This window comes from Lutra lutra, chromosome 8 (assembly GCF_902655055.1).
Source record: "Lutra lutra chromosome 8, mLutLut1.2, whole genome shotgun sequence".
NCBI classification, from domain to species: Eukaryota; Metazoa; Chordata; class Mammalia; order Carnivora; family Mustelidae; genus Lutra; species Lutra lutra.
In genome coordinates this window covers 90,406,504-90,478,592 of record NC_062285.1, presented here as the reverse complement: position 1 = coordinate 90,478,592, position 72,089 = coordinate 90,406,504, and the positions used below count along the sequence as shown (strand labels likewise).

The window sequence follows — 72,089 nt, the reverse complement described above, 5'->3', positions numbered from 1 at the left end:
ATGGAGTTTATTCTTAGAATTATAAAGGGGATTGTTTTCTTAAGTTCTATTTCTCCTAGCTTTTTACTAGTGTATAGAAATGCAACATATTTCTGCATATTAATTTGTATCCTGCCTCTTAACTGATTTCAGTATTAGTTGTAATAGTTTTCTGGTGGAGTCTTTAGGTTAATTATCTAGAGAATCATGTCATATGAAAATAGTGACAGTTTTGCAATTTCCTTATCAATTTGGATGTCTTTAATTTTTTTCTTTTCAAATTACTGTCTTTCCAGGACCTCCAGTACTGTTTTGAATAAAAGTGGTACAAGTGATCTTAAAAGCTTTTGTCTTTTCACATTGAGAATGATGTTAGTTGTGGACTTGTAATATATGGCCTTTATTATATGGAGATATATTCCCTCTCTACACACTTTTTTGGGAGTTTTTATCATAAATGGTTGTTGAATTTTGTCAGTGTTTTTCTGCATCTATTGAGATTGTCATAGGATTTTGATCTTTCAGTTAGTTAATGTGGTGTATCAAGTTGATTGAGTCGTAGATATTGAAACATCCTTGCATACATGGAATAAATCACTCTTGAACATGGTGTATGATCCTTTCATTGTGTTGTGGACTTCAGTTTGCTAAAACTTTAGTGAAGATTTTTGCGTGTTCATCAGGAATTTTGGCTTATAATATTGTTTGTGTCTGTGTGCTTTGCATACTTGTTTTGTTTTGATATCATGGTGATACTCTCCACACAGAATGAAGTTGGAAGCTTTCCTTTGTCTTCATTTTGGGACATATCTGAGAAGAAGAGGTATTACCTCTTATTTAAAAGTTTGTTAGTTTCATTCTTTGTGTAGATCATCCAATGCTCCATGTAATCCATGTATTAAGTCCTCCTTAATACCCATCACCAGGCTTGCCCATATCAAAAACCAATGATGTACTGTATGGTGACTAACGTAATGCAATAAAAAAAAATGATGAAAAAATAAAGTAAGATTAAAGTTTGTTAGAATTCACCTGTGAAGACAACTGGTCTTGGATATGTGTTTGTTAAGAGTGTTTTGACTACTGATTCAGTTCCTTTACTATTAATTAGTCTGTTTAGATTGTCTGTTTATGCCGGATTTAGTCTTGGAAATTTGTAGATTTGTAAGAATTGGTCCATTTCTTCTAGATTGTCAGTTTTTTGGCACATGATTGGTCAGAGTAAGTCTATTATGCTCTTCTGTATTTCTGAGGTGTTTGTTATAACTTCTCTTCATTTCTGAATGTATTTTTTGGGTTGCCACTCTTTTTTTCCTGATAATTTTACTTAAAGTCTTACCAATTTTTTTATTTAAAGATTTTATTATTTTACAGACAGAGATCACAAGTAGGAAGAGAGGCAGGCAGAAAGAGAGAGAGGAGGGAGTAGGCTTCCTGCTAAGCAGAGAGCCCAATGTAGGGCTTGATCCCAGGACTCTGGGATCATGACCTGAGCTGAAGGCAGAGGTTTTAACCCACTGAGCCACCCAAGTGCCCCAAGTCTTATCAATTTTATATATTTTTTAAAGGAAGCCATTCTTCATTTCATTGATTGTTTTCCTTTCTTTCTTTCTTTTTTTTTTTTACTCTCAACTTCATTAGTAGCAGGATTTTGTACATCTAGTTGTGAATGTCCTATATTAGCAATTTCCTTTTGCAACTCTGCAAGATCTAGACTTACATTACTATGAAACCATATTCCTTGCAAATGATGTTTAACAGCATCCCAAGAATAGTTCAAGGCTTTCAAGGGAGTAACACAAATATGTTGAAATCCTCCATGACATATTAAAGACATTTGAGTTCTTAACACCAATAATTGCCAACCCCCCCAAATTCTACCGCTTCTTCCAATCCTTTCAACCAGCTTAAAATTTTTTGGTCTATATGCTCCTGAGTAGCCAAGGCGTTGGAGATATTTAGGGCTAGAGAATTCACATGTGTGGCAGTTTGTACAGATTGCGAAAGAGCTATGGTAGAAACAGAAGCCGTAGCAATTAGAGAAATTAATACAGGTATCCCAGCAATAAGTAACCCTATGAAGCACTTAACTCTTTTTACCTGTGCCTGTAATTCTAACGCTAACTGATACCCATAATTGGCATACCAGGGATCCTCCACTTCCACTGGGAGGAGCACATACGGATGTTGTATCACTAAAAATATCATAATGGGTCGTTTTTTTAGAACAGAAGAAGAAATAGGTATACAATTAGTTAATACACATTCATTACACTCTATGTGATACGTGAGGTATTCTCCTTTTGGCGCCTTAAACACCTAAGGTGAAATTGTACCGGGGTCCACTATCAGTAAAAAAGTCCAGGAACACAGGCCTGCAAAGTCAGATTATAGTCTTTTGTGGCAGTATAACCACTCCTGGCTATTTGCACTCCGATTGGTCTCAGGGCCAACCAGTTTCCAGAGTTCTGCATGAAACATCCCTCCAGCTGTAAGGGGGAAGACATCTTTTTCTCCATCTGTTCTGGCTGTTCAACATGAGGCGAGCCATGTTGGAGACGCAAGGATTTGGCACCATCTCTCTGGCATCCAGCGTGGGGTGTCCTCATCCTGTAGAAAAACACAAAACAAAATCTCGTCCTCTGTGGGGACAGGATCAGGACCCTTCCAAGTGCCCGTCAGGGGGTCTTTCCACCTAGCATAAGGAAGAGGAGAAAAGTCTGGATGCCAAAAGCGTCGACATTCAAAAAATTTAAAACATAAAGAGTTAAAATTAAATGCATATGAGGAGAGTATATCACTGTTCCTTGTAGTATCTCCCCCTTTTTTAATTTTTTGAGATATTATTTAAAAGGGTACCATTAGCTCTTTTGACAATGGCTTGTCCTTGTGAATTATAGGGGATGTCCATTGAATGTTCTGATTTGTTTGCAAATAACTATTTTTACATCTTTGTAAGTCACAGATATCTTAAGAAAAAAAAAAAATATCCCTAGTGTGGAAGAGCAAACATTAGAGAACCACCAATGTTTAAAACAAGACAAAACATCAAGAGACACAACATTACAACTTCCTTCAGTTCATCTAGTCCCATGTTACTAATTCTGGTTTACTCCGAATGCAGCTTTTACTTCTGGAAATTTTTACCCATTTCAGTTCCCAGGATTTTAACATATCAAAGACCTGTATTTGTCCCCGAACATCTCCCATTTGACTTTCCTTTAGGGCGGTTACCCAAATGTAAAGCAAGGTTTATCCTTGGTTTACCGGTACTGAGTAACTTAGCATATCAAGGAAAAGACTTGAGTCAAAGAGACCTCATTTACACTCCCGGCAGGCAAAGAGAAAACCATTTACAGATCAACTAACCTAAGAAAACTTTGCCCTTTTAAACAGAGAGAAAACCAGCCTTTCTATACCAGTGTCTTTCCTCTTTTTTCTTCCTAAAACAGTGAGTTTTCTGGGTTTCCCTCCCATCGTAAATGATGTTGCAGACAAAGGGAGGGGGGTCTTTCAGATGCTGTCCTGCTCACGTCCCTCGCAGGAACTTAGGAGTGTCTTAGCTAAGGTCTGTCCGTATAAACCCCGGACCAGGCTACTCCATGGAGTAGATGACCGTTATGCCATATGACGCTCCGCGAGACTCAGGGTGCAGCCCACTCAGACTCCGTAGCCGAAGCTGTGGAGCCATACAGACACATTCACACGGTCAGGCATTCTTCAGATTCAAACAGGTCAGACACCCTCCCCTTTGGGTATCCCTGGCTAATTGGAGGTGAGCAGTCTCCCCTTCCATTCTTTACGAACGGGTCTAGCTCAGACAGTGGCCTCAGGGCTGTTACAAAAGAATTCAGTTAAGCACAAAAGATGTTTACCAACAGATTTCAAAAGCACAAACCTAGTTCCAGCAACCAGCGCTCAAGCATTTTATCCCATTTGATTTAAAGTTTCAGGTTAGCAAAGACTTTGAAAGCTACTTTAACAATTACCCATTAAAACTTTGAGACAGACAATTAACCAAAACCATCAGTTTAGTCATCTCTTTGCTAACAGATTTTAACCCAACAGATTTTAACACAGATTTTAACAGATTTTAACAAATAACACGAGCTTATTTGATTTTAAGTAAAACCTCTGAAGTTTCACATTTACTACTGTTAACTCCAAAGACATGTTTACCCTAATTAACCCAACAAACTTAACTTAGTTCAAATACTGATTTACTTAGATCCCTTCTGCCTTAAAAGGGCCTTTAAATGCTGTAACAAAAAGATCCTGTTCCACAGACTGTGATTGCCCCATGTTATTTTACTCCCGCTGTCGCCCGTCAACCTGGGTTCCTCTTACCTGACTGTCGGCAGCTACTTGCCTGTATATGCGCGCTCCCTTGAAATGTGCTCAGGTCCTTGTTCGGGCACTGCTTGTCGCGGCCGACGCGACAAATTGACCAGGAACGTGAGGGTAAGAGGATGGTGAAAAGAAATTAAGAGACATAGAGATAAGGGCAGGAGGAACACTGAGGAGGATGTCCAACAGTGTCAATTTTATTCCACATCTTACAAGCATTTATAAGTCAGACCCCAATAGAAGGAGTAATACATCAGTACCTAGTCAGATGACTGCAAGTTCCTACTACAAGTTTACATTAACTACAAGCAAATCTCGTGATGTCAGGTAGTCACGGCTAATGCCATTAGCTACTATTGATGCAAGACAATCAACCAGGGAGTGGGTTATGGGAAGTACAGGAACAACAAGGACCAACTAAGAATTCAGGACCCTGACCACATTGTTCCCTTCTGTAGGGAGAGCGTGTGGGAAGTCACGTAGGCGAGCACACGACCTGTAACACAGACCCTTTCTCAGTGCTACTCAATTTTCCTGTCCTTAACTTCTCATCAAAGCGTCTGGACTTTAAAGGAGACACAAGTCAGGGCCTGGTTTGATCAATAACTCCAACCATGCCGTGGCCTCCAACATCATTTATTTCCACTCACATAGATTTTGAAACATTGTGATTTCCTTTTCATTTTTCTCCAGGGAGTTTTGATTTTCTTCTTTTTTATTTTAAATATAATTACCAACATATACTGCATCATTATTTTAAAATAAGATTTCAGTTATTCATCAGTCACTTATAACACCCAGTTCTCATCCCATCACATGCTCTCCTTAATCCCCATCACCCAGCTACACCATCTCCCTATTACCTCATCTCCAGCAGCCCTCAGTTTGTTTCCTATAGTTAAGAGTATCTCATGGTTTGTCTCCCTCTGATTTCTTCCCATTCAGTTTTCCCTCCCTTCTCCCATGATCCTCTGTAATGTTTCTTATATTCAACATATAAGTGAAATCATATAATGATTGGCTTTCTCTTATTGACTTATTTCATTCAGCAAGATACTGTTTAGTCCAATCCACATCAATATAAATGTTAAGTATTCATCCTTTTTGATGGATGAGTAATATTCCATTGTATTTATATGTTGCATCTTCTTTATCCATCATCTGTCAATGGATATCTAGGCCCTTTCCAAAGTTTTGCTACTGTGGACATTGCTGCTGTTTATGAACATTGGGGTGCCAGTGCCCCTTGGGATCTCTACATTTATATCTTTGGGATAAACACCAGTACTGGAATTGCTGGATTGTAGGGTAGTTCTATTTTTAACTTCTTGAAGAACCTCTGTACCATTTTCCCACTTGGTTGTGGTGAATGTACTGTTGGATCCTATTGGCTAGTATCTTTTTTTTTTTTTTTCCAATTTATTTGACAGGCAGAGATCACAAGTAGGCAGAGAGGCAGGCAGAGAGAGAGGAAGGAAACCAGGCTCCCTGCTGAGCAGAGAGCCTGATGCAGGGCTCGATTCCAGGACCCCGGGATCATGACTTGAGCTGAAAGCAGAGGCTTTAACCCACTGAGCCACCCAGGCGCCCCCTATTGGCGAGTATCTTGATGAAAATTTTTGTATACATGTTCATTAGGGATACTGGTCTGTAATTTCCCATTTTGGTTGGGGCTCTGTCTGGTTTTGGGATCAAGGTAATGCTGACTTCATAGAATGAGTATGAAAATTTTTCCTTCCATTTCTGTTTTTTTGAAACAGCCTCAGAAGAACAATTATTAATTCTTCTTTAAATGTTTTATACAATAGAAAGATGTCACAATTCTACATACTGCCATAATTTATAGAAAATAAATTGTTAGACAATTAAAAATAAATACAAATTAAAAACATGAAAGGAGAAAATTAGGTGACATTAAACCCAATGAGGAGGATGACAGAAAACAATAAATAGTGAAAATCATGACAAAGAACAAAAAAGTGCAGTAGAGAGGATCAAGAAAGAGATTCTCTTTGAAAAGGCAAAATGGACAAGACTGCCAAAGTACTAAAGACAGAAATCATTTATGTCCAGATTAAATTTGGGAATACAGTATTGTTTTAAATAAAAACAATGTTAAAAGATAATAAAGACATATTATGAATAGATTTAAAAATCCATGTGTAGTAGAAAATTCCCAGAAAATGAAAATTACCAAAGTAAAATAGAATAAAAAGCAACCTGGGCAAACCTACCATGTGTTAAAGATTTCAACTTGATTATATAAAGTTTCTTACAAAAACATTCTACTCGGAAGTCAGATGGCATCAGTAGTGAATACAACATTTAAAAATATTGATCACATCCCCCAACCATTATGATACAGTTGTGTGTGTATTAGAATCTACAAACTTTGTAAACACTGGAAGACCCTGTTGCAAACTTTGCTGTGAATAGACATGCATACTTAAAGCAAACTAACAAAAGATTGTCTTACATCTTTATCTGGATATTATATAATATTTCATGCCCTTCTACCTTCCCAAATACTCAGTTTTCCACGTGGTATTATTACTCTTAAGGCCTGAAGAATTCCCTTCCTGTAGCACCCTTCCAATGCAGGTTTGTTTTTGATGGATGTTCTGAGTAGTTATTTGAGCATGACTTAATTTACCTTTATCTGGAAGGCTATTAATGACATAGAATTCTGGGTTGCAGGTCCTTTTCCTGAGATGAATATTCTATTATCTTCTGAATTCCATGTTTGTAGTGAATTTGGGGGCATATAAGTGTTGTTATTCTCTCACTGCTTCAAGATTTTCTTTTTATCTCTTTCAGAAGCATGACTACAGTATGCCCCTTCTGACTTAGTTTTTCATTTATCTTATTGGGTTTTGCTGGGCTCCTGAATTTAACTCGTTTTGCAAAAAATTTGAATGCATAGCTTTTTTAAAATTTTTTTATTATTTTTTTAAATTATTTTCAGTGTTTCCAGAAATCATTGTTTATGCACCACACCAGTGCTCCATGCAAAAGTGCCCTCCATTAATACCCAAAACCAGGCTTCCCCAACCTCCCACCTCCTGCCCCTCCAAAATGCTCAGATTGTTTTCAGAGTCCACAGTCTCTCATGGTTCATCCTCCAATTTCCTCCAATTTCCCCACACTCCCTTCTCCTCTCCATCTCCCCATGCCTTCCATTGTTATTTCTTACGCTCCACAAATAAGTGAAACCAATAATTGACTCTCTCTGCTTGACTTATTTCACTCAGCATAATCTCTTCCAGTCCCATCCATGTTGGTACAAAAGTTGGGTATTCATCCTTTCTGATGGAGGCATAATACTCCATAGTATATATCAACCACATCTTCCTTATCCATTCGTCCATTGAAGGGCATCTTTGTTCTTTCCACAGTTGGCGACTATGGCCATTGATGCTATGAACATGGGGTTATAGATGGCCCTTCTTTTACTATGTCTGTATCTTTGGGGTAAATACCCAGTAGTGCAATTGCAGGGTCATCGGGAAGCTCTATTTTTAATTTCTTAAGGAATCTCCACACTGTTTTCAAAAGTGGCTGCACCAACTTGCATTCCCACCAACACTGTAAGAGGGTTTCCCTTTCTCCACATCCTCTCCAACACATGTAGTTTACTGTCTTGTCAATTTTGGCCATTCTAATTGGTGTAAGGTGGTATCTCAATGTGGTTTATGATTTGAATCTCCCTGATGGCTAGTGATGATGAACATTTTTTCATGTGTCTCTTAGCCATTTGTATATCTTCATTGGAGAATTGTCTGTCATGTCTTCTGCCCATTTTTTGACATGATTATCTGTTTGTGTGTGTTGAGTTTAAGGAGTTCTTTATAGATCCTGGATATCAGCCTTTCATCTGTATTGTTATTTGTGTATATCTTCTCCCATTTCGTGGGTTGCCTCTTTACTTTTTGACTGTTTCCTTTGCTGTGCAGAAGCATTTCAAAAAATTGAAGAAGAAGGAAAACTTCCAGACTTTTATGAAGCCAGCATTACTCTGATCCCCAAACCAGGCAAAGACCCCACCAAAAAGGAGAATTTCAGACCAATATCCCTGATGAATATGGGTGCTAAGATTCTCAACAAGATCCTAGCCAATAGGATCCAACAGTACATTAAAAAGATTATCCACCATAACCAGGTGGGACTTATCCCTGGGTTGCCAGGGTGGTTCAATATTCACAAATCGCTCAATGTGATAGAGCAAATCAACAAGAGAAGAGAGAAGAACCACATGGTCCTCTCAATTAAGGCAGAACAAGCATTTGACAAAATCCAGCATCTGTTCCTGATTAAAATGTTTCAAAGTATAGGGATTCGAGGAACATTCCTCAGCTTCATAAAATCTATTCTATGAAAAACCTACAGTGAATATTATCCCCAATGGGGAAAAGCTGACAGCTTCCCTTTGAGATCAGGAACATGGCAAGGATGCCCACTCTCAGCACTCTGGTTCAACACAACATTAGAAGTCCTAGCAACAGCAATCAGACAACAAGAGAAATAAAAGGTATTCAAATGTCAATGAAGAAGTTAAACTCTCTCTCCTACAGATGACATGATACTTTATATGGAAAACCCAAAAGACTCCACCCCCAAACTCACTAGAACTCATACAGCAATTCAGAAATGTGGCAGGATACAAAATCAATGTACAGAATCAGTTTCTTTCTTATACACTAACAATGAAAATACAGAAGGGAAATTAGAGAATCGACTCCATTTACCATAGCACCAAGAACCATAAGATACCTGGGATAAACCTAACCAAAGAGGTAAAGGATCTGTACTCAAGGAACTACAGAGCACTCAAGAAAGAAGTTGAAGAAGGCACAAAAAGATGAAGAGCATTCCATGCTCATGGATCAGAAGATATGAACATTGTTAAAATGCCTATATTGCCTAGAGCAATCTATACTTTCAATGCCATTCTGATCAAAATTCCACCAGCATTTTTCAAAGAGCTGGAGCAAACAATCCTAAAATGTGTATGGAATCAGAAGAGACCCCGAATTGATAAGGAAATGTTGAAAAAGAAAAACAGAACTGGAGGCATCACGTTGCCCAATTTCAAGCTTTACTACAAATCTGTGATCACCAAGACAGCATGGTACTGACACAAAAACAGACACATAGACCAGTGGAACAGAGTAGAGAGTCCAGATATGGGCCCTCAACTCTCTGGTCAAGTAACCTTTGACAAAGCAGGAAAAAACATACAGTGGAAAAAAGACAGTCTCTTCAATAAATCATCCTGGGAAAATTGGACAGCTATGTGTAGAAGAATGAAACTCGACCATTCTCTTACACCATACGCAAAGATAAACTCAAAATGGATAAAAGACCTCAATGTGAGGCAGGAATCCATCAGAATCCTAGAGGACAACATAGACAGTAACCTCTTTGACTTCAGCCACAGCAACTTCTTTCAAGACATGTCTCCAAAGACAAAGGAAACAAAAGCAAAAATGAATTTTTGAAATACATAGTTTTCACCATTATTTCTTCAAATATTTTTCTGCCAAATATTTCCCTCTCCTTGTAAGATCCTAATTACATGTGTCAAACTTTTGATGTTATCACATTGATCTACTTTAAAAATATTTTTGCTCCTCATCTCAGATTGGATTATTACTCTATCCAGTCCAGAGCATTTATGGGTACACAAGATATATTTTTACATGTTGCCTTAGGAGGAGCCACAAAGTAGTAATAGTTGTAGTTAAGGATAAAGGCTCCTAAATTTAGGGCAAAGCAACACTTTTTAAATGTAATGACTTATTTTATACATAAATTTACACTGATTAATTACCCAGAAGTAAAATTTTCTGATTTGTAAATTGGTACACAAGATCAGATCAACACAGCTCAGTCCTTTCTGTATTATCTCTGAAACCGAGTGCCTGGAAAGAATACCCTTCAGCTCTGCTGGAACAGTAAATTTCAAAGGGAACCATGTTCCTCTGAATTTAGTACTGAAGTGAGTGCTGTTAGTTCAGGATCTAGAACCATTAGGTGTTCAACACCTAATGTATATTCTCAAAAAGTTAGACACAGAAAATGACTATTTTGATCATTGTATTCCTGACTTCTGCATGATTCTTTCTATTCTGTATTCACTCTTGAATACATGTTCCTAGTATTGATCCATATTTATATATCTCCAGTGCTTTTGATGGAACCACTAGATCAAGCTCACTTCACAAAATAATTCCCATGGCTTCTTATGGGTACACGTAAGACGTTAGGCACCTTTTTATGCACATGTTTAATAGATAAAAAAAATTTGAAAGAATAGTGGGAGGTGTTCCACATCAGAATGTGTTAAGCAACCTCTCTCTTATTTTTCTCCATTTACAAAAGCAAGAATGCATATGTGTGGATGGGATGCTCCAGAATTCAAAGGAAAAGGGCATGTCAGTGTTTTCATCCTCTAGGACCATGCAGGTTCCCCCAGTGTGAGTATCAAAAGGGCTACCTCATCAAACCTTGGCAATTCCTTTCAGATTTCTTCAATTTCAAAGAGATAGCCCTTACATATGTCCAACTAGAACACTGAATGTGAAGACTGGGGTTCTTGACCAATGAGAGAAAGAACAGAATTGATTTCCAAAATGGATATGCATGCCCAGAAGAAAATTACTCCCATTTATCCTCCATACATGACATATTGAATTTCTCAAAAATCTGTTTGAAAATTCATATTATCTTGATGTATATTAGCACACTGGTTAAGTCAGATTATATTTCTGATGCCTGGCTTATTTCATTGAATGCAAAGAAGAACACAGTTGTAGGACCATTGGTTTTCTTGGAAAACAGCCTTTACTGAATAGTTGGTAATCAAAGTCTAAATACATCATATATAACCAGAACATTATGTATTTATGCTGTATTTTAAGGATCTTCAGGCATTATATTATTGATTCTCAGATCAGCCCTATGAGGTGGCTACAATTATCATGATCATGTCAGAGGAGATGGCACAGAAAGATCAAGTTCTTAAGTCAAAATGACTGAGATCTGGTGAATATACAAGGTAGTCTGTTCTTCTAAGAATAAAATATGGAAAAAAATATCTGGGCTGAATCTGTAGGCTGGAGCCAAATCTATATATGCCCAGCCCCAATCAACTAAAACATAACTGAACCACGAACTGGTGAATGAGAAATAAATGCTTATTTTTAAAATGTCAACGCAATTTTGGGTTGTTTGTAATACAATTTTAGCAATTAATGACAGCTGCCATTTACATAGTATATGAAATTGATTTAGAAAATTCACATAATTTATCTAATCATGAGGAATAAGTACAGAGAATATGAATATATCTTCAAGGAACTAAATGTATGTAAAATATGAATTTATTTTGCAAGTAACTATCAAATTTAACCTCTCTCCCTGATGTATTTGAATTACGGTAGAAATAGCTCTGAATCATGATCAGAATAATAATGTTTGTCCTGAATTCTGGCAATCACTACTTGTTCGATGCACACAAATATCTCTATACATTTAATTCTCCTTTTCTTTACTATTTAACATTTATTTAATTTTTCAATTCATAGTGCATTTTAGCATAATAGTAAAAAGTGACAGAGGTGGTGATGTGGACAATTTAGTAAGACAAGATCTCTTCCAATATTTCTGAAATCCAGGTGAGTAAAACAACACACAAAAAAGAGTATCAAAGGACACTGGTTATTATTCAATGAAAAACCCATGTCTACCAAATAATGAACCCAATTTTGGTAGTGCTGTACTAAAAGTAATTCAGAATATGCTTGTACATTCTATCCTCTAAGAACCTGGGATGGATGGGAATTGCTCTTATATAGCTACCCTGTGATTGTTGCCTGATAACCCTGAGTGCCTCTTAACAATTTAGTACTCTTGGCTCCAAATCGATCCCTCAGTGCCCTGTTCTCAGACAATGGAGCTATATTCTATGAACTTCTCTCACTTATCTGCTCACACGAGGTTGAGTTTTGTTGGTAAAAGGCATTGTCAAGACACGGCAGCAAAAAAGGCTCTTCTGGTTTCATGGTGTTTTCCAGGGTGTTTGGCTGCTATGGCTTGGTTGCCAGCTACATGAAGGCAGGAAGTCCTGTGTATTCAGCCTCCAGCAAGTATTGTGGCCAGTCCCAGTTAGTTTCCTGTCCTCTAGGCAGTGCCTCCTAACACCCTGGCAGGGAAATTCTTCCTGCTTGCCAGTCATGGCCTGAGATCCATCCACACCATGGTCAAGTGTAGACTATGGAATTGTTCTGTCCAAGGCCAATCCCATGAGCATGTCTGCCATGAAGTTGTGTGTGGACAGATTGTCTTCAATGGTATCTAAATTCCATCTTCGAGAGTAGACCTGGCTTCCCAGTGATCTCTCCTTTGGCTACTCTCCTTCAACCCTAAGTTATTCTTATTTTATCTTAGTAGCCTTTTCTCTTAGTAGGCTTTCTTTTACAAATAGATAATAATTGCCCCAAAGTTCCCCTGGTTTCTGTGTCCTGACTTAATTCTGACAGATAACCTTGCCACCCAGGGCTGTTCAACCCTCATTTATAGTCCTTTTAAGGACTAGGACAAATCAATTCATTGGGAATTATTAGTAGAATTATTCACCTTATTGAGGAATTTACAAAAACAGTGCTTGATATTATGATTTATAATTTAAATATAATTCATTTTAATAAATAAAAAAGCTTAAGAAATACATGATCTGTATGTGAGTATTTATTTTTTATATTAGTATGACACCAACACCAAGGTTGAAACCCCAGGTACACTTTGGACTTTGGAAGAATATGATGCATCATTACAAGTTCATCGTTATAAAAAATGACCATTCTGCTGAGTGTTGCTGATGATGGGAGAGTCTGTCACGTGTACAGACAGGGGCAATAGAGGAAATCTCTGTACTTTTCTCTTAATTTTGCTGTGAACCTAAAATTTCTCTAAAAAAATAACATCTTAAAAATATTCTGAGAAGGCAATTGTATGTCTTTTGGAGAAATGAGAGATAGTTCTTTAGATGGTGACAGAGCATTATCCCCAAATTAGGTAACTAATGTCTGGTGCTTACAAATATATGGTCTTAATTCTAAGCAAGATTCATTAGACACTATCTTTGAACTGAAGATGAAAAATGAACAATTCTTGTCACTTTCTGAAGATACTGATGGTCTGAAATACAGAGAATTACATCTCATTAACTTAGTGATAAATACCATAATATTTTGATGAATAAATAATTTATTTCGACTAATAGTTAAGTAACAAATCTAAATATTTCCCTTGTCATTGTTCTATGAAACACTGTGACATTTGTGTTTTCTAGTTGCTCACATATTAATGTGTTTTCTTGTAAGATTAATTCTTTTAAATTATAAAATATAAACATTCTCAGGAAACTTATGTTTTCGAGAAGAAAGTTGTGTCTTTTGGCCACACAGATGAATTATTATTGATTCTCTGGAAGCCTCTAATCCAGGAAGTTGGAGTGAAGAAGTTCAACAAATACTGTGAGAAAGCAGATTTTATTAGAAATCAACTAGGAGCTCTCATACTCATTTGAATTTTGTAGTAACAATAAAGTTAATTCTTTCCTTATAGTATCTGTCTATATCTATATTTTTTGTATCACACTGGACACACTAAAAAAAGTATCCTACTAGGACTAAGTAGGAGGAGAAACTGACAAAGGTAACAATTTTGGGTTTCTGATAAGTGACAAAAAGTTTAAAAATACTTTGTGAACTATGTACATTAGGAAAAACCTAGAGATTCAAGTAAGAAGAAGCACCTTGTGATTTTCTTGTGTAGGACAGCTCCCCTGCCTCCCTCTCCCCCCATACCCCCCATCACCCTAGCTCAGTGATCAAGAATTGTAGTTTTTACAGTTGGAGAAGCTGCAAGTAGCAATGGTGCTGGTGCCACAGGGAGACTTGATTAGCAGTTGGGAAGGGGGCAAAGTACTTCACTGATTTTCAAGCTCAAAGTGCTAATTTTGCTCAGTTATGATGAGGAAAACCCATACTTTTTTTAGTCAGAGCTTGCGGTCTTTGGGTCAATTGCTCTGACTCCCATAAATATAATGGGAAGATACTGGTAAGGGAAGGTACGACAGAATAGTTGACCTGAGCTCTTTACACATTCTTGGCAGATGGAAAAAAAAAAAAAAAAAATCTGTGCACAGGGAGAGACCAAGATGAATCCAGTAGAAAGTAAAAGCTGAAGGAGACTTGAGAACTGCTAGTGAAGTTATGAGCACTCCCCCCACAACAAACGCACACACATACTCACATGCACGCATATCATATGGCAGAGGGTGAAGCCCTGCTGACTTGCAGTGTTCAAACACAGACTTTTAAAAGAAGTAGTGGTTGATATCTAAGGTACAAAATCATAAGGATCATACCCAGGAAGATAGGTTAAAAAGAAAAAAATTAAGCAATATGAATTTGGAAAAACTGAACAAAAATATCAGGAAGCCAACTTAAGAGGAGAAGATTCTACAGGAAAGTTTATGCAACTTACAAAAAATAATAAATCTATGAAAAATTAAAAGAATTCAGGTTTATTGAACTCTATTGTCAAGAACACCTATCTAAAAAATTGAACTGTATTGTCAAGAACATCTACCTGAAAAGAAACTGGAAAATGTTTTCCACATTAAGGGGAAAAAACCACATCAATAGAAACTTTTACTGGGATAAGATATTACATTATTAGAAAGAAGCAATTAAAGTAATATATATATATATATAAATTAAATAAAACAGTTCAAATAATTAAATGAACATATGGTGGCAGCAATATAGCAAGTGTGATTTATCAATAGAGAAATCAAACTATATGACTAGACCACAGAGGAATTCTTGCTTTATACGTACCTGAAATTAAAAATTTAATAAATTGGCTCTACAGAAAATTTGAGACGCAGAGCAAAAGGTTGATGAAATTGAAAAAGGAGTAAGAGTATTTTTCACCCCATAGTATGAGAGAGAAAAATTCACAGAGTTCAGAAATCTTCAAAGCAGTATCAGGAAAACTAGCATAGTTCTAAATACAATATGAGAAAGAGAAGAGAGGCAGGAAAAAAAAATCAATCTTATTTCACAATGTATGAATAACTTCCAAATATTATTTAAAAATATTTATAGACCTCAGAGGTTTAGCAAACTACGAGATGTGCACATAGAAATTCACATCTCTGGTGCCTCAGTGACTCAGTCGGTTAAGCAGCTGCCTTTGGGCCAGGGTCCTGGGATAGAGTCCCGTATCGGCCTTCCTGTCAGCAGGGAGTCTGCTTCTTCCTCTCCTTCTATGCATCCCCCTGTTCACGCTTGCACGTGCTTTCTGTCTCTCTCTATTGCAAAAATATGTAGATTTAAAAATCTTTAAAAAATAAGTTAAAAAAATAAATAAACATCTCAGGAAGATGGCTGGAGAACACAAAGAAATAATCTTGAGGGAACAGGGTGGATTAAGACGTGGTTAAGTAGTATGAAAATCAGGGAATGGGTGATATATCTTCATCAGTGTTAGACCATGTTATCTACCACAGAATCCATATCCGCCTTGGACACTATTTCAGACTACGGAAAAGAGGTAACCTCAGCAAGATATAGCAATAGGAAGCCCCTAGCTTCTTTAAAAATAAGTAAATAAATAAAAGTTAAAAAATAAAGAAAAGGCAAATTCAAGAAGTAATATAAGAAATTATAATCATGAACTTTGACTAACTTCTGAAATAGGTCGAAAATAATCACTAACACCCCAAATTGATAAGTTGGACCATGATAACATTGAAATTCTGATCATTAAAGGACTCCAGTAGGGGAGTAAAAATGCAGGACACAACTATTTCCATCTCATCAACTCACAAAAGCACTTCTATTTAAAATATGATCATACTGGGGTGTGTGCATGGTTCAGTGGGTTAAGCATCTGCCTTCGGATCAGATGATCCCAAGGTCCTGGGGTGGAGCCCTGCATCAGTCCCCCTGCTCCATGGGAAGCCTGTTTCTCCTTCCTGCTTGTGCTCTCTCTCTCAAATAAATAAAATCTTTAAAAAAAAATTACAAGGACTAAGAAAAGAAAGAAGCCACCATCTAGGTGAAATGGGCAAGAGACATACCTGAGTACTTCTCATTCTTATTGAAGAGAATATCTTAATGCTTCACAGACCAGAAAAATGATACCATTATATAATCAACAGAAATTATTGTATTAGTTTCTCTGAGACTATTGAGTTTTGGATATAGGGACTACCTTGTACAATGTATATTTACACAAAACACTAGAAAAGTGTAGGGATAATTTAACATATCTATTATGTTCATGCAATTTCATACTAATGCTTAGAAAAAAATGTATTATAATTATAAATACAATTATATATTTATACAATAGTATTTTATTATGACAAATATAATATTTATATTCCATAAATATAATAGACTATTTTCTATGCACTTATATATAATAAAATTATTATAAATGCAATTTGTGGAAAAGACATATAAGGTTGGGGTGCCTGGTTGGCTCATTTGTTAAGCATCTGACTCTTGTTTTCACCACAGGTCATGAGTTCAGGGTGGTGAGATCCAGCCCCGCCTTGGGCTCTGAACTCAGCACAGAGTCTTCTTGAGATTCTCTGTCTCTCTCTTTCCATTTTACCCTTCCCACACTCTCTCTCTCTCATAAATAATAAATAAATAAATAAATATTATAAAAAGACATAGAAAAGGCTTTTCATAAAATAATTATTCATAATACCCACAGACTAAAAAAAGAATTACATTTCTGAGAATAGATTTTAAAGGGTCATATTCATATAAAACAGCAGTGAAAATTCACAAACTATAGACAAATGCAGTGGTATAGATGGACTACAATAGCACATGAGACTGAAAGGAGATACACATAAAAATGCACACTGCATGATCCCATTGATGTAAGGTCTGAAAATAAGCAAAGATATTTTATAATATTAAAATGGGCAGGGCTGATAGAGGCTCTGCCTTTGACTCAGGTCATGATCCCAGGGTCCTGGGATTGAGGTCTAAATCAGGCTCCTTGATCAGCAGGAAGCCTGCTTCTCCCTCTCCTGCTTCCTCTGCTTGTGTTACCTCTCCTGCTGTGTCTCTGTCTGTCAAATAAATAAATAAAATCTTTAAAAAAGCTATATTCTCTTATAGGGACACCTGGGTGCTCTGTCAGTTAAGCGGCTGCCTTCATTTCAGGTCATGATCCCAGGGTCCTGGGATTGAGTCCTGTATTGGGCTCCTTGCTCAGCAGGGAACCTGCTTCTCCCTTTGCCTCTGCCTGCTACTTTGCTTGCTTGAGCTCTCTCTCTCTCTTCTGGCAAATAAAGAAAAAAATCTTTAGGAAAATAATATTCTCATATAATTGTATTTCTGTTTGTTGGTAGCGAAAAAAATTTGCCCTTTTTATGTAAACAGCACAGTTACCCATATAGTACATAAAGAGAGACATATTCTTGGTTTTGAATTTTCATGGTGATACTATATCTGTAAAGACTCCTTGGCAGGTTGAATTTGTGGGAGATAATTAAGTAAAGATTGAGAAATGCTGTATTATAAAGTAATATGCATGAATTGAAAAGATCAGATCTCCCAGGTTTTTGCTAGGTAAGTCTGTAACTTCTTTTTCAAGAAGCAGGAACAGATGAGTAGCATGCTCTAACTACATTATACTAGTCTCAATTTGACAGTTAAAAAGAAGTAAAAAATTAAGAACAAAAACAGGGAGACTCAAAACACTACAGGGATGTGGTGGCTTGGGCTAAGGTAAAGTATGGCAATGGTGATGAGAGATTGGACTCTGGAATACTTTGAAGTCAGTGTTAAGAAGCCTCTAACGTGAGAACGTGGCCTGAGAAAGAAGGAAGGGGGTCACGGATGAAGCATGTGCTTTACCTTGAGTATCTGAAAACAGATTGAATCTGTTTCCATTCAATGAGCTGGAAAAGATTATACATGAAATAGGTGTGATTAAGACTCTGTGTTTGGATTGGACATCTGAAAAGTGAATTTTTCATGAAACACACAAATGGACCAGTTGACTAAGGGCTCAGATATCAATGCCCTAAGGTGAATGGTGAGATATGGGCAAGAATGTATAAAACTGGGCTTTTCAGCTTGCACGTGCTGCTTAAAACGAAGTAACAGAGATTGTCACCCAGGAACTTAAAGTGGATGTAAGTAAGAGGAAGTTCTAGGATAAGCTCTGAGACTCTCTCATGTAAAGAGAAAGAGGAGAAGAGGTAAAATCAGCAAACAAGATCAAAAGCGTAATGACGAGATGGGACTCAAACCCGTGAAACTATGTTGCCATGGGTACCACGTGAAAAAATGTTTCCAGGAGGAATAATGATCCACTCTGTTGAATGCTGCTTCTAATCAAGTAAGATGAGATTTTGTTATTTTGTGTAGAGAATAGGGAATGGTTCCAGTGAGCTGTTGGGGCAAAAATCCAATTTGTCATAGATTCAACAGAAAACGGAAGGATGGGAATTAGAAATAGTTTTACTATGATGCAGCACAGTGTTCATCAAAGGTATCTTTTCCAATAGTGATGAACTGTGTTTCTTGAATGGGACGATCCAGAGGACAACCAGTCCTGATACCATCACATATGCTCTCTTCCAATATGGCTTATCTGCATTCTCCCAATGATTCTGATCCTCTCTGCAAATGTTATCCCTCATACCTGTAGCTTTTATAGTTTCTCCCTCCTTTTCTCTTGTCTTCAAGTGTTCTTTCATTTCACTTACATACTCCCTAATCTTTTCTAACTTGTTCTTTAATCACTCCATGGATTATTCACTTAAATGTTTTTGTTTTCATTTCTAGACTTCTTCTTTTTGATTTTTAAAAATTACTCTGGGTTCTTCCATTGCCGAACCCTCAGACACTAACCTCTTTTTTGGTAGTCCATCTGTATCCCTTATACTTTTATTCACTCTAAATATTTGTACTTTATAATCAATATTAAAGAATTCCATTATTTGGGGTGCATGTGTGTGTGTGTTTCTCTTTTGCTTTTCTTATTTTCCTTTTATATTTTTTTGCATGATTTTCAATTTTGAGCATACCTCCATATCCTATATGACCTAGGTTGAGAATAACTGCAGAAGTATTTCTTTAGCAACGATGATCATTAAAATCTGGGAAATAATTTTGCCTATGATAAAATGTACACTTAGAGGATTTTTTTTAATATGAAAAGATAATAGGGAAGATTATGTGGTTGAAAGACTAGAGCTTTATTTTTTATCTGTTAATATATATTTGGAGATTTAAAAATAAGAAATGTAAATTATTTTATTTTATTTTTTTAAAGGCGAATTTGAAGTCTTTTTAAAACATTTTATTTATTTATTTGACAGAACAAGAGATCACAAGTAGGCAGAGTGGCAGACAGAGAGAGGGGGAAGCAGGCTACCTGCTGATCAGAGAGCCCGACGTGGGGCTCGATCCCAGGACCCTGAGACCATGACCCGAGCTGAAGACAGAGGCCTAACCCTCTGAGCCACCCAGGTGCCCCAGAAACATAAATTTTTTAAAAAACCTAACTCTTGTAGCCTGGGAAACACTATATTGATTTTAAGGGTAAATAGGCTAAATTGAATCTGCCAAGGAATACTAATTGCAGCTACACAACACACAATTACGGGGAAGAATAATCAGAGTAAGAATTTGGGATAGAAGAATTCTTTTCTTAATTACATCATCATATATATACTATTCATATTATGTAAGTGTTAATTCCGAAATTATATACTTCTGGATTTATAATTTATTTTGTGTGCACTTTGTGCCTGCCTTCTCTGGGATTATTTGAATATTTTTTAGAACTCCATTTCAATTAGTATATTGGCTTCTAGGCTCTCCCTGTTTATAGTTTCTTCTTAGTGGTTGTACTAAGATTGTAGCACAGAGTCTTAACTTTACATGGTCTAGGTAGAATTAGTTGTACAACATAAGAAATCCTGTATGAAACAGGTCTATTGATCCCCTCCCATACCCATTATTTTCAATAGTTGTCATAGGTCTTACATATTACATATATTATAAACATTGGAAGAAACTTGCAAAGTTTGTTTTGAATGCTCATGCATACTGCAAGGAAATTAACAGAAGATTGTCTTTCATATCTACCCTGATATTTATAACTTTATAGATGCTTATGCCTTCCCAAATAATCAGATTTCTCATGAAACTATGACACATAAACCTGACACATTTCCTTCCTTTAACACTTCCTGCACTGCAGGCCAAGTATAGCTGGAAAATGTCTTCATTTACTTTTATTCTGGAAGACTGAATTCTGAGTTGGCAGGATTTTTTAATGAGATGATTATTATCTCCAAAATTTATTGTTTCTAATGAATTACTAGGCATATAAAGTGTTGTTATTCTCTCATTGTTTTCAACATTTTTTAATCTGTTTCAGAAGTATGACGACAATGTGCCTACATGTGATCTAGTTTTTATTTTATTTTTTTTTTTCATTTGGGTTTTGCTGGGCTTCCTGAGTTTAACTTGGTGTATTTCAACAAATTTGAATTAGCTTTAGCCATTATTTCTTCAAATAATCTTCTGCTAATTGTTTTCCTCTCCTTGTAAGATGCTAATTACTTGTGTCATAACTTCTGATATTATCACGTTGATCCCTCTTGTAAAAATATTTTTGATCCCCTCTCTGAATGCATTATTATTCTTACCCAATCCAGGGCATCTGAGGGGAACAAATCTAGATATTTACATATTCCTTAGGAGGAGCCACAAAGAACCAACGGTTGTAATTAAGAGCAGAGCAACAATTTTTAAATGTTATAGTGTTATTTTATTCATAACTTTACAATCATTAATTATCAGAAAAAAAAATTTCAGATTAAATAAGGTGGGCACAGGAGATTGGACAGACACAACTTTGTCTTTTTTGCATTTTCTTTGGAACTAAGTGCCTGCAAAGAATACACTTGCTGCTCTGCTGCAAACACAGCAAATTATAAAAGGGCTTCATCTTCCTCTGAAGTTAGTACTGAAATGAGGATTGTTTAACTCTGGGATGTAGACTAAGAGGCCCATTATGTTCAAAACCTAATGTATAGTCCTAGAAAGTTAGACACAGAGAAAACTGCCACACTGATCTTTATATCTCAGATTTCTCTGAGACTTTTTTTAAGTTTCAGTGGTAGAATTCAGTGATTCATCAGTTGCATATAACATCCCAGGGGCATTACATCAATGTCCTCTTTAATGCCCATCACCCAATTGTCTCCTCCTCCCACGCATCTCCCCTCTTGCAACCCTGTTTGTTCCCTATAGTTAAGAGTCTCTTATGATTTGCCTCCACCTCAGTTCTCATCTTATGTTATTTTCCCTCCTTCCCCTATGTTCATCTATTTTGTTTCTTAAATTCCCCATATGAGTGAAATCATACAGTATTTCTCTTTCTCTGACTGACTTATTTTGCTTAGCATAACACACTCTAGTTCCATGGACATCATTGCAAATGGCAAGATTTCATTCTTTTTGATTCCTGGGTAATGCATACATACACCACATCTTATTTATCCATTCATCTGCTGAAGGACATTCATCTGCTGATAATCTGCTGTGGGCCCTTTCCCTAGTTTGGCTCTTGTGGACATGCTGCTACAAACATTGGAGTGCATGTGCCCCCTTGAATCACAATGTATGTACCTTTGGATAAATACCAAGTAGTGCGCCTGCTGTGTCATGGGGTAGCTCTATTTTTAACTGTTTGAGGAACCTCCATACTGTTTACCAGAGTTGCTGCACCAGTTTGCATTCTCACAAGCAGTTTGAGAAGGTGAGAAACACAACAGGCAAGTCTACTCTCACCACAGTTGTTCAATAGTACTAGAGGTCCTAGCCTCATCAATCATACAATAAAAAGAATTAAAAGACATCTAAATCAGCAAAGAGGTCAAACATGCATACTTCATAAGTAATATGATAATCTATGGATAAAATGCAAAGATTCTATCTAGAAATTGCTAGAACTCATGCAGGAATTCAGCAAAGGTACAGGATAAAAATCAATGCACAGAAGTCAGTTGCATTCTATATATTAGCAATGAGCAAAAAAATAGAAATCAAGGAATCAATCTTATTTACTGTTGCACCAAAACCATGTGGTACAGACTTATCAAAAAGAAAAGAGAAATAAATAAATAACAAATAAAATCATGAATGAAAGAGGAGAGATCACAACCAACACCAAGAAATACAAACAATTATAAGAACATATAATGAGCAACTATATGCCAGCGAATTTGACAATCTGGAAGAAATGGATGCATTCCTAGAGATATATAAAATACCAAAACTGAACCAAGAAGAAATACAAAACCTGAACAGACCCATAACTATTAAGGAGATTGAAGAGGTCATCAAAAATCTCCCAACAAACAAAAGCCCAGGGCCAGACGGCTTCCCACGGGAATTCTACCAAACATTTAAAGAAGAATTAATTCCTATTCTCATGAAACTGTTTCAAAAAATTGAAATGGAAGGAAAACTTCCAAACTCATTTTATGAGGCCAGCCTCACCTTGATCCCAAAACCAGACAAGGATCCCACCAAAAAAGAGAATTACAGACCAATATCCTTGAGGAACACAGATGCGAAAATTCTCACCAAAATTTTAGCCAATAGGATCCAGCAGTACATTAAAAGGATTATTCACCATGACCAAGTGGGATTTATTCCAGGGCTGCAAGGTTGGTTCAACATCCACAAATCAATCAGTGTGATACAATACATTAATAAAAGAAAGGACAAAAAACATAGGATACTCTCAATAGATGCTGAAAAGCATTTGACAAAATACAGCATCCTTTCTTGTTCAAAACTCTTCAAAGTGTAGGGATAGAGGGCACATACCTCAATATCATCAAAGCCATCTAGAAAAACCCACCGCAAATATCATTCTCAATGGAGAAAAACTGAGAGATTTTCCACTAAGGTCAAGAACATGGCAGGGATATCCATTATCACCACTGCTATTCAACATAGTACTAGAAGTCCTAGCCTCAGCAATAAGACAACAAAAAGAAATTAAAGGCATCCGAATCGGCAAAGAAGAAGTCAAACTATCACTCTTTGCAGATGATATGATACTATATGTGGAAAACCCAAAAGACTCCACTCCAAAACTGCTAGAACTTGTACAGGAATTCAGTAAAGTGTCAGGATATAAAATCAATGCACAGAAATCAGTTGCATTTCTCTACACCAACAACAAGACAGAAGAAAGAGAAATTAAGGAATCAATCCCTTTTACAATTGCACCCAAAACTATAAGATACCTAGGAATAAACCTAACCAAAGAGACTAAGAATCTATACTCAGAAAACTATGAAGTACTCATGAAAGAAATTGAGGAAGACACAAAGAAATGGAAAAATGTTCCATGCTCATGGATTGGAAGAACAAATATTGTGAAAATGTCTATGCTACCTAAAGCAATCTATATGTTTAATGCAATACCTATCAAAATATCATCAATTTTTTCAAAGAAATGAAAAAAATAATCCTAAAATTTATATGGAACCAGGAAAGACCTTGAATAGCCAGAGGAATGTTGAGAAAGAAAGCCAAAGTTGGTGGCATCACAATTCCAGGTTTCAAGCTCTATTACAAAGCTGTCATCATCAAAACAGTATGGTACTGGCACAAAGACAGACACATAGATCAATGGAACAGAATAGAGAGCACAGAAATAGGCCCCCAACTCTATGGTCAACTAATCTTTAACAAAGCAGGAAAGAATGTCCAATGGAGTAAAGACAGTCTCTTCAACAAATGGTGTTGGGAAAATTGGACAGCCACATGCAGAAAAATGAAACTGGACCATTTTCTTACACCACACACAAAATAGACTCAAAATGGATGAAGGACCTCAATGTGAGACAGGAATCCATCCAAATCCTTGAGGAGAACACAGGCAACAACCTCTTTGACCTCAGCTGCAGCAACTTCTTCCTAGAAACATAGTCAAAGGCAAGGGAAGCAAGGGCAAAAATGAACTCTTGGGACTTCACCAAGATCAAAAGCTTTTGCACAGCAAAGGAAACAGTTAACAAAACCAAAAGACAACTGACAGAATGGGAGGAGATATTTGCAAATGACATATTAGATAAAGGGCTAGTATCCAAAAAAAAAAAAAAGAAAGAACTTATCAAACTTAACACCCAAAGAGCAAATAATCCAATCAAGAAATGGGCAGAGGACATGAACAGACATTTCTGCAAAGAAGACATCCAGGTGGCCAACATTACTCGGGATCAGGGAGATACAAAAAAACCACAGTGAGATGCCCCCTCACACCAGTCCTAATGGCTAAAATTAATAAGTCAGGAAATGACAGATGCTGGTGAAGATGCGGAGAAAGGAGAAACCTCCTACATTATTAGTGGGAATGCAAGGTGGTGCAGCCACTCTGGAAAACAGCATGGAGGTTCCTCAAAAAGTTGAAAGTAGAGCTACCCTACAACCCAGCAATCACACTACTCGGTATTTACCCTAAAGATACAAACGTAGTGATCTGAAGAGGCACATGAACCCGAATGTTTATAGCAACAATGTCCATAATAGCCAAACTACAAAAAGAACCTAGATGTCCATCAACAGATGAATGGATAAAGAAGAAGTGGTATATATATATATATATACAATGGAATACTATGCAGCCATCAAAAGAAATGAAATCTTGCCATTTGCAATGACATGGATGGAACTAGAGGGTATTATGCTGAGTGAAATAAGTCAATCAGAGAAAGACAATTATCATATGATCTCCCTGGTGTGAGGAATTTGAAAGGCAAAGTGGGGTGTTTGAGGGGTTGGGAAGAAAAAAAAATGAAACAAGATGGGATCAGGAGGGAGACAAACTATGAGACTCTTAATCTCAGAAAACAAACTGAGGGTTGCTGGGGGGAGGGGATGTGGGAGGGTTATTGGGTTAGGGACATTGGGGAGGGTATGTGCTATGGTGAGTGCTGTGAAGTGTGTAAGTCTGATGATACACAGACCTGTACCCCAGGGCAAATAATACATTATATGTTTATATATATATATATATATATATATATATATATATATATATAGTACAGAGGAATAAATCTAACCAAAGAGGTAAAAGAAAACTATAGAATAGTTATAAGAGAAATTGAGGAAGACACAAAAAAATGGGAAAATATTCCATGTTCATATTTGGAAAAACAAATATTGTTAAAATGTCTATACTTCCCCAGGCAATCTATACATATTCAATGTAACCCTTATCAAATACCATCAGCATTTTTCACAGTGGTAGAAAAAAAAATTGTATGGAATAAGAAAAGCCCCCAAATAGCCAAAATAATGTTTAAAAAGAAAACCAAAGCCTGAGGTGTCACAATTCTGGACCTGTTGCTATATTACAAAGCTATTATCATCAAGACTATATGAGCCTCTTCTTCTTCTTCTTCTTTTTTTTTTTAAGATTTGTTTTTTCATTTGAAAGTAGGGTAGAGGCAGAAAGCAAGGGAGAGAAAATCTTAAGCAGACTCTGTGCTGAGCATGGAGAGGGACACAGGCTAAATTTCATGACCCTGAGGTCATGACCTGACGTGAAATCATGAGTCAGTCACTTAACTGACTGAGCCACCCAGGCGCCCCTCCATGACTCTTTCTACTCTGACTTCACACTGACTAACTCCCTTAAAATAGAATTCCATGCTTATATATCTCCAGTGCATTTGGTGGATCCTCCACTTAAGCTCACTCTACCAAAGTCTTTTCATAGCTTCTTATGGGTACATCTAAGATATTAAGCATCTTTTTTAGAAGTATGTAGATATGTAAAAATTATTTAAGAGAAAATTGGGAGGTGTTCCACATCAGAATGTTAATATTAAAGAACTTTTCCTTTTTTCTCCATGGTAAGAAATACATCTGTGTAGATGGGATACTCAACACTGGAAAGAAAGGGCATTTCAGTGTCCTCTTCCCTTAGGCCCCAGTAGGTTCCCCAAACCTAGAAAACAAACAGACTATCTTGCCAAACTTTGAAAATTCCTTTAAAAATGTCTTCAAATCCAAAAGAGACCATTATGTATGTCCAAAGTAACACACCAGGTGAGGAGACTGGGGTTCTTGACCAATAAGAGAAAGAATAGTAACTGCAACTTGATTTCAAAAATGGAAATTCATGTCTAGAAACATTTACTCTTGTTTAGTGTTCATACATGATATGTATTGAATTTTCAAAATCCTGTTTTGAAATCCAAATATTTTTTTTGCACAACAATGGAAACACTCCACAAAACCAAAGACAACCTATAGAATGGGAGAAGATATTTGCAGATGTCTTATCAGATAAAGGGCTAGTATCTAAAATCTATAAAAAATTTATCAAACTCAACACCCAAAGAACAAGTAATCCAGTAATAAATGGGCAGAGGACATGAACAGACATTTCTCTAAGGTTGACATACAAATGGCTAACAGATAGATGAAAAAATATTCAACATAACTTGGAATCAGGGAAAATACAAATCAAAGTCACAATGAGACACAACCCTCAACCTAGTCAGAATGGCTAAAATTAACAAGTCAGGAAACAACATATGTTTGCAAGGATGCTGGGAAAGGGGAACCCTCCTACATGGTTGGTGGGAATGCAAGCTGGTACAGACACTCTGGGAAACAATATGGATGTTCCTCACAAAGTTGAAAATAGAGTTACCGTATGACCTAGCAGTTGCACTCCTGGGTATTTACCCCAAAGATACAAATGTAGTAATCTGAAGGGGCCCCTGCACCCCAATGTTTATAGCAGCAATGTCCACAATTGCCAAACTATGGAAAGAGTCCAGATGTACATCAACAGATGAGTGGATAAAGAAGATGTGGTATTTATACACAACAGAATATTACTCAGCCTTGAAGGAAAAAAAAAAAAAAAGAAATCCTGCCATTTGCAATGGCATGGATGGAACCAGAGTGTGTTACTTCAAGCAGAATAAGTCAATCAGAGAAAAGACAATTAAATGATCTCACTCATATGTGAAATTTAAAAAAAATACAGGATCATAGGAGAAGGAAGGGAAAAATAAAGATGAAATCAGAGAGGGAGACAAATTATAAGAGACTCATAACCATAGGAAATAAACTATGGGTTGCTGAAGGGGAACGGGGTTTGGAGATGCAATAACTGGGTGATGGACATCAGGGAGGAAACTAATAATACACTATATGTTGATTGAATTTAAATAATTTAAAGAGGTAAATATATTGACATAAAAAAAGAATGGCAGAGGAAACTGAAAGAAATTAATAAAAGCTGATCAAGATTGGAAAAATGCAAATATATTTGATGTGTATGATGAAGTAGGTTAAGTCAGATTATATTTATTATTTTTTTCTTTTTCATAAGGTTTTTATTTATTTATTTGACAGAGAGAAAGAGAGAGAGACAGACAGAGAGACAGAGAGAGAGGAGAGAGAGATCACAAGCAATTGAAGTGGCAGAGGGAGAGGGAGAGGTAGGTTTCCCACTGAGCAGGGAGCCTGATGCAGGACTCAATCCCCAGACCCTGGGATCATGTCCTGAGCCCAAGGCAGAGACTTCACTGACTAAGACACCCAGTTGCCCCAGTCAGATGATATTTCTGATTCCCAGTTAAACTTCTATATTGTAACAAAAGAGACTGGATGGGTGGAAGGAAGAAGACAGTTTCAGAGCTTCAGTTTTTTTGTAAATCAATTTTTATTGGATATTTGGAAAAATAAAATATGGAGATATCACATATAGCAAGAACTTCATGTGGCTAGAATGCATTTTAAGGATCTTCAGATCTTACATTATAATTTCTTAGATCAGCCCTATCAAGTGGCTACTATTATGGTCACCATGTCACAGGTGATAGAAACGAAGTATCAAGTTCTTAAGTCAAAATGACTAATGTAGTGAATACTTGTGTGTCAAGAGGTACTGTTCAAATAATCTAGTAACTCTGTGAATAAGATGCTATATCTATCATATTTTCCAGGACTCAGGATACTGACCTAGAGCAGTCATGAAACTGAGTCACAGACCCAGAGTGTGCATTTAGAAATTACATGAAGAGGCCTGGTTTCATTGCCAATGTCCTTAAACTTTACCCTGTAGTACTTATTCCCATTTATATACTGATTAATGTTCCTGGTGCAAGCATCTATATGATGATGTTTACCACCATAAAGAAGTACGAGCATTTTGGCACAGTGGAAACAAAAACTAGATTGGAAGTTAAGAAAGTACTCAATTTTCCATCTATTTTCCAATATTTTTCTTTTACAAACATTCTTTGCTATCTCATTAAATACAATGAGAAAATATTCCTTGTTAGGTCCGTTATTAAATGAAACGAGACTGAGACAAAGTGAAAGTTATTTAAAGCTTTATTTTATGACAAGTATTAGAAGTTAGACTGATTGGTCAGGCGAACAAGATTGAGACAAGGTGGAAGTTTTGCAAAGCTCTATTTTATGCTAAGCATTAGAAGTCAGACTAACCAGCCAGGGCCGTCTCCGAAGAGAGGGACCACCCTTAGCTTACAGGTTCAAGAATTGACTGACTGACCGGTCAGGGCCGCCTCCGAAGAAAAGGACCCCTCCCCATCTTACAGACTACCTTTTATAGAGCAAAAGTCTGGCCAATGAGATTGTGGTCATGTTAGGTCACACGCAGGTGGCCAAATGAATTACAACTTACCCTATAGTAGCTGTTTGATCTAACCTATTACTCTGGTCAGAATTGGTGCTCAAGGTTGGCACCCAAATGGTGGAATTTACATTCTTTGGTGGTTAGGGAAAAAGTATGTGTGTTTCTTACTGATTGGATGTCTCCACCTGGCCCGACTCATCCTTGTATTCTGGGCTCAGTTGTTAGGAACTAGTTGACCATATTTTACTGGTTTCCCAGACTTGCTTCTAAGTAAGTTTCTCTGGGGGCAGAGGGGCAGGGTCAGTTTAAGTTTTACTGCACAAACAACAAAATGGCTTTTAACCAAGATGGAGTCACTCTGGCTAAATAGGTCCTTACATTCCTATAGTTATTATGGTAGATTAGGTTCTTGTTCAATGAAACTACATGTCTTCCATCTGAGCACTTTGAAAGGCATAAACCCTGCAGAAAATCAATGATAATTTTGGCCATGTGACTTGTTTTCACAATCTCATGTGAGTGTGAATGTGATATTTTTGAGTTCAGAGTCCAGGCGTTAAGAAGCACATTTCTCCTAGCCGCTAATCTCTGCTATAAGATGTCATATATCAGGTATCCTGCTCTACTAAGAATAAAATACACCCAAAAGATCTGATATGAATCTGTAGTTGTAGTCTGGAGCCATGCCCATGCATGCCAAGCCTTGATCAACTAAAACCCAGCCAAAGCACAAACCGGTGAATGAGAAATAAATGCTTATTTTACAATGTCATTGCAATCTTGGTTTGTTTGAGCATAATGTCAGCAAATAGTTACAGCTAGCATTTACATATTATATGATTTTGATTTTGAATATTCATATAATTTCTCAATCATAGTATAAGGAAAGAGTACAGAGAGTGTAAAGAATATGTGTAGCCACTGAGTAGTGGCTCAGTCAGATAAGCATCTGTCTTATGCTCAGGTCATGATCCCAGTCTGGCTCTCTTTTCAGTGGGGAGCTTGCTCCTCTCTCTGACTGCGGCTTGTACTCTCTCTCTGCCAAATAAATAAATAAATAGATCTCAAAAAACCAGTATATGCAAAAATATTTGTCTATATTCAAATTAATAAATGTATAAGAAGTATGATTTTTTTTGCAAGTAATAATCAAGTTCAATCTCTCTCTCTCTTGTAATTGAATGAGGGTAGAAATATTTGAATCATTACCAAATTACTAAAGTGTTTCGGGAATTCTGGCATTAACTAGCTGATTGACTCATACAGTATCTTTATATTTTTATTCTTGTTTTCTTCATTTTTTAACATTTTATTTTTTACATCAAAATGTCTTCTAGCCTGGGTAAGGATGACAGAAGTGGGGATTGGAATATTTAATAAAACATGATGGCTTCTAAAATATCTGAAATCCAGGTAAGAAGGAAAACAGCACACAAGAAAAAGTGGTGAAGGACACTGGTTATTAATGACTGAGAAGACATCAATCTCTACCAAAAAATGAACTTAATTTTGATAGTACAGGACTAAAAGAGAGTCAGAAGATAGCTGTTTATTCCATTCTCTGAGGACGTGGGGCAGGTGGGAATGGCTCTTACATAGCAATACTGTGGTTGTTGCATGATCTCCCTGAGTGCCTGTTCACAATTTGGTACTCTCAGCTCTAAATCTACCCACCCCTCTGTGCCCTGTTCTCAGAAAATGGAGTTCTCTTCCTTGTCAGCTCACATGAGTTTGAGTTCTGTCAATAAAGGCAATGGAGAGACACAGCAGGAAGGGTCTTCTGGTTTCATGGTGTTTTCAGGGTGTTTGGCGGCTATGGCTTGGTTACCTGCCGCATGCAGGCAGGAAGTCCTTGTATTCAGCCTCCAGCAAGTTTTGTGGTCAGTGCGAGTCAGTTTCCTGGCCTCTGCTCTGTGCCTCCTAACAGGGGCTCTTCCTTCCTGCCAGTCACAGCCTGAGATCCAGCCTCACCAGTTTCAGCCTGTGGACTGTGGAGCTGCCTGTCCCAGGTCAACACAGTGAGCATGTCTGCCATGAAGCTGTGTCCGCATTGTCTTCAATGACATCTATTGATTGAAGACAATGTGTGGCCGCATTGTCTTCATTGTCTTCAATGACATCTAAATCCCCTCTCCAGAGAGCAGATGTGGTTTCGCAGTGATCTCTCCCTTGCATACTCTCCTTTAACCCTAAGAAATTCTTTATGATTTTCTTCATTTCAGATCTTTTCCTCTTAGTAGGCTTTCCCTTACAAATTGATAATAATTGTTTAAATCAATCTTCCTCTGGTTTCTATTCCTGAATCAATTCTGATGGAAAATCTTGGCACCTAGGGTTGGTTGTTCAACCCTTATTTGCAGCCGCTTTAAGGGCTAGGGCAAATCAATTCATTTGGAAATATGAGTGGATTGTTGACCTTATTGAAGACTTTACAATAACAGTGCTTCATATTATAATTTGTAATTTATGATTTAACAAATAACCAAAGCATACGAAACATATAATATGTACCTGAGTGTATATATTTTTTACATTAATAAAATTAAGATGGAAAAACAGTTCTATGACACCAAGAGGGAAACCTCAGGTACACTTTGGGCTTTGCATGATTATGATGCGAACTGCAGGTTCCTCCTTGTTAACAAATGAACCATTCTAGTGAGTGATTCTGATAATGGGAGAAGCCAGGAACATGTACATACAGGGACAATGTAGGCTAGCTCTGTATTTTCCTCTTAATTTTGTTGTTAATCTAAAATTGTTCTAAAAAATAATACCAGAAATATTTCTGAAGAAATAATTGGCTTTTAAAGAAATGAGAGCTATATATTTTTTAAGATGGTGAGACAGCATTATACCAAAATTAAGGGGCTAATATGCCTGGTGCTTACAAACGTATGTTTTCCTTTCTAAACAGGAGTCAAAAGAACATTTTCTTGAGTCAAAATAAAAAAATGGGCAATTCTTGTCACTCTCTGAGGATACAGACAACGTGAAATTCAGAGAATTAGATTGTATTAATCTTAGCAATACATAACATAATATTCTGTTGAATAAACAATTTATTTAGACAAATAGTTGTTTTGTGTCAAGCATTGTGACCCCTATAAGTATAATGAGAAGGTAAGGGAAAGTGTTACTGAAGAGATGACATTAGCTCTCTACACACCCTTGGCTGATGGAAAAAAATATGGGGATGGGGAGAGGAGACCAAGATGCACCTAGAAGAAAGTAAAAGCTGAAGGACACTTGAGAGCTGTTGGAAAGTTATGAGGCCTCCCTCACTCTGTCACACACACACATTCACACACACTCACACATACACACACACACATATCACAGGGCAGAGGGTGGAAGCCCTACTGACTTGTGACATTTGAAACAGTCTTTAAAAAATTGGTGGTTCACATCTAAACGAAAAAATCACAAGGATCATACCCAGGAAGATAGGCTAAAAAAAGGTAAACAATACAAATTTGGAAAAACTGAGCAAAAAATACCAGGAGGCCAACTTTAGAGAAGATTCTGCAGTAAAGTTTATGCAACTTATAAGAAAATAATAAATAAAGAAAAATGAAATAGGATGATGTTCAGTAAGCTATATTATTAAAAATGTCTACCAAGAAAATTAAGAAATGGGGCACCCGAGTGACTCATTCAATTAAGCAGCAAACTCTTTATCTTGGCTCAGGTCTTGATCTCAGGGTCCTGGAGTTGAGCACCACATCAGGTTCCATGGTCAGAGTAGAGTCTGCTTGGGATTCTCTCTGTCCCTCTCCCTCTGCTCCTCTCCCCACTTGCACTTACTCTCTCTCTCTGTGTCTTTCACTCTGTCTCTAAAATAAAGTAAATATATTTTTAAAAAGAATTAAGACACATGAAGAAAAACTGGAAAATATCTTCTATATTAACAGAAAGCATAGGCAAATAAAAATATCTACTGGGATAAGATATTACATTTATTAGTAAAAAGTATTTTAAAGTAATATTTATAAATAATGTAAATTATAAAGAAAAAATGTTCAAATAGTTAAGTGAACATATGATGGCAGCAATATAGCAAGTAGGAAATATCAATAGAAAAATAAAACTATATGAATAAACCCCAGAAAATTCTGAGTTACTTGCACACTTGAAAATTCACTTATTGTCTCTACAGAAAGTTTGATATGCAGAAGAAAAAGTTGATGAAATTGAGGAAGGAGTAACAGAATTTATTCATCTTACAAGATGAGAGAGAAAGAAGATAGAAAAATTAATAGAGTTCATAGATCTTCAAAACAGCTTCAGGAAATCCAGCATAGATCTGAGTACAAACTGAGAAAAACAAAGGCAGAAAAAAGCTGAACGACAATCTTAAGTCATGATGAATGTACAACTTATTAAATATTTAAAAAATATTTATGGACACCACAGGCTAGGAAATTACTAATAAGATGAACACTACAAATCCACATCTCAAGATGTCATAATGACAGACAAAAATTATTTGCAAACCCAAAGAAATGTTCTTGAGGGAACAGGGTGGATTATGAGGTGACTTAAGTCAGTGTGAACATTAAGGAATGGGTAATAATATCCTCCACCTCCTGCAGCCTTAGACCACATCATCTACCACAGAATCCGTATCTACCTTGCCCACTATTTAGACCAGAGGAGGATACAATCCTCAAAACAAAGGAATGAGAAGGCCCAGGCCTTAAATCCTGTATAGAACCAATCTTCAAAATACATCCAGACACATACTCCACGTATATTCATTTTTTATAAAGGTGCCAAGTCCATTCAATAGGAAAAGGACAGGATCTTTCATAAATGGTGATGGGAAACTGACTTTCCACATGTAAAAGAATAAAGATCAGGCTAATATGTACATCATGTACAAAAGTTAACTCAGAATGGACTGAAGACCTAAACATAAGATGTAACACTATTACATTCCTTGAAGAAATCATGGAGAAAAGTAAACATTATGTTTGGCAATGATTTATTGGGTATGCCACCAAAACCTCAGACCACAAAGGAAAAATCCCCTGTAGGCAAATGTGGAACATCAAAACATTTTTGTGCATCGAAGGGCGTGATCACCAGAATAAAAAGACAGAATCGAACAAAATGCTTGCAAATCATACATCAGAGAAGGGGTTCATATCCAAAATATATAAGGAATACAACAAATCAGTAAAAACAACAAAACCAAATAACCCAATTAAAAATAAGCAAAGGTGGGGAGCCTCGGTTGGTCAGTCATTAAGTGCCTTCCTTTGGCTTGGGTCATGATCCCAGTGTCCTGGGATTGAGCCCTGAGTAGAGCTACCCCTCTGCAGGAAGCCTGTTTCTCCCTCTCCCACTCCCTTGTGTTCCCTCTCTGTGGTCTCTCCCTCTGTGTCATGTAAAATCTTCAAAAAAATAAAATAAAATAAAAAATGAGTAAAGGAGTTGAATAAACAATTTTTTCCCAAAGAAAAAAGACAAATGGCCAAAAAGCTTACGAAAAGATGCTTAATATCCCTAACAATCAGAGAAATGCAAATAAAAACCACAATGTGATATCTCCTCATACTCCTTAGGATGGGTACTATAAAAAAAAAAAAAATGTCAATGACAAGGTGGAAAAAGAGGACACTTGTATACTGTTGTTGGAAATACTAATTGTTCAACCATTGTGAAGAAGTCTATGGAACTTCTTTAAGAAATTAAATGAATCAGTAATCCCACATGTAGGAATATATCTAAAAGAATTGGAAGCAAGATCTCAAAGAGCTCTCTGGGCACCCATGCTCACTGCAGCATTATTCACAAGACCAAGTGGTAGAAGCAGCCTACATGTCCACTGAGGGAGGCATGGATCAAGAAAACATAGGACACACAGAACAACATAATAATATTCAGCCTCAAAAAGGAAGGAAATCCTATCACATGAGTGAAAGTTCAGGACTTTATGTTAAATGAAATAAGCTAGTCACACACACAAACACACAGACACACACACAAGATACATGGTTCCACTTATATGAAGTATCTAAAGTAGTCAAACTGAGAGAAACAGAAAGAATGGTGATTGAGGGGAAAGTATAGAAAAGAAATTATTGTTCAGTGAGTAGAGAATTCCAGTTTGACAAGGTGAAAGTTCTGGAGATCTGCTGGACAACAATGTGAATATACTTATTGTTCCCAAACTGTGTGCTTAAAGTTGGTGAAGATGTGTGGTATAGTTAAATGTAATGTAAGATGTGAGACAGTGTATGATTCCCACTAGATGACAGTCTGGAAAAAACTAACTCTGGAGACAATGAAAAGATCAGTGCTTAACAGGGTTTAGCCTGAAGGAAGGATGGATAGGTGAAGTACAGAGGATTTTAAGGCAGCAAAACTATTCTGTATAACTTCATAATGGTTGATACTTGTCATTACATATTTCTCCAAAATCATAAAATGCACAATATCAAGTCCACTATGGTCTTTGAGTGATAAAGATGTGTCAATATTGTTATATTAACTGAAGCAAATGAACCACTCCACTAAGGGATATTGAAAATGAGAGTCTAGGCACAATGCATGCAGCAGCAAGAGAAAAACTAGTCATTACATTTAGGAAAATAACATATTAGTCATATCTAATAGATGAATTATTGCCAGTAACAATGAAGAATAAGAGACAAGAAAGGTCATTCAGAACTGGAAGTACTGAAAAAAAAAAAGAAAAAAAAAAAAAAAACAAGAAACAAAACAACTTTGCTCGTATACAAAAACCTCAAACATCCAAACAAACAAAAGTAAAAAGAATTGTCGAACAAGAATTATAAATCCAACAAAACATCTTTCAAAAAAGAGGGTGCATAGAGGTACCTGGGGGGCTCAATAGGTTGAGTATTTCAGTTGATTTCAGTTCAGGTCATGATATCAGGGTCGTGGGATTGAGTTCTGTGATAGGCTCATGTTCAGGTCATGATATCAGGGTCGTGGGATTGAGTTCTGTGATAGGCTCCATGCTCAGCGTGAACTTTGCTTTGAGACTTTTTCTCCCTCTCCCTCTGCTCTCCCACATTCACCCTAGTTCTCCCTCAAGTAAATAAATAAATCTTAAGGAAAAAAAAAAAGAAGGTGCATAAAGACCCCAAACAAACACAAAACTTAAGAGAATTTCTACTTAGTAGAAAAATATTCTTCAAGTTAAATGTAAATGATGCTAGATGCTAACCCATATACACAAGAAAGAATAAATCAGTGGAAATGGTAAATATGTCAGTAAATTTTTAAATCTGTGTATATTCACTTTTATTTGCTTTAAATGATAAGATTATTTAAAGCCATCATTATAAGACTATATAGTTAGATGTATACCAGATACCTTATTATCTTTAGTATTTGTTATTTTTTGTGTGAAATGTCACCATGAATGGTTCATTTCAAGTCACTAATATGAAATCATGAACACAGTGTAAGAAAAGACATGTGTAATTGGTGTTCAGAAACCAGTGTCAGCTGGCTTCAGTACAACATGGTTAGAAGTAGAGATTTCTGGCTCTATCTGAAAGTGGAGTGTTCCTATAAAAGTGTACCTAAGCTGAAATGATGTAAATCGAAGAAAAAAAAATCACCATTAATTTATATGGAAAAATTGTTGAGCATTCCCTGATCCAAACAATAACTTCTCGGGTTTTTGTGATGCCTTAAGACACATCTTGCTAATGGTTACACAAAATAAACTAAGATGAAACACAGGACTCAAAACACCATTCCAAGTTATGCTTGTTGGGAGATGCTGAGTATAGATTCTGAGGAAGGATCCTGACGGGGTCACTCTCCGTGCTTGGGGTGTGAGCTGCCTCTATAACAGAGAACCCAGCACTAAGCACAATTTTCACCTTTTGTTTTTTGCCTAAAAGCAAAAATCCCCTTCAGATTTCTGTTGCTCAGCAAAAACGGATATTACCCTAGGTTTTTCATAAAAATAAAGTAACATAATGCAAATGTTTGGAAAAGCTGAGGCATACCTGTAATAATTAGGGTCAGGAAATGGGTTATGTTACTGTCCATTTAATATATCTTATCAGAATTTAGTCAGAATTCATTTGAAGTAGATGGCGACCAGTTAATAATATATGTGTGAAGAGTCCCATCAGCAAGATGGAGAACTAGGAGGTCCCAATGCTAATCTGCCTCACAACAAACAAGAACAATCACTAACAACATACTAAAAACAGCTCAGGAAAAGCTCTAAATAAAGAAGCAGCAAAAACCTGATAGAGCTCAAAAGTCCAGGATGGCGCCACAGAGAGTAAAGTAAGCATTTTGCTTGTATTCCCCGACCCTCCATTTGGGAGTGATTGACCCCTGCAGGAATCCCCTCAGAGGAAGTCACCACATGGAGAGAAGGAGAGCAGGAGAGTCCAGGAAGTTTCACCTTCGGGGATGTCTGCAGCTTTTGCATCATAAGTGCCGACCAATGCTGATCCTGATTGATGGAACACCCCAGAGGACCCCACGCTCATCTACTCCCAGAGGCTGGAGCTGTTGCTACTGTGAGACCTGCCTTCAGGGACCCCAGTTGCTACTATTAGGTTTGGGCACCATAGCATCTCAGCATATATAAGATTAGAGCTGCCTGTAGGTTTTGCCCCCCACGGTCCCAGACTGGGGCTCTGTCTCAGCATTACTGAGGTAGGGTAGCAACCTCTGCTACCCTAAGCCCTGCCAACAAGTCCTAAGACATGCTTTGGCAGCCAACAGGGGTAGATGCTGCTGCTGCGCTGAGTCCCACCCACTGGGTCCATGTCAAGCCTCTGGGTCTTCACTGTAAAGGTGCTCCTGCTGCTCTGAACCACACCTCTATCCCAGGCTTGGACTCTGAACTGCCATTGCTAAAATCAGGTTGCTGCTGCTAGGACCCTTTCCTTCACCTATGGAAGTTCAATACTGACTCATCATTGCTCAGGCTTAGCAGTCAGTGCCTTGAGCCCCATCTCTTAAGCCCCATAGCAGGGCTCTGATTCCTCATTGCTGCTACCATACTGTCACATCCCAAGACACTCTTTCAGTTCCCATTTCACAGCTTAAACTGCCTTTGGAGGCTATGCTGGTAGAGTCCATGACCAGCTCTCTAGGTCCTGACACATGGCTATGACCAGCCAGCACTCGGTCAAAGTATAATCTAACATAATTACAGTGATCATACTGCAATACATAATGTATCAAATGAACACAATGTATGTCTTAAATTTATAGACTACTATATGTCAATTGTATTTCAATAAAAACAAACAGGAGATATATTTCCTACCAAGGAAATAGTTTAAGAATATAGGTAAGTAAAATAAGCCAAGCAGAGAAAAACAATTTTCATATGGTTTCATTCATATGTGGAACATAAGGAAGAGCAGAGAGGACCACAGAGGAAAGAAGGGGAAAAAATTGAATGGGAAGAAACTGGAGAAGGAGACAAACCATGAGAGATTCTGGACTCTGGGAAACAAACTGGGGTTACAAGGGGATGGTGGGGGGACAGGGTAACCAGATGATGCGTATTAAGGAGGTGTTGTGATGAGAGCACTGGGTGTTATATGCAACTAATGAATTGTTGAGCTGTTGCGGTTAATGTAGAACACAAAATCAGCCATAATACCTGGCTTAGTAAAATGCTAACACAGAGGCCACTGAGGGTGAAGGAATTTTTCCAAGAAGGGTGTGGGTCTTTGGAATGGCAAGGCCTGTGTGACCACTCTGATGTTGGAATGCCTGGGGGGTTGCCTTCTGGAAGCTTTCTTAGCCCAAACAGCTGCTCTGTGATGTATGCATTGTCCCTTAGGCTATGTTTAGCAGAATTCATAGAACATGCAGATTAGCATATCTCATCTTTCCTGTAAACAGATCCTCCTACTTTCAGTAAGACCCCTTGTCACACATCCTGTGCCTAAGAAACAGTAATATGGATTTGTGATTATACTGAAGGACCAATAAAAGTGGGAGCAAAGAAGAGCAAAGGATCTTCATCTCTGAGCATTGACCCTTTCGCCTTCTCCTCTCTTTCAAAGCAAAATTTGGAGTAATTTTTCATCCACTGGTACAGGGATTGCTGGCCATTCCCAGCATTGAACCTACATCAAAAACTAATGGTGGGGCACCTGGGTGGCTCAGTGGGTTAAAGCCTCTGCTTTCGGCTCAGGTCATGATCCTAGGGTCCTGGGATCGAGGCCCGCATTGGGCTCTCTGCTCAGCGGGGAGCCTGCTTCCCCGTCTCTCTCTGCTTGCCTCTCTGCCTACTTGTGATCTCTCTCTGTCAAATAAATAAAAAATCTTAAAAAAACAAAACAAAACAAAAACAAAAAAACTAATGGTGTACTGTATGTTGGCTAACTGAACATTAAAAAAAAAAAGAGTAGAACTAAGACATTAATAGAGGAATTAAAATGGAACACTAAAATAATATATACTTAATACAAAAGATGTCAGATAACTTGGGAGGTGAAACCAAGATATAATAAATAGCAAAATGACATATCTAAATCCAACTATCCCAATAATCACACTCATGTGAATTACATATTTTATTCAAAAATAGAATTATCATCTCGAATAAAAAAGTGAGGTCCATCTACATGCTTTATGTAACGGGCACACTTTAGAGTCAAAGGCACAAATAGGTGTAATAAAAGATTAGCAACAGATATACCTGACTAACAGTAACCTTGTAAGTGAACAAAAATGGCTATTCTAATACCAAAGTAGCTGTTAAAACAAGAGCTATTACTAGAAATTAAAAAAAAAAAAAGATTTCAACATGTTAAGGCTGTCAACATGAGGAAGATAAAGCAATGATAAATATAGATTATTCACCTGACAACAGAATCCAGCCCTCAAATTCATGAAATAGAAACTGACAGATTTGGAAGGATAAATAATTCAATGAGCATAGTTGAAGATTTAAAAGTTCTTCCAGCCAATCACCAAACCAGGAGCCCTATGGAAGACCGTCAAAGCATGGGAACCAGCTTGACATACCTGACATATATGGAAAGGAGTCTAGGCCATAAATAGAGATTAAACATTTAAAAGATGTAAAATTTCAAAGTGTAGCCTCTGAAGACAAAGGAACACATTAGAAGTAACAACAGAAAGAAATGTGGGAAATTCCCAAATATGTGGAAAGTAAACCTTTTCTGAAAATTTTCCAATTCAAGGATGGAATCTTTGAAAATATCTTGCACTGGATGATACTAAACTGAGAACATACCAAAACTCTTATGGGGGAACAAAAGTAGTGTGCAAACACAATTTGTAGCTTTGTCATTTATACTCAAAAGGAAGAATCTTATAAAATGCATGATCTGAGTAGCTCCCTCTCAAGAAACTATAAAGAAAAGAGCCAAATAAAATTAGAGAAAGAAGATATGATAAACATGTACTTAGTTGAAAGGTGATTGTGAGATATGTGTAGTAGAATGACTCATGGTATACCCAAATGGATCAAAATGGAAAAAAAGATATAAAGGCTGGGATGAGTGGGTGGTTCAGTTGGTTAAGGGTCTGACTCTTGTTTTCAGCTCAGGTCATGAGATCCAGCTCTGAGTTGGGCTCTGTGCTCTGCAGAGTCTGTTTGAGATTCTCTGCCTCTCCCTCTCCATCTGCCCTTCCCAACTCACTCTCTCATTCAAATAAATAAATAAACTATCTAATATTTTTTAAAAGACATAGAAAAGACTTTTCATAAAATAATTTTTCATAATGCCCACATTCTAAAAAGGAACTAAATTTCTGAGGCTAGATCTTCAGAAGGTTCTATTCATATAAGGCAGCAGTAGTAAAAATCCACAAACTATAGACAAATGCAATAATACACATGGATTACAAATATCATATGAGTGAAAGGTGACACACATAAAAATGCATGCTGCATGATTCCATCGATGAAGTCCAAAAATAATAAAAATATTTCATAATATTAAAGTGGGCAGGGCTCCTAGAGGCTCTAAACTTCTCTTTCATGCTCTGATTTGTAATTACATGGTTCTAGCTACTTTCAGATCAATTGCACAATCATATATTTAGTTTCCTTGATAATAATGGTAAAATTAAATAGTAAGGTTATTTCAGGCAAAAGACATCTATTGAAGCACGGTTTTCTATGGAAAGCAAGACCGGGAAAATATCAAATGTATCTTAAAGGTATAAAAATATAAATAAAAAATCACAGAGTCAAACTATGGAATACTAACAGATGTTAAAATAAATAAACTAGAAATATGAACAAAATATGGGTGAATTCTACATATATATATATTTAAAGATTTTATTTATCCATTTGAGAGAGAGATAGTGAGAGATAGCATGAGACGGGAGGTCAGAAGGAGAAGCAGACTCCCCGTGGAGCTGGGAGCCTGATGTGGGTCTAGATCCCAGGACTTTGGGATCATGACCATAGCTGAAGGCAGGTGGTTAACCAGCTGAGCCACCCAGTGCCTTCTACAAATATATTAACTGGTAAGCTTTCAATAAAACCTGGAAACATTTGAAATCTTACCATTTCTTCTTCATTCTCTATGTAGAGCAGGGTAGAGTTCTTAGAAACACAGGACAACAAGCTCTCATTCCATGATTTTCTTTCAGTGCTAATGTAATAGCAATTGTTGGAATATGTAATCCACTCTTTTGGACAATGACCACATGGATCAACTAAAGAAAGATTATGACATATTATCCAAAAAGTTCGAAATTTTAAAAATTGCAAATTTACAAATTGCATATGTATACACATATGTATATGACATATCCATGCACCCTCACAGCTGGCAAAAATAAAACACACACACACTCCCAAAAGAGTCAGGCTTCCCTCCCCTAATTTATGTGCCCATAAAAGGCAAACACAAAAAAAGCCCATTATCTACATGTCATTTGAGTCACTGAGCAAAACCACTTTTCTGGAATTATATAATGATTTACATCTTACTGTGTCGTAGCAGGAGGAAATTTGAAGCAATTGGTAACAACGGGTATGGTATTTTAAAGATTTTTTTTTTAATTTATTTGAGATAGATACAGTGAGAGAGAACATGAGAGAGCAGAAGGTCCAAGGGAGAAGCAAACTCCCCTTGGATCTGGGAGCCCGATGTGGGACTAGATTCTGGGACTCTGGGATCATGACCTGGGCTGAAGGCAGTTGCTTATCCAACTGAGCCACCCAGGTGCCCAATGGGTATGGTAATTTTAAATGAGGATTTCTTCATATAGTTGCATAAGAAGGAATACTGTCTTATAATAATTACTTATTTAACATCTATTTTCTGCATTTTATAATATATATTTCCCCTAAAACTCTATTATGATTTTGTACAGCCTAGATGGAGACAAAATATAAACTGTACTTCTATCAGAACTATGAAAATCATTACATACATTTCTGGATTCTTGTAACTGGGTACGAATTGTTCTGCTGTGGTGTTCCACTACCTAAAAATAAAAATTAATCCTTATAATAATTCTAGTTTTTCCGTTTGAAACTTGGTGTACTTTTTAAGATTAGAATATTCTGGAATAAAATTGATTTACTAAGATTAACAGTATCATTAAGATTTGAGGGTAAATCATTCCAAAACCTTAAACAACCAAACATCAGCATCTCTTAGAGTATTTTGCTCAGCCAGTCTCAAGAATTAACTTGTGTTTTTCAATTATGCATATATGTATATTTTCTACAATCATTGTATTTATACTTTTGAGAAATTCAGAAAAAGCATTCCACATTTAGTCTAAACCCATACATGAAAAAGAAAGTTACACTCCCTCATACTTGAAATGCTTAGAAGCACTGATGGTCATTAAAATGAAAAGATTTCTCATATTCATTCAAAGATTTACTCACAGGGAAGAGAACTTATCATTCTTTCTACAATATACGTCAAGACAAGGCAGGTGGTTCCCAAAATCCCAGCAAGGAGCTTCTCTAGAGATGACGGCAAATTTGTGGGGAGAGAAATGAAACAGTGAGAAAGGATGGATGGATGAACACTAAAGTTTAGACAGTTTACATACAAGAGAACCAAAGATGCACAGGGAATCATAGGTATGAACATGGACCACAAACCCATATCTACCATTGTAATCTTTCTGGCCGTATGCCATTTTAATTTTCATTAAACACAATGCTCCATGAGTTGTTGGTCAAAGCCTATGAATTACAAAAATGACTGAGTAAAGTTAGTCCTCAGATATCAATGAAAATATCCTATTCCAACTTCAAGCTCTAACCCACAAATGAAAAATATGTGAGATCATTCCCTACTCTTCCCCACACATCTGCACACCAAGTTCACATCATAGAACAGTTGTGCCTTATGCCTTACTGTGTGCTTTATTTTTGCATGGGTAGTTCTTGTCATTCCCTTGCAGGTCTTCAGACATATTTTGAAGATTTAATTCTGCACAGATGATTTCCTGCTCAGTTACTGAATTAGAGCTTTTAGTGCCCTTACCTTTCGATTGTTGTCTTCTTGAGTTCATTTTATTTTTTTTTAGTTTTTTTATTTTTTCAGCATAACAGTATTCATTATTTTTGCACCACACCCAGTGCTCCATGCAATCCGTGCCCTCTACAATAACCACCACCTGGTGCCCCCAACCTCCCACCCCCCACCCCTTCAAAATTCTCAGATCGTTTTTCAGAGTCCATAGTCTCTCATGGTTCACCTCCCCTTCCAATTTCCCTCAACTCCCTTCTCCTCTCCATCTCCCCTTGTCCTCCATGCTATTTGTTATGCTCCACAAATAAGTGAAACCATATGATAATTGACTCTGCTTGACTTATTTCACTCAGCATAATCTCTTCCAGTCCCGTCCATGTTGCTACAAAACTTGGGTATTCATCCTTTCTTTTTTCTTTTTTTTTTTTTTTTTACAGCTTTATAAACATATATTTTTATCCCCAGGGGTACAGGTCTGCGATTCGCCAGGTTTACACAATTCACAGCACTCACCATAGCACATACCCTCCCCAATATCCATAACCCCACCCCCCTCTCCCAACCCCCTCCCCCCATCAACCCTCAGTTTGTTTTGTGAGATTAAGAGTCACTTATGGTTTGTCTCCCTCCCAATCCCATCTTGTTTCATTTATTCTTCTCCTACCCCCTCAACCCCCCATGTTGCATCTCCTCTCCCTCATATCAGGGAGATCATATGATAGTTGTCTTTCTCCGATTGACTTATTTCGCTAAGCATGATACCCTCTAGTTCCATCCACGTCGTCGCAAATGGCAAGATTTCATTTCTTTTGATTGCTGCATAGTATTCCATTGTGTATATATACCACGTCTTCTTTATCCATTCGTCTGTAGATGGACATCTAGGTTCTTTCCATAGTTTGGCTATTGTAGACATTGCTGCTATAAACATTCGGGTGCACGTGCCCCTTCGGATCACTACGTTTGTATCTTTAGGGTAAATACCCAGCAGTGCAATTGCTGGGTCATAGGGTAGTTCTATTTTCAACATTTTGAGGAACCTCCATGATGTTTTCCAGAGTGGTTGCACCAACTTGCATTCCCACCAACAGTGTAGGAGGGTTCCCCTTTCACCGCATCCTCGCCAGCATCTGTCATTTCCTGACTTGTTAATTTTAGCCATTCTGACTGGTGTGAGGTGATATCTCATGGTGGTTTTGATTTGTATTTCCCTGATGCCGAGTGATATGGAGCACTTTTTCATGTGTCTGTTGGCCATCTGGATGTCTTCTTTGCAGAAATGTCTGTTCATGTCCTCTGCCCATTTCTTGATTGGATTATTTGTTCTTTGGGTGTTGAGTTTGCTAAGTTGTTTATAGATTTTGGACACTAGCCCTTTATCTGATATGTCATTTGCAAATATCTTCTCCCATTCTGTCAGTTGTCTTTTGGTTTTGTTAACTGTTTCCTTTGCTGTGCAAAAGCTTTTGATCTTGATGAAATCCCAAAAGTTCATTTTTGCCCTTGCTTCCCTTGCCTTTGGTGATGTTCCGAGGAAGATGTTGCTGTGGCTGAGGTCGAAGAGGTTGCTGCCTGTGTTCTCCTCGAGGATTTTGATGGATTCCTTTCTCACATTGAGATCCTTCATCCATTTTGAGTCTATTTTCGTGTGTGGTGTAAGGAAATGATCCAGTTTCATTTTTCTGCATGTGGCTGTCCAATTATCCCAACACCATTTATTGAAGAGGCTGTCTTTTTTCCATTGGACATTCTTTCCTGCTTTGTCGAAGATGAGTTGACCATAGAGTTGAGGGTCCATTTCTGGGCTCTCTATTCTGTTCCATTGATCTATGTGTCTGTTTTTGTGCCAGTACCATGCTGTCTTGATGATGACAGCTTTGTAATAGAGCTTGAAGTCCGGAATTGTGATGCCACCAACTTTGGCTTTCTTTTTCAATGTTGCTTTGGCTATTCGAGGTCTTTTCTGGTTCCATATGAATTTTAGGATTATTTGTTCCATTTCTTTGAAAAAAATGGATGGTACTTTGATAGGAATTGCATTAAATGTGTAGATTGCTTTAGGTAGCATAGACATTTTCACAATATTTATTCTTCCAATCCAGGAGCATGGAACATTTTTCCATTTCTTTGTGTCTTCCTCAATTTCTTTCATGAGTACTTTATAGTTTTCTGAGTATAGATTCTTAGTCTCTTTGGTTAGGTTTATTCCTAGGTATCTTATAGTTTTGGGTGCAATTGTAAATGGGATGGCCTCCTTAATTTCTCTTTCTTCTGTCTTGTTGTTGGTGTAGAGAAATGCAACTGATTTCTGTGCATTGATTTTATATCCTGACACTTTACTGAATTCCTGTACAAGTTCTAGCAGTTTTGGAGTGGAGTCTTTTGGGTTTTCCACATATAGTATCATATCGTCTGTGAAGAATGATAGTTTGACTTCTTCTTTGCCGATTTGGATGCCTTTAATTTCCTTTTGTTGTCTGATTGCTGAGGCTAGGACTTCTAGTACTATGTTGAATAGCAGTGGTGATAATGGACATCCCTGCCGTGTTCCTGACCTTAGCGGAAAAGCTTTCAGTTTTTCTCCATTGAGAATGATATTTGCGGTGGGTTTTTCATAGATGGCTTTGATAATATTGAGGTATGTGCCGTCTATCCCTACACTTTGAAGAGTTTTGATCAGGAAGGGATGCTGTACTTTGTCAAATGCTTTTTCAGCATCTATGGAGAGTATCATATGGTTCTTGTTCTTTCTTTTATTAATGTGTTGTATCACATTGATTGATTTGCGGATGTTGAACCAGCCTTGCAGCCCTAGAATAAATCCCACTTGGTCGTGGTGAATAATCCTTTTAATGTACTGTTGAATCCTATTGGCTAGTATTTTGGCGAGAATTTTTGCATCTGTGTTCATCAAGGATATTGGTCTGTAGTTCTCTTTTTTGTTGGGATCCTTGTCTGGTTTTGGGATCAAGGTGATGCTGGCCTCATAAAATGAGTTTGGAAGTTTTCCTTCTATTTCTATTGTTTGGAACAGTTTCAGGAGAATAGGAATTAGTTCTTATTTAAATGTTTGGTAGAATTCCCCTGGGAAGCCGTCTGGCCCTGGGCTTTTGTTTGTTTGGAGATTTTTGATGACTGTTTCAATCTCCTTACTGGTTATGGGTCTGTTGAGGCTTTCTATTTCTTCCTGGTTCAGTTGTGGTAGTTTATATGTCTCTAGGAATGCATCCATTTCTTCCAGATTGTCAAATTTGTTGGCGTAGTGTTGCTCATAGTATGTTCTTATAATTGTCTGTATTTCTTTGGTGTTCGTTGTGATGTCTCCTCTTTCATTCATGATTTTATTTATTTGGGTCCTTTCTCTTTTCTTTTTGATAAGTCTGGCCAGGGGTTTATCGATCTTATTAATTCTTTCAAAGAACCAGCTCCTAGTTTTGTTGATTTGTTCTATTGTTTTTTTTGGTTTCTATTTCATTGATTTCTGCTCTGATCTTTGTGATTTCTCTTCTCCTGCTGGGATAGGGTTTCTTTCTTGTTCTTTCTCCAGCTCCTTTAGGTGTAGGGTTAGGTTGTGTACCTGAGACCTTTCTTGTTTCTTGAGAAAGGCTTGTACCGCTATATATTTTCCTCTCAGGACTGCCTTTGTTGTGTCCCACAGATTCTGAACCGTTGTGTTTTCATTATCATTTGTTTCCATAAATTTTTTCAATTCTTCTTTAATTACCTGGTTGACCCATTCATTCTTTAGAAGGATGCTGTTTAGTCTCCATGTATTTGGGTTCTTTCCAAATTTCCTCTTGTTATTGAGTTCTAGCTTTAGAGCATTGTGGTCTGAAAATATGCAGGGAATGATCCCAATCTTTTGATACCGGTTGAGACTTGATTTAGGACCAAGAATGTGATCTATTCTGGAGAATGTTCCATGTGCACTAGAGAAGAATGTGTATTCTGTTGCTTTGGGATGAAATGTTCTGAATATACCTGTGATATCCATCTGGTCCAGTGTGTCATTTAAGGCCTTGATTTCCTTGTTGATCTTTTGCTTGGATGATCTGTCCATTTCAGTGAGGGGAGTGTTAAAATCCCCTACTATTATTGTATTCTTGTCGATGTGTTTCTTTGATTTTGTTATTAATTGGTTTATATAGTTGGCTGCTCCCACGTTAGGGACATGGATATTTAAAATTGTTAGATCTTCTTGTTGGACAGTTCCTTTGAGTATGATATAGTGTCCTTCCTCATCTCTTATTATAGTCTTTGGCTTAAAATCTAATTGATCTGCTATAAGGATTGCCACTCCTGCTTTCTTCTGATGTCCATTAGCATGGTAAATTCTTTTCCACCCCCTCACTTTAAACCTGGAGGTGTCTTCGGGTTTAAGATGAGTTTCTTGTAGGCAACATATAGATGGGTTTTGTTTTTTTATCCATTCTGATACCCGGTGTCTTTTGATTGGGGCATTTAGCCCATTAACATTCAGGGTAAGTATTGAGAGATATGAATTTAGTGCCATTGTATTGCCTGTAAGGTGACTGTTATTGTATATTGTCTCTGTTTCTTTCTGATCTACTACTTTTAGGGTCTCTGTTTGCTTAGAGGACCCCTTTCAATATTTCCTGTAGAGCTGGTTTGGTATTTGCAAATTCTTTCAGTTTTTGTTTGTCCTGGAAGCTTTTAATCTCTCCTTCTATTTTCAATGATAGCCTAGCTGGATATAGTATTCTTGGCTGCATGTTTTTCTCATTTAGTACTCTGAATATATCATGCCAGCTCTTTCTGGCCTGCCAGGTCTCTGTGGATAAGTCTGCTGCCAATCTAATATTTTTACCATTGTAAGTTACAGACTTCTTTTCCCGGCTGCTTTCAGGATCTTTTCTTTGTCACTAAGACTGGTAAATTTTACTATTAGGTGACGGGGTGTGGACCTATTCTTATTGATTTTGAGGGGGGTTCTCTGAACCTCCTGGATTTTGATGCTTGTTCCCTTTGCCATATTGGGGAAATTCTCTCCAATAATTCTCTCCAATATACCTTCTGCTCCCCTCTCTGTTTCCTCTTCTTCTGGAATCCCAATTATTCTAATGTTGTTTCATCTTATGGTGTCACTTATCTCTCGAATTCTCCCCTCGTGGTCCAGTAGCTGTTTGTCCCTCTTTTGCTCAGCTTCTTTATTCTCTGTCATTTGGTCTTCTATGTCACTAATTCTTTCTTCTGCCTCATTTATCCTAGCAGTGAGAGCCTCCATTTTTTATTGCACCTCATTAATAGCTTTTTTGATTTCAACTTGGTTCGATTTTAGTTCTTTTATTTCTCCAGAAAGGGCTTTTATATCTCCCGAGAGGGTTGCTTTAATATCTTCCATGCCTTTTTCAAGCCCGGCTAGAACCTTGAGAATCGTCATTCTGAACTCTATATCTGACATATTACCAATGTCTGTATTGATTAGGTCCCTAGCCTTTGGTACTGCCTCTTGTTCTTTTTTTTGTTGTGAATTTTTCCGCCTTGTCATTTTGTCCAGATAAGAGTTTATGAAGGAGCAAGTAAAATACTAAATGGGTGGCAACAACCCCAGGAAAATATGCTTTAGCTAAATCAGAAGAGATCCCAAATTGTGAGGGGGGAGAAAGGGGAAAAAAAGGGGTTCAAAAAGAAAAAAAAAAAGAAAAAGAAACTATTTAAAAAAAGAAAGCCAATAAAGAAAAAATATAAAATGAGGAAAAAAAAATATATATATATATATTAGATAAACTATTTAAAAAACCTTAAAAAAGAAAACGGTAAATGTTAAAAAAATTTAGCAGAAGAAGAGAAAAAGAAAAGAAAAAAAATTGAAAAAGAAAAAAAATTAAATTAACTGCAAGGCTAAAAAATCATGGGGAGAAAGCCATGAGTTCCGTGCTTTGCTTTCTTCTCCTCTGCAATTCTGCCGCTCTCCTTGGTATTGAAACTGCACTCCTCGGTAGGTGAACTTGGTCCTGGCTGGGTTTCCCATTGATCTTCTGGGGGAGGGGCCTGTTGTAGTGATTCTCAAGCGTCTTTGCCCCAGGCAGAGTTGCACCGCCCTTACCCGGGGCCTGAGTCATCCGCTCGGGTTTGCTTTCGGGAGCTTTTGTTCCCTGAGAGCTTTCCATAGAGTTCCGGAGGGCGGGAATGAAGATGGCGGCCTCCAGGTCTCCGGCCCGGAGGAGCCGAGAGCCCTGGGCCCCACTCCTCAGTGCGCCCTCAGAGAACAGCGCCCAATGACTCCCGTCACCCTGGCCTCCGGCCGCGCTCCGAGCTGACCGAGCCTGCGACCGGTTCAAGGTAACTCCGAGTTTAGAGCTTACTCCTCGGCTCTGTCTCTGCAGCCGGCTTCCCTGTTCTAATACCGGGTAGCTCTGCGACACTCAGACACCCCTGATCCTTCTGCGACCCTGCGTGACCTGAGGCCGCGCTGACCCCGCCTGGGCTTCCAGTTAAGCCTCTGGAGCGATGTCCCTCAGCGGAACAGACTTTTAAAAGTCCTGATTTTGCTCCGTTGCTCCGCCGCTCGCCAGGAGCCGGCCCCTCCCCCCGCGGTCTATCTTCCCGTCGCTTTGGATTCACTTTTCCGCCAGTCCTATCTTTCAGATAGTGGTTGATTTTCTGTTTCTAGAATTGCTGTTCTTCTTCTCTTCAATGTCCCGTTGGATTTGTAGGTGTTTGCAATCTTTAGATAAGCTATTTAGCTGATCTCCCGCTACCCGAAGTAGTCTCAGCCTGCTACTTCTCCGCCATCTTGACTCCTCTCTGTAATACTTTGAAGTCAGTGTTAAGAAGCCTCTAATGTGAGAACGTGGCCTGAGAAAGAAGGAAATGGGTCATGGATGAAGCATGTGCTTTACCTTGACTATCTGAAAACAGACTGAATCTGTTTCCATTCAATGAGCTGGAAAAGACTATACATGAAGCAAGTGTGATTAAGAGTCTGTATTTGGATTAGACATCCGAAGAGTGAATTTTTCATGAAACACACAAATAGACCAGTTGACTAAGGGCTCAGATATCAATGCCCTAAGGTGAATGGTGAGATATAGGCAAGAAAGTATAAAACTGGGTTTTTCAGCTTGCACGTGCTGCTTAAAACGAAGTAACAGAGATTGTCACCCAGGAACTTAAAGTGGATGTAAGAGAAAGTTCTAGGATAAGCTCTGAGACTCTCTCATGTAAAGAGGAAGAGGAGAAGAGATGAAATCAGCAAACAAGACCAAAAGCATAATGACGAAATGGGAGTCAAGCCCATGAAACTATGTTGCCATGGATACCAAGTGAAAAAGTGTTTCCAGGAGGAACTCTGTTGAATGCTGCTGCTAATCAAGTAAGATGAGATTTTGTTATTTTGTGTACAGAATAGGGAATCGTTCCAGTGAGCTGTTGGGGCAAAAATCCAATTTGTCATAGATTCAACAGAAAACGGAAGGATGGGAATTAGAAATAGTTTTACTATGATGCAGCACAGTGTTCATTAAGGGTATCTTTTCCAAAAATGAGAAACTGTGTTTCTTGAATGGGACGATCCAGTGGCCAGTCCTGATACCATCACATATGCTCTCTTCCAATATAGCTTATCTTCATTTTCCCTATCAGTTTGATCCTCTCTGCAAATGTTATCCCTCACACCTGTAGCTTTTATAGGTTCTCCCTCTTTTTCTCTTGTCTTCAAGTGTTCTTTCAATTCACTTACTTTCTCCCTAATCTCTTCTAATTTGTTCTTTAATCACTCCATCTATTATTCATTTAAATGTTTTTGTTTTCATTTGTAGAATTCTTCTTTTTGATTTTTAAAAATTACTCTGGGTTTTTCCAAAGTCTGACCATCAGACACTAATCTCTTTTTTTGGCAGTCATTTGTATCCCTTACGCTTTTATTCACTCTAAATATTTGTACTTTATAGTCAATATTCAACAATTCCATCATTTGGGGTGTCTATGTGTGTGTGTGTGTTTCTCTTTTGCTTTTTGCCTTTTTCCTTTTTTTTTTTCTTTTTGCTTGATCTTCAATTTTGAGCAGAGTTTCCATATCCTAAATGGCCTAGATTGAGAAAAACTGCAGAGGTTTTTCTTCAGCAACAATGATCATTAAAATCTGGGAAGTAGGGGCGCCTGGGTGGCTCAGTGGGTTAAAGCCTCTGCTTTTGGCTCAGGTCATGATCTCAGGAACTTGGGATCGAGCCCTGCATCAGGCTTTCTGCTCAGCGGTGAACCTGCTTCCTCCTCTCTCCCTCTCTGCCTGCCTCTCTGCCTACTTGTGATCTCTGTCTGTCAAATAAATGAAAATAAATAAAATCTTTTTAAAAATATGGGAAATAATTTTGCCTATGACAAAATATACACTTAGAGGATTTTAATATGAAAAAGATAATAGCAAAAATATGTGGGTGAAAGACTAGAACTTTATTTTTTATCTGCTAATATATATTTGGAAATTGAAAAATAAGGAATATAAGTATTTTTCAAAACCCATCTTTTGTAGTTGGAAAACACTATATCCATTTTAAGGGAAAATAGCTTAAATTGAATCTGCTAAAGGAATACTAACTGAAGCTAGACCATACATACTCATGGGGAGGAATAATCAGAGTAAGATTTGGGATAGAAGAATTCTTTTCTTAATTATGTCATTATATGTATACTATTCATATTATGGAACTGTTAATTCCCCAAATTATATACTTCTGGATTTGTAATTTATTTTGTCTATGTGCACTTTGTGCCTGCCTTTTCTGGGATTATTTGAATATTTTTTAGAACTCCATTTCAATTAGTATACTGGCTTCTAGGCTCTCCTTGTTTATTTTCTTCTTAGTGGTTGTACTAAGATTACAGCACACAGTCTTAACTTTTCATGGTCTAAGTAGAATTAGTTGTACAACGTAAGAAATCCTGTATGGAACAGGTCTATTAACACCCTTCCTTCCCCATTATGGTAAATAGTTGTCATAGGTCTTACATATCACATACATTATAAACACTGGAAGAAACTTGCAAACTTTGCTTTGAATGGTCATGCATACTACAAGGAAATTAACAAAGATTGTCTTTCATATTTACCCTGATATTTATAACTTTACAGATCCTTATGCCTTCCCAAATAAACGATTTCTCATGAAACTATGACACATAAGCCAGACACATGTCCTTCCTTTAACACTTCTTGCATGGCAGGCCAAGTAGTTTTTGGAAAATGTCTTAATTTACCCTCATTCTGGAAGACTACTAATGATATCACATTCTGAGTTGGCATGGCTTTTTAATGAGATGATTATTTTCTCCCAAATGTATTGTTTCTAATGAATTTCTAGGTATATAAAGTGTTGTTATTCTCTCATTGCTTTCAATATTTTTTATCAGTTTCAGAAGTATGACTACAATGTGCTTACATGTGATCTAGTTTTTATTATTTTAATTTGGGTTTTGCTGGGCTTCCTGAATTTAACTTGGTGTTTTTCAACAAATTCGAATTAGCTTCAGCCATTATTTCTTAAAATAATCTTCTGCTAATTGTTTCCCTCTCCTTGTAAGATGCTAATTACGTGTCACAACTTTTGATCTTATCACATTGATCTCTCTTGTAAAAACTATTTTTGATCCCCTCTCAGATTCCATTATTATTCTTACCCAATCCAGAGCATTTGAGGGGGACAAAGCTAGATATTTATATGTTGCCTTAGGAGGAGTCGCAAAGAACTAATGGCTGTAAATAAGAGCAGAACAACAATTTTTAAATGTTAAAGCCTTATTTTATTCATAACTTTACAATCAGTAATTTCAGAAAATAAAAATTTCAGATTAATTGATTGGGTATAGGAGATTGGACAGACACAACTTTGTCCTTTTTGTATTTTCTTTGGAACTGAGTGCCCACAAAGAATACACTTTCTGCTCTGCTGCAAACACTGCAAATTATAAAAGGGCTTCATCTTCCTCTGAAATTAGTACTGAAATGAGGACTGCTTAACTCTGAGATCTAGAACAAGAAGCCCATAATGTTCAAAATCTAATGTATAGTCTTAGAAAGTTAGACACAGAGAAAACTGCCACATTGATCTTTATATCTCTGACTTCTCTGAGACATTTTTTAAAGGCTCAGTTGTAGAATTTAGTGATTCATCAGTTGTATATAACATCCCGTGGTCATTACATTAATGTCCTCCTTAATGCAGATCACGCAATTGTCCCTTCCTCTCACCCATCTCCCCTCCTGCAACCCTGTTTGTTCCCTATAGTTAAGGGTCTCTTATGATTTGCCTCCATCTCAGTTTTCATCTTGCGTTGTTTTTCCTCCCTTCCCCATTTTCATCTGTTTCTTAAATTCCACACGTGAGTGAAATCATACGGTATTTGTCTGTCTCTGACTTAACTTATTTTGCTTAGCATAACACTCTCTAGTTCCATGCACATCACTGCAAATGGCAAGATTTCATTCTTTTTGATTGCTGGGTCATACTTCAATGTATATATACCACATCTTCTTTATCCATTCATCTGCTGATGGACATGTGGGCTCTTTCCCTATTTGGCTCTTGTGGACATTGCTGCTACAAACATTGGGGTGCATGTGCCCCTTTGTTTGTACCTCTGGATAAATACCAAGTAGTGCACCTGCTGTGTCATAGGTTAGCTCTATTTTTAACTGTTTGAGGAACCTCTAACTGATTACCAGAGTTGCTGCCCCAGTTTGCATTCTCAACAGCAGTATGAGAAGGTCAGGAACATGACAGGTGAGTCCATGCTCACCACCATTCTTCAATGGTACTAGCCTCAGCAATCAGACAACGGAAAGGTCCTAGCCTCAGTGATCAGACAACGGAAAGAATTCAAAGACATCCAAATCAGCAAAGAAGAATTCAGACCTTCATTCTTCATAGATGATATGATAGTCTATGTAGAAAATGCAATGATTCCACCAAAAAATTACTAGAATTCATACAGGAATTCAGCAAAGGCACAGGATAAAAATCTATGCACAGACGTCAATTGCACTCAATATATTAACACTGAGGCAGAAGAAATAGAAATCAAGGGATCAATCCTATTTACAATTGCACCAAAAAGCAGAAGGTACAGAGGAATAAAGCTAACCAAAGAGGTAAAGAAAAACTAAAACTACAGAACACCTATGAAAGAAATTGAGGAAGACATAAAAATAAATGGAAGAATTTCCATCCTCGTGAATTGGAAAAACAAATATTAATAAATGTGTATGCTACCAAAAGCAATCTATACATTCAATAGAAGTCCTATAAAAATACCATCAGCATTTTTCACAGAGGTAGAAAAAACAATCCTAAAATTTGCATGGAATAAGAAATGCCCCCCAAAAGAAAAAATAATGTTGAAAAAGAAAACCAAAGTCTGAGGCATTACAATTCTGGACTTGAAACTGTATTATAAAGCTATTATTATCAAGACAATATGGTTTTCTCTCTCTCTTTTTTTTTTTAAGATTTATTTATTCATTTGAAATGGGGTTGGGGGCAGAAGGCAAGTGAGAGAGAATCTTAAGCAGACTCTGCACTGAGCATGGAGCTGTACACAGGCTCAATTTCATGACCCTGAGGTTGTGACCTGACCTGAAATCAAGAGTCAGTCACTTAACTAGCTGAGCCCTTCCATGACTCTTTCTACTCTGACCTTACACTTGCCTAACTCCCTTAAAATAGTGTTCCATGCTTATATATCTCCAGTGAATTTGGTGGAACCTCCACTTAAGCTCACTCTACCAAAGTCTTCCCATGGCTTCTTATGGGTACATGTAAGATATTAGCATCTTTTTTTAGAAGCATGTAGAGATGTAAAAAATAATTTAAGAAAAAACTGGGAGGTGTCCACATCAGAATGTTAATATTGAAGAACTTTTCTCTTACTTTACTTTCTTCTCCATGGTAAGAAATACATATGGGTAGATGGGATACTCAACACTGGAACGAAAAGGTCATTTCAGTGTCTTCTTCCCCTAGGCCCAGTAGCTTCACCAAATCTAGGAACCAAATAGACTATCTTGCAAACCTTGAAAATTCCTTTAAAAATGTCTTCTATTCCAAAAAAGACCATTATATATGTCCAAAGTAACACATTGGGTGAGGAGACTGGGTTTCTTTACCCATAAGAGAAAGAATAGTAACTGCAACTTGATTTCAAAAATCTATTTCCCGATATTTGTCTTTTACAAACAAGTTTCTCTCATGAAATACAATGAGAAAAAAAAATCCTATAGTTATTATGGTAGATTAGGTTTTTGTTCAAGAAAACTTCATTCCTTCCGTCAGAGCACTTTGGAAGGAGTAAACCTTGTAGAAAATCAATGGTAAGTTTGGCCAAGTGACTTGTTTTCACAATCTAATGTGAGTAGGAAGGTGATAGCTTATGAGTTCAGAGTCCAGGCATTAAGAAGCACATTTCTCCTAGCTGCTAATCTCTGCTATAAGATGTCATGTATATCAGGTAGCTCCTCTTCTAAGAATAAAATATGTCCAAAAGATCTGAGCTGAATCTGTAGTTGTAGTCTGGATCCAAGCCCATGCATGCCAAGCCTTGATCAACTAAAACCCAGCCAAAGCAGAAACTGATGAATGAGAAGTAAATGCTTATTTTACAATATAATTGTAATCTTGGGTTGTTTGAGCACAATGTCAGCAAATCGTTACAGCTAGCATTTACATATTATATGAATTTGATTTTGAATATTCATATAATTTCTCAATCGGAGTATGAGAAATCAGTACAGAGAGTATAAAGAATATGTGTAGGGGCACCTGGGTGGCTAAGTCAGTTAAGTGTCTGCTTTTCACTCAGGTCATGATCCCAGGCCAGGGTCTGGGGATTGAGTGCTGCACCTTCCCATCTTGCTCTTTACAGTGGCAGCTTGCTTCAGAGAGCAGATGTGGCTTCCCAGTGATCTCTCCCTTGGGTACTCTCCTTTAATCTAAGAAATTCTTTATGATTTTCTTCATTTTAGTAGCCTTTCCTTCGAGTAGGCTTTCCGTTACAAATGGATAATAATGGTTGACATCAATCTTCCTCTGGTTTCTGTTCCTGAGTCAATTCTCGTGTGTAATCTTGCCACCCAGGGTCATCAACCCTTATTTGCAGCTCCTTATTTGCAACCTTTATTTGCAGGATAAATCAATTCACTTGATAATATGAGTGGGTTGATGACCTTATTGAAGATTTCACAATAACATTGCTTCATATTATAATTTGTACTTTTTTATTTAACATATAACAAAAGCTTAAGAAATGTATAATATGTACCTGAGTATATATTTTTTACATTAATAAAATTAAGATGGAAAAACAGTTCTTTGACACCAAGGGGGAAACCTCAGGTACACTTTGGGCTTTGCATGATTATGATGCAACCTGCAGGTTCCTCTTTGGTAACAAATGAACCATTCTAGTGAATGATGTTGATAGCGGGCAAGGCCACACATATGTGTGTACGGGGACAATGGAGGATAACTCTATACCTTCTTCTCAATTACGTTGTGAACTGAAATTGTTCTAAAAAAAGTATCTGAAAAATATCTAGGAAAATTGCATGCCTTTTGAAGAAATGAAAAATATCTTCTTTATAGATGGTGAAATATAGTTATACCAAAATTAGGTAACTAAAATGCCTAATGCTTACAAACATATATTTTTAGATCTGAACAATTTTCAAAAGATCTCATGTTTGAGTCAAAGTTGAAAAATGGACAGTTCTTGTCAGTTGCTGAAAAAACTGATGACCTGAAATGCAGAGAATTATATCTTATTACTCTTAAAAAATATAAATCACAATATTTTGAACAATAAACAGTTCATGTAAAGTAATAGTTGTACATCTGAACCTGAGTATATCCCATATTATCCTGCTATGGAAATACTTTAACAACTGTATTACAGAACTGTTCACATACTGTACTTATTCTTTGTAAGATTAGTCCTCTTAAGGCATAAAATACAAAAGCTGTCAAGAAACTTACAGTTTAGGAAAGAAGGCAGAGTCTTTTGGACACAGAGATGGATTAATATTGATATTCTGGGAAACTCTACTAATCCATGAAGAATAAATGAGGAAGCCGAACAAACACTATGAGAAAACAATTTTTTAGAAGTCAAATAAAAGCTCTTATTTGAATTTGTAATAACCACAGTTATTTTTTCTATAGATTCTATAGAATCTTCCACATTTTAATATACTGTTATACACTGAACATACTATAAAAATATCTTAGTACGAGTAAATGAAGAGGAAAAACTTACAAAGACAACAATTGCAGTGTTCTGATAATTTATCATAGGTTAATAACACTTTATGAAATATCCATTATTGAAAAACTCCTGGAGATTTTTGTGAAAAGGAGCACGTCTGTAGTTTTCTAGCCCAGAACTGCTCCCATGTCTCTGCACCTGCCCATTGTAGCTCAGTGATCCAGAAGCTTGTATTTTCCTAATTTGGAGAAGCTGCAGAAAGCAATGGTGCTGGTGCCACAGGGGAGACTCGATCAGCAGTGGGGAAGGGAATGAAAAAGCCCACAGACTTTTTAGCTCAGAGTGATGATTTTGCTTGTTAATGAATGAGGAAAAGCCATATGTTTACTAGTTAGAGGTTGTGGTTTTCTGTCAAGCACTGTGACCCCCATAAATACAATGGCAAGATATTGTTAGTGAGAGTACAACAGAAGAGTTGACATGAACTTTCTATATACTCCTGACTGATGGAAAACATTATGCACACATGGAGAGGAGACCAAGAGGAGCCAGCAGAAAGTGAAAGCAGAAGGAGACTTGAGAACTGATATTCAAGTTGTGAGCACTCCCCTCTCACACTCATACACACACATATGCACATACACACACACACACATCACATGGCAGAAGGTACAAGCCCTACTGACTTGCAGTCTTTGAACACAGTTTTTAAAAAACTTGTGGGTTTCATCTAAGCTACAAAATCACCAGGGCATGTAGGCTAAAAAATAAAAATAAAGAATAAGAATTTGGAAACAGTGAACAAAAATATCAGCAGGCAGATTATAGGGGAGAAGATCCTTCAGTATACTGCATGCAACTTACAAAAAACATACATCTAAGAATATGAAACAGACTGCGTGTTATTTACACTGTATTACCAAAAATATCTACCTAAAAAAACAAAAACAAAATACAGAACATGAAAAGTCACTGACAAATGTCTTCTACGCTAAGTGAAAGCATAGATCAATATAAACTTCTACTGAGATAAGGTGTTACATTAATTAGAAGACAGTATTTTAGAGTACTGTTTATAAATATACGGAAATTATATGGGGCACCTGGATGGCTCAGTTGGTTAAACTTCTGCCTTTGTCTCAAGTCATGACTCCAGGGTCCTGAGATCAAGCCCCACATTGGGCTCCCTGCTGTGGGGAGACATTTTTCCCTGTGCCCTTCCTCCCTGCTCATGCTTGTGCTTCTCTGTCTTTCAATCTCTCTGAAATAAATAAATTAAATCTTGAAAATCCAGATGGTGGGTATTAGAGAGGGCACGGATTACATGGAGCACAGGGTGTGGTGCAAAAACAATGAATACTGTTATGCTGAAAAGAAATTTTAAAAAAGTCAAAAAAATTATATGGAAATGATAAAGAAAACAGTTCAGATAAGTAAATGAACATATAATGGCAGGAATACAGCAAATAGGAAATATCAATAGAGAGAAAAAACTATATGAATAAGCCACAGATAAATTCTTATTTTATCATTATACACATGAATGAAAATTCACTTCATTGGCTCTCCAGAAAATTGGAGATCCAGTAGAAAAAATATATGAAATTGAGGAAGTAATAATAGACTTTATTTGTCTCATGAATGAGAAAGGAAAAGCAGAAAATTAACAGAGTACATTAAACTAAAGAGCACTTGCACAGTAAAGGAAAGAACAAAGAAGTTGAAAAATATTTGGAAGAACAATGTACAGAACAGGAGAAAATTATAAACCCTATATCAGATAAGGGACTGATATTCAAAATGTATACATATCACAAACAAGGAAATAAAAATAAAGAAAATAATACAATTCAGAAATGGGCACAGGGCCTGAGTAACATTTTTCTGAAGACATAGAAATGGCCATTAGGTACAAGAAAGAAAAGCACTAATCGTCAGGGAAAGGCAAATCAAAATCACAATAAAATACCAACTCTCATCTGTTAGAATTGATTTTTCCAAAAACACAAGAGAATAATGGTGAGGATCTGAAGAAAAGGAAATCCTTTGGAAGAAATATAAATTGGTGCTGCCACAATGGAAAAGAGTACAGCGTTTTTTCAAGCAATTACAAATAAAAATATCATGTTATTCAGTGATGGCACTCCTACATATATATCAGATAAGGGATACACATCAGGTGGAAAAAGAAAACAAGACATAAACATAGAGGGGCACCTGGGTGGCTCAGTGGGTTAAAGCCTCTGCCTTCGGCTCAGGTCATGATCTCAGGGTCCTGGGATCGAGCCCCACATTGGGCTCTCTGCTCAGCAGTGAAGCCTGCTTCCTCCTCTCTCTGCCTGCCTCTCTGCCTACCTGTGATCTCTCTCTCTCTCTCTGTCAAATAAATAAGTAAAATCTTTAAAAAAATAAAAACACATAAACATAGAATGAATAGCAAAATGGGAGACCTAAATCCAACTATCAAAACAATACATTCGTGCTAATTCAGTAAATATTCCAATCAAAAGATATAAATTATCGGGGCACCTGGGTGGCTCAGTGGGTTAAAGCCTCTGGGTTCAGCTCAGGTCATGATCCCAGGGTCCTGGGAGCAAGTCCCGCATTAGGCTCTCTGCTCAGCGGGGAGCCTGCTTCCCCCTTCTCTCTCTCTGCCTGCCTCTCTGCCTACTTGTGATCTCTGTCTGTCAAATAAATAAATAAAATCTTAAAGAAAAGAAAAAAAAAAAGAAAAGAAACAGCAAGGAGTATGGACTACTTACAACTTCATGCAACTACGGATGAAAGGCACAAGTTTAGTTTCCCCTGAAAATGCCAAAAATAAAATATGCATACTGTATTATTCTACTTATGTAAATGTTTGTAAATGGAGGTGAAAATATGAAAGGGGCATTTTGCAGTGCTGGTAATATTCATTTTTTCTTTCCTATGATGGCGACACTTGAAAATTCAGCCAGCTGTTGGCATGTATCACATGTGCAACCACCTGTAGGTACATTATACCACAGTAAAATTAACATAACAGAATACCAAGAAAATACGTAAATATGTTTAAACTAGACATAAAATTGAAAACATCCTACCAAATACAACTTGGGAAAACCAAAACACAAAAAGAAATAAGAATATCAGAAGTGTCTTAACCTCTAATAAATATTTAATCTCTAATTCAGAAACTTTTCATACTCAGTTACAGAATATTTCAATGCTTATGAGGAAAGAAAGATGCAATGTCAATTAAAAACCAAAAAGAAAATCTTACAAGGTAGAAAAAAGGGTCTAATAAAGTGTGTGTTTTGTGCATTTTCTTGGAATACTAAAAAAAGGAAATTACATGTTAATGTCAATCTAAACTGTTTCTGATAATATATACAAATAATGAACTACAAGATAAGTAGATTTATTGAAGAAATATCAATTGGATTTACATTTGCAATTCCATTAATGTAATCTGTCACATTAGCAGAGTAAAGAAGGTCAAAAGATGTGATTTCTCTTATGCAGAAGATAAAACTAATTTTCATTTTTAATTAAAAAGACATTTAGAGATATGAATACATTAATAGTAGGAGATCTTAACACGCCTCTCTCAGAAATAGACAGATCATCGAAGCAGAAAATCAATAAAGAAAAAGAGCATTGAATGACACATTGGACCAGATGGACCTCACAGATATATACAGAACATTCCACCCTAAAACAACAGAATACTCATTCTTCTCATGTGCACATGGAACATTCTCAAGAATAGACCACATACTGGGTCACAAATCAGGACTCAACCGATACCAAAAGACTGAGATTATTCCCTGCATATTCTCAGATCACAATGCTTTGAAACTGGAGCTCAATCACAAGGAGAAGTTCAGAAGGAACTCAAACACCTGGAAGCTAAAGACCACCTTGCTTAAGAATGCTTGGATCAACCAGGAGATCAAAGAAGAACTGAAACAATTCATGGAAACCAATGAGAATGAAGACACTTCGGTCCAAAATCTATGGGATACAGCAAAGGTGGTCCTAAGGGGGAAATACATAGCCATCCAAGCCTCCCTCAAAAAAATTGAAAAATCCAGAACACAGCAGCTGTCTCTACACCTTAAAGAACTGGTGAATCAACAACAAATCAAACTAACTCCACACATAAGAAGGGAAATAATCAAGATTAGAGCAGAGATCAATGAGGTAGAAACCAGAGATAAAGTAGAATGTATTCAATGAAACTAGAAGCTGGTTTTTTGAAAGAATCAATAAGATCGATAAACCATTGGCCACACTAATCCAAAAGAAAAGAGAGAAAGCCCAAATTAATAAAATTGTGAATGAAAAGGGAGAGATCACAACTAACACCAAGGAAGTAGAAACAATCATCAGAAGTTATTATCAACAGTTATATTCCAATAAGCTAAGCAACCTAGATGAAATGGATGCATTCCTGGAAAACTGTAAACTCCCAAAATTGAACCAGGAAGAAATCGACAACCTAAATAGACTGATATCTAGTAATGAGACTGAAGCAGTGATCAAAAACATCCCAAAAAACAAGAGCCCAGGACCTGATGGATTCCCTGGGGAATTCTACCAAACTTTCAAAGAAGAAATAACTCCTATTCTCCTGAAGCTGTTTCAAAAAATTGAAGCAGAAGGAAAACTTCCAGACTCTTTCTATGAAGCCAGCATTACCCTGATCCCCAAACCAGGCAAAGACCCCACCAAAAGGAGAATTTCAGACCAATATCCCTGATGAATATGAATGCTAAGATTCTCAACAAAATCCTAGCAAACAGGATCCAACAGCACATTAAAAAGATTATCCACCATGACCAGGTGGGATTCATCCCTGGGCTACAAGGATGGTTCAACATTCGCAAATCAATCAATGTGATAGAACAAATTAATAAGAGAAGAGAGAAGAACCACATGGTCCTCTCAATTGATGCAGAAAAAGCATTTGACAAAATCCAGCATCCATTCCTGATTAAAATGCTTCAAAGTATAGGGATAGAGGGAACATTCCTGAACTTCATCAAATCTATCTATGAAAAACCCATAGCAAATATCATCCTCAATGGGAAAAAGCTTGCAGCCTTCCCGTTGAGATCAGGAACACGACAAGGATGCCCACTCTCACCACTCTTGTTCAACATAGTATTAGAAGTCCTAGCAACAGCAATCAGACAACAAAGAGAAATAAAAGGTATCCAAATTGGCAATGAAGAAGTCAAACTCTCTCTCTTCACAGATGACATGATTCTTTATATGGAAAACCCAAAAGACTCCACCCCCAAACTGCTAGAACTCATACAGCAATTCAGTAACGTGGCAGGATACAAAGTCAATGTACAGAAATCAGTGGCTTTCTTATACACTAACAATGAAAATACAGAAAGGGAAATTAGAGAATCGATTCCATTTACTATAGCACCAAGAACCATAAGATACCTGGGAATAAACCTAACCAAAGAGATAAAGGATCTATACTCGAGGAACTACATACAGAACACTCATGAAAGAAATTGAAGAAGACACAAAAAGATGGAAGACAATTCCATGTTCTTGGATTGGAAGAATAAACATTGTTAAAATGTCTATACTGCCTAGAGCAATCTATACTTTTAATGCCATTCCAATCAAAATTCCACCGGTATTCTTCAAAGAGCTGGAGCAAATAATCCAAAAATTTGTATGGAACCAGAAGAGACCCCGAATCGCTAAGGAAATGTTGAAAAACAAAAATAAAACTGGGGGCATCACGTTACCTGATTTCAAGCTTTACTACAAAGCTGTGATCACCAAGACAGCATGGTACTGGCATAAAAACAGACACATAGACCAGTGGAACAGAGTAGAGAGCCCACACATGGACCCTCAACTCTATGGTCAGTTAATCTTCGACAAAACAGGAAAAAATATCCAGTGGAAAAAAGACAGTCTCTTCAATAAATGGTGCTGGGAAAACTGGGTAGCTATATGTAGAAGAATGAAACTCGGCCATTCTCTTACACCATACACAAAGATAAACTCAAAATGGGTAAAAGACCTCAACGTGAGACAGGAATCCATCAGAATCCTAGAGGAGAACTTAAGCAGTAATCTCTTCACTATCAGCCACAGCAACTTCTTTCAAGATATGTCTCCAAAGGCAAAGGAAACAAAAGCCAAAATAAACTTTTGGGACTTCATCAAAATCAAAAGCTTCTGCACAGCAAAGGAAACAGTCAAGAAAACAAAGAGGCAGCCCACGGAATGGGAGAAGATATTTGCAAATGACAGTACAGACAAAAGATTGATATCCAGAATCTATAAAGAACTCCTCAAACTCAACACATACAAAACAGATAATCATATCAAAAAATGGGCAGAAGATATGAACAGACACTTCTCCAATGAAGACATACAAATGGCTATCAGACACATGAAAAAATGTTCATCATCACTAGCCATTAGGGAGATTCAAATTAAAACCACATTGAGATATCACCTTACACCAGTTAGAATGGCCAAAATTAGCAAGACAGGAAACAACATGTGTTGGAGGGGATGTGGAGAAAGGGGAACCCTCTTCCACTGTTGGTGGGAATGCAAGTTGGTGCAGCGACTTTGGAGAACAGTGTGGAGATTCCTCAAGAAATTAAAAATAGGGGGCGCCTGGGTGGCTCAGTGGGTTAGGCTGCTGCCTTCGGCTCAGGTCATGATCCCAGGTCCTGGGTTCAAGCCCCACATCGGGCTTTCTGCTCGGCAGGGAGCCTGCTTCCTCCTCTCTCTCTGCCTGCCTCTCTGCCTACTTGTGATTTTTCTCTGTCAAATAAATAAATAAAAATCTTAAAAAAAAAAAAAGATTAAAAAAAAAAAAAGAAAGAAATTAAAAATAGAACTTCCTTATGACCCGCAATTGCACTACTGGGTATTTACCCCAGAGATACAGATGGAGTGAAAAGAAGGGCCATCTGTACCCCAATGTTTATAGCAGCAATGGCCACAGTCGCCAAACTGTGGAAAGAACCAAGATGCCCTTCAACAGATGAATGGATAAGGAGATGTGGTCCATATACACTATGGAGTATTATGCCTCCATCAGAAAGGATGAATACCCAACTTTTTTCTCAACATGGACGGGACTGGAAGAGATTATGCTGAGTGAAATAAGTCAAGCAGAGAGAGTCAATTATCATACGGTTTCACTTATTTGTGGAGCATAACAAATAGCATGGAGGACATGGGGAGTTAGGAGAAGGCATTTGGGGGAAATTGGAAGGGGAGGTGAACAATGAGAGACTATGGACTCTGAAAAACAATCTGAAGTGTTTGAAGAGGTGGGGGGGTGGGAAGTTGAGGGAACCAGGTGGTGGGTATTAGAGAGGGCACGGACTGCATGGAGCACTGGGTGTGGTACAAAAACAATGAATACGATTATGCTGAAAATAAAAAAAAAATTTTTAAAAAAGACATTTAGAATGACAGAAATAAAAAAGAAAATGTCAATGCAAAGATCTAGAATAGATATGATAACTCTGAAAAAGAACTAATATAAAGCCATTGTTTATAACAGGACATTAAAAAAGTATGGATTGACAAAAATATACACAAGATTAAAGAACCCGAGAAGGAAGTGCAAAGTTCATATCCACACATATAGGGAATGCAGATTTAGGCAATGATACAAAATCATTTCTTGGAGAAAGTATGGTATTACAATAAATGTTGAGGAAGCAATCAGTTTCAAATGGAATTAATAACATATACTTCATACCATATACAAAAATGTTAAAAGATGATCATCTGTAAGTGCAAATGATAAAATTTCAAGAAGATATATTAGGAAAAAATCTGACCACAAGTTGGGCAGAGATTTTTCAGAGAGAAACAAAACATGATCCATAAAAGAGCAAACTGATGAAGTGTAGTTCCTTAAGATAATGTCTGTGCTTTGAAGTAAAGGAAAGACAAGTCATAGACTGAGAGGAAATATTTACAAATAATACATCTACTAAAAAACTTGCTGCCAGGATACATAAAGAATTCTCAAAATATGATAACAAAAAGTAAAAATATAACAAAAATATTTCAAGATACTTCACCAAAAAGCATTTTTTTTTCCAAAAAGCATTTATTGATGGGAAATAAATACAGAGAAAGTTGCTCAACACTATCAGTCTTAGGAACATTCACATTAGAACTACTACATATCAGAATTCCTATTCCAGCAAGAAAGAGAGGATATGCTACTGTTCCCTACTTCCTCCACGAAATACAGCTAAAACACCTGGATATTATACACAAAACAACATAACATTCAAACAGGTGATGAGAAAGCTGACAGAACTGCGCCCTCTAACCCCAAGGAATGACATGGTGGTCAGCGCCCTGAATATTCTCTTTTCCTCACATATCAGACTGGTGAGCAAACCACAGACATCAAAGTGCACAAACGAAAGGCCCCAAACTGTATTTTTCTCTCTAGTCAACATAATAGAAAAAAGGCATGCTAGAAAGACCCAAACAAACAAACCAACAAAAAAATGTAGACACCAATCAACCACTGACTATCCAAGGGGCACATCACTCAGGAATGCAGGGGAAATCAAGACATTGTGAGATAAAGGAAAACTAGGAAAAGTGTCACCGCCACCCCCACTCTGAAAGAACTGCTAAAGGGAATTATCCAAACGGAAATTAAATGGTAACAGAAGCAATCTTGCAAGGATCATCAGGAAGAAAGGGAAAACAAAAGTATAAAACTGTCATTAGGTCTAAGGGACTTTGCTTCAACTCTAGCGTCTAAATTGTTTGATATTTGAATGAAAATCATCAGTTGAAACAAAGTGATAACATTCACATAATTCTCAACGTAAGTAGAGAAACATTTAAAACAAAGTAGAAATGAGACACAGTAAAGGGACATCAAGTGAAGGGAAGGCTCTACATTTTACTCAAAGTGCTGTGGGTTGTGACAGAATGTGTAGACTGATATATGTGTTTATAATTATCTATATAAAGATATATACTATCTACATAGCTTATATGAAGCAGATTAGAACACATGTGGACATGTATATGACTATATATGTAAAAAGTTATTTATGAAGAAAAGATTGACTTTGCTTTACATTATGCTCCATCAATTAGGTTCATGATGTAGAAAACTATAACCTTCACATTTATCTCACTGCATTGCAAATACAACATCACCAAAAATAAATTCCAATTGCATCAGAAACTCTAATTAAAGTGAAAAAGTAATAAATAAAGAAAAAAGATAAAAGTAATATGGGAGGGACCCCTGGGTGGCTCAGTTGGTTAAGCAGCTGCCTTCGGCTCAGGTCATGATCCCAGCGTCCTGGGATCGAGTCCCGCATCGGGCTCCTTGCTCAGCAGGAGCCTGCTTCTCCCTCTGCCTCTGCCTGCCATTCTGTCTGCCTGTGCTCGCTCTCTCTCCCTCTCTCTCTGAAAAAAAAAAAAAAAAAAAAAAAAAAAGTAATATGGGAAATTATGTTTATGAACTTTGACTAACTTCTGAAATAGGTTCAAAATAATCACTAACACCTAAATGATATATTGGACCATGGAAATACTAAAATTCTGATCATTAAAGGACTCTAATAGGGGAGTAAAAATGCAATATAGAGCTATTTCCATCTTGTAAACTCAAAAAAGAGCTCATATTTAAAACATGGTAAGGACTTCCAAGAAAACCAAAGAAAACACCATCTAGGAGAAAAAAGCAAGGGACACACTCGAGTCCTTCTCACCAAAGAGAATATCCTAATAACTCACAGTCCAGAAAAATGATACTGTTCTATAACCACCAGAACTTTTTGTCATAATTTTTCTCAGACCTCTGAATTTTGAATCAAGGGAATATTTTGTACGATCTATTTATACAATACATTAGATAAATGTAGGGATAATGTAATATATTGAAAGATACACATATCTATGACTGAGCAATTTCATACTAATGCTTCGAAGAAAATGTATAATAATCATATATAAATACAATTATAATGTTACATTTATGCATTGCTATTTTGACAAATGCACTATTTACATTTCATAAATATACTATATACTATGTAGTTATGTATAATAAGTTGTTATAAATACAATACATGGAAAACACATAGAAAAAGCCTTTCATAAAATAATTATTTATAATACCCACATATTAAAAAGGAAGTAAATTTCTGAAAATTGATTTTAAAATGTCCTTTTCATAAAGACAGCAGCAGTAAAAATTCACAAACTATAGACAAATGCAGTAATAAAGATGGATTACAAATATCATACGAGAGTAAAAGGAGATACGTATAATAATGCATACTGCATGATTCCATCGATATAAATTCCAAAAATAAGCAAAGATATTTCACAGTATCAAAACTGGAAGGGCTAATAGAGGCTCTAAATTTCTTGCTCATGATCTGATTTGTAATTATGTTCTATTTTGTGATGAATATGCACAATCATGTAGTTTTCTTTTTTTCTTAAAGATTTCTTTACTTATTTGATAGAGAGGGAGAGAGAGGAAGAGACATCACAAGTAGGCAGAGAGGCAGGGAGAGAGGAGGGGGAAGCAGGCTCCCCGCCCACCAGAGAGCCCGATGTGGGGCTCAATCCCAGAACCCTGAGATCATGACCAGAACCAAAGGCAGAGGCTTAACCCACAGAGCCACATTGATGTATTGTTATTTTGATAAATGCATTATTTACATTTCATAAATATACTATATACTATATAGTTATGTATAATAAGTTATTATAAATACAATACATGGAAAACACATAGAAAAAGCCTTTCATAAAATAATTATTCATGATACCCACATACTAAAAAGTATTTAAGTTTCTGAGAAGAGCTTTTAAAATGTCCTATTCATATAAGACAGCAGCAGTGAAAATTCACAAACTATAGACAAATGGAATGATATAGATGGATCACAAATATCATACAAGAACAAAAGGAGACACACATAATAATGCATACCGCATGATTCCATCAATATAAACTCCAAAAATAAGAAAGACATTTCACAGTATTAACATTGGCAGGGCTAATAGAGGCTCTAAACTTCTCGCTCATGATCTGATGTGTAATTATATTCTATTTTGTGATGAATGTGCCCTGTCATATAGTTTTCTTTTTTAAAGATTTTATTTATTTATCTGACAAGGAGATCACAAGTAGGCACAGAGGAAGGCAGAGAGAGAAGGGGAGGAAGGCTCCCTGCTGAGCAGAGAACCTGATGTGGGGTTCAATCCCAGGATCTTGAGATCATGACCCAAGCCAAAGACAGAGGCTTAACCCACTGAGCCATCCTGGTGCCCCAATCATATAGATTTCTTGATGTGTGGTAAAAAATGTAGTAAGGTTATTTCAGGCAAAAGAGCATGTATAGATATGGCTTTCTATGAAAAGCAAGAACTAGAAATTATTAAATGTACATTAAAGGTATAAAAATAGTAAAATATCATGGAGTCAAACTATGGAATAGTAACAGACTTTAAAATAAATAAATATGCAATATGTATGACTATATGGATGAGATCTACAAATGTAATATTAAATGATAAGCTTTTAATAAAAGCTGCAAACATTTGAAACCTCACCATTTCCTCTTCATCCTCTATGGAGAGCAGGGTAGAGTTCTTAGAAGCACAGGACAACCGACTTTCATTCCATGGTTTTCTTTCAGTGCTAATGTAGTAGCAAGTTTTAGAATATGTAATCCACTCTTTTGGACAGTGATCACAATGATAAGCTAAAGAAAGGTTACGAGATATTATCCAAAAGGCTTTGAATATTAAAACTTGCAAGTTTGCACGTTACATATGTATACACAAATGGGTATACAACACACCACTTTACCTTCACAAGCGGGCAAAAATAAAACAAAAACACATGCACACTGCCAGAAGAGTCAGGCTTTCATCCCTTACTTATGTGCCAGGATAAAACAAACAAACAAAAATGTCCATCTTTACATGTACTTTGAGTCCCTGAACAAAACTTATTTGGGATTGTATAATGGTTTATATTATGTCATGTTATAGCAGGAGGAAATTTACGGCCATTGGTTAACAATGGGTGTAGTAATTTTATTTTATTTTATTTTAAGATCTATTTATTTATTTCACAGAGAGGGAGAGAGAGAGAAATGAACCAGAGGGCAGAGGGAGAGGGAAAGAATATCTCAAACAGACTCTGCGCTGAGCATGGAGCCGACATGGGGCTCAGCCCCAGGACCCTGAGTTCATAACCTGAGACAAAACCCAGAGTCAGACACTTCACTCACTGAGCCATCCAGGTACCTCATGTATGCTGATTTTATTTTATTTTATTTTTTAAGATTTTATTTATTTATTTGACAGAGAGAGAGAGATCATAAGTAGGCAGAGAGTCAGGCAGAGAGAAAGGGGGAAGCAGGCTCTCCGCTCAGCAGGGATGCTGAGGCAGATGCAGGGCTTGATCCCAGAACCCTGAGTCCATGAACATAGCCGAAGGCAGCGGCTTAATCCACTGAGCCACCCAGGCACCCCTGTATGCTGATTTTAAATGAGTATTTCCACATACTGTTGTATAAGAAGGAATACTCTCCTATACTCATCAATTATGAAAATTTACTACACAATTTTCTAATTCATTTTCCCCAAAAAACATCTATTATCATATTTGTCTAGCTTAAGATACAGATAAAATATAAGCTATCCTAATATCAGAGTTTTGGAAATGATTTTCTACCTTTCTGGGTCGTTATTTCCACAGACGCCTTGTTCTGCTCTGGTTCTGTAGTAACTAGAAAAATTAAAACAATGCTCATAAAACTTAATATTAAATGAAATAAATCATTATGATTTGAGTTTCTTAGTTTGAAGTTTGGTATATTATTTAGAATGGGAAATCTCTGTGATAAAATTGATTTTACCCATAAAAATTAAATAAAATAGTGAACATGTGGGAGAAGACAATTCAAAAGTTTAAAGAATCAAACCTCACAGTCTTTACAGTATTTGGTTTAACCAGTCTCAAGAACTAACTAGTATATCTCCATAAAGTCTCTGCCATAACTTGTATTTCAGGTATGAAATCTGAATATATGTGTAATACGCTTTATATAGATTTATTCTGTTATTTCTACTTTTGACAGATTCAGAGTAACCATTCCACACTTAGAGCATGCGTGCATTAAAATGAGGTAATACAATTCCATAATATTGTGCAACATTTCGAGCACTGATAATCATTAAAGTGAAAAATTCCCTTGTCATCATTGAAACACTTACAGTGAATAACGGCTGTTGTGACCACAGTGGGCATCAAGACAAGGCAGATAATTCCCAGGATTCCAGCAATGAGCTTCCCTGGACATGAAGGTAAATAGTTGGAAGAGAAATGAAAATGCTCAGAAAACATGGATGAAAAACAATCATTTAGGAAATTTACATACAAGAGAACCTACAAAGCACAGGGAATCACATATAAAAATTTGGACCCCAAACTTGTATCGGTCATTGTAATTGTCTCTCAGAATATACCATTACATTTGCAATAAATATATTACCCCCATGAGATTGGGTTAAGATCACGAATTATAACACTTGAACAAGGTTCATCCTCAGATTTCAAATAGAATACCATATTCTAGCTCCAAGCTCTGATCCACACAAATGAAAAATATGAAATCATCCCTACTCATTCCCTGCACCCCTGCTCCCCAAGTGCACATTCTAGAGCAGTTATATTATGTCTGAATTAAGTATTACCTTTCCATTGGTAGTTCTTGCCATTCCCTTGAAGATCCCGAGAAGCATCTTGAAGAGTTAATTCTGCATACGTTATTTCCTGCTCTGTTCCCAAAATGCCACTTTTAGTGCCCTTAGCTTTCACTTGCTGTCTTCTTAAACCCTTAACCTGACTGAGTTCTGCATAGGTAACTCCTTGGTTATTCATCTCTGCAGCTGTGTGGTGTCAGGCACAGGGCTGAATGGGACTGTGCTGAAGGACTTGATGAACAGTGGGTGGGACAGTCACAGTGGGTGGAGTGTGTGGTGAGTGGTAGTACTCATCTGCTGTTGAACAATGTAAAATCTGGTACTAATTTCCTTGGAGCTTTAAAGAAGTGCTTCATGATGAAATTAGTGGTTTTTATAATGATATTCTCTGTTTGACACAATAGAAGGAAAAGAATTCAGGAATTATATTGTCCTCATTAATGTAAGGCCAAATTCGACAGAACAGGTCAACACTACTGGAATAACTGGGTTAATACTAAAATGCTACATTAGAAAGAAAATGCTGCATCAATTTTTTTGACAAGTTTTAAA

At 37.0% G+C, this 72,089-nt stretch overlaps 2 protein-coding genes across 2 annotated transcripts; both read right to left on the bottom strand.

Annotated features, from left to right (window-relative positions):
- Nucleotides 1-13,752: 13,752 nt before the first annotated feature.
- On the bottom strand, nucleotides 13,753-43,593 carry LOC125106964 (NKG2-A/NKG2-B type II integral membrane protein-like). Its single transcript, XM_047741526.1, has 5 exons — nucleotides 43,444-43,593; nucleotides 42,956-43,031; nucleotides 42,490-42,543; nucleotides 41,615-41,766; nucleotides 13,753-13,860 (listed from the first exon to the last, which is right to left on the bottom strand). The coding sequence occupies exons 1-5, from the start codon at nucleotides 43,591-43,593 to the stop codon at nucleotides 13,753-13,755; spliced, it is 540 nt and encodes a 179-aa protein (XP_047597482.1).
- Nucleotides 43,594-56,566: 12,973 nt separating this feature from the next.
- On the bottom strand, nucleotides 56,567-71,737 carry LOC125107330 (NKG2-A/NKG2-B type II integral membrane protein-like). The gene is made up of 6 exons (XM_047742303.1): nucleotides 71,529-71,737; nucleotides 71,049-71,126; nucleotides 70,507-70,560; nucleotides 69,375-69,526; nucleotides 57,539-57,645; nucleotides 56,567-57,302 (listed from the first exon to the last, which is right to left on the bottom strand). The coding sequence occupies exons 1-6, from the start codon at nucleotides 71,713-71,715 to the stop codon at nucleotides 57,191-57,193; spliced, it is 690 nt and encodes a 229-aa protein (XP_047598259.1). The 5' UTR covers nucleotides 71,716-71,737; the 3' UTR covers nucleotides 56,567-57,190.
- Nucleotides 71,738-72,089: the final 352 nt, after the last annotated feature.

Bases quoted from the DNA above. Each gene is read 5' to 3' on its own strand.
- LOC125106964 (XM_047741526.1), bottom strand. From the start codon at position 43,593: ATGAACTCAAGAAGACAACAATCGAAAGGTAAGGGCACTAAAAGCTCT. The intron at 43,032-43,443 runs GCACACAGTAAG...TCTCTAGAGAAG, and splicing joins ACTACCCATGCAAAAATAAA to CTCCTTGCTGGGATTTTGGG. The intron at 42,544-42,955 runs GTGAGTAAATCT...TTTTATTTTTAG, and splicing joins AATGATAAGTTCTCTTCCCT to GTAGTGGAACACCACAGCAG.
- LOC125107330 (XM_047742303.1), bottom strand. From the start codon at position 71,715: ATGAATAACCAAGGAGTTACCTATGCAGAACTCAGTCAGGTTAAGGGT. The intron at 70,561-71,048 runs GTAAGTGTTTCA...TAATTTTTCTAG, and splicing joins CACAACAGCCGTTATTCACT to TTACTACAGAACCAGAGCAG. The intron at 57,646-69,374 runs GTGAGGTTTCAA...GTTTTCTCATAG, and splicing joins TAGAGGATGAAGAGGAAATG to TGTTTGTTCGGCTTCCTCAT.